The sequence below is a fragment of the Poecilia reticulata genome, chromosome 15 (assembly GCF_904066995.2).
Source record: "Poecilia reticulata chromosome 15, P_reticulata-male-v2, whole genome shotgun sequence".
NCBI lineage: Eukaryota > Metazoa > Chordata > Actinopteri > Cyprinodontiformes > Poeciliidae > Poecilia > Poecilia reticulata.
The window spans coordinates 14,640,989-14,701,360 of record NC_088844.1 but is presented as its reverse complement, the minus strand read 5'-3'; the positions used below and the strand labels follow the sequence as shown (position 1 = coordinate 14,701,360).

The 60,372-nt window shown below is 37.8% G+C and overlaps 4 protein-coding genes and 2 long non-coding RNA genes across 8 annotated transcripts in view; 2 read left to right on the top strand and 4 right to left on the bottom strand.

Annotated features, from left to right (window-relative positions):
- Nucleotides 1-6,223: 6,223 nt before the first annotated feature.
- LOC103476810 (polymeric immunoglobulin receptor-like) lies at nucleotides 6,224-13,613 on the bottom strand. 2 transcript variants are annotated; one of them, XM_008429415.3, is made up of 11 exons: nucleotides 13,453-13,613; nucleotides 13,252-13,308; nucleotides 10,084-12,883; nucleotides 9,391-9,711; nucleotides 8,899-9,201; nucleotides 8,187-8,286; nucleotides 7,948-8,045; nucleotides 7,808-7,842; nucleotides 7,517-7,573; nucleotides 7,351-7,416; nucleotides 6,224-7,054 (listed from the first exon to the last, which is right to left on the bottom strand). In XM_008429415.3, exons 3-11 carry the CDS (start codon nucleotides 10,127-10,129, stop codon nucleotides 6,992-6,994), a joined length of 1,089 nt encoding a protein of 362 aa, XP_008427637.1. In that variant the 5' UTR covers nucleotides 10,130-12,883; nucleotides 13,252-13,308; nucleotides 13,453-13,613; the 3' UTR covers nucleotides 6,224-6,991. The 2 variants fall into 2 exon arrangements, with proteins under 2 accessions (XP_008427637.1, XP_008427636.1); XM_008429414.3 differs by having other exon boundaries at nucleotides 9,391-12,883.
- Nucleotides 13,614-17,696: 4,083 nt separating this feature from the next.
- polh (polymerase (DNA directed), eta) lies at nucleotides 17,697-23,192 on the top strand. The gene is made up of 10 exons (XM_008429416.3): nucleotides 17,697-17,997; nucleotides 19,917-20,051; nucleotides 20,123-20,352; nucleotides 20,492-20,670; nucleotides 20,753-20,856; nucleotides 20,959-21,078; nucleotides 21,304-21,427; nucleotides 21,573-21,638; nucleotides 21,758-21,930; nucleotides 22,023-23,192. Exons 1-10 carry the CDS (start codon nucleotides 17,861-17,863, stop codon nucleotides 22,903-22,905), a joined length of 2,151 nt encoding a protein of 716 aa, XP_008427638.2. The 5' UTR covers nucleotides 17,697-17,860; the 3' UTR covers nucleotides 22,906-23,192.
- Nucleotides 23,193-24,491: 1,299 nt separating this feature from the next.
- gtpbp2a (GTP binding protein 2a) lies at nucleotides 24,492-33,500 on the bottom strand. Of its 2 annotated transcripts, none has more exons than XM_008429408.3 (12): nucleotides 33,037-33,500; nucleotides 32,132-32,158; nucleotides 31,549-31,733; nucleotides 30,855-30,963; nucleotides 30,530-30,727; nucleotides 30,235-30,409; nucleotides 28,293-28,512; nucleotides 28,015-28,150; nucleotides 27,855-27,913; nucleotides 27,584-27,755; nucleotides 27,249-27,413; nucleotides 24,492-26,878 (listed from the first exon to the last, which is right to left on the bottom strand). In XM_008429408.3, the coding sequence occupies exons 1-12, from the start codon at nucleotides 33,235-33,237 to the stop codon at nucleotides 26,693-26,695; spliced, it is 1,833 nt and encodes a 610-aa protein (XP_008427630.1). In that variant the 5' UTR covers nucleotides 33,238-33,500; the 3' UTR covers nucleotides 24,492-26,692. The 2 variants fall into 2 exon arrangements, with proteins under 2 accessions (XP_008427630.1, XP_008427631.1); XM_008429409.3 differs by having other exon boundaries at nucleotides 31,549-31,749; nucleotides 33,037-33,108.
- LOC103476809 (otoraplin) lies at nucleotides 28,427-36,205 on the top strand. Its single transcript, XM_008429412.3, has 5 exons — nucleotides 28,427-28,542; nucleotides 35,075-35,239; nucleotides 35,358-35,497; nucleotides 35,711-35,821; nucleotides 35,910-36,205. The coding sequence occupies exons 2-5, from the start codon at nucleotides 35,125-35,127 to the stop codon at nucleotides 35,931-35,933; spliced, it is 390 nt and encodes a 129-aa protein (XP_008427634.1). The 5' UTR covers nucleotides 28,427-28,542; nucleotides 35,075-35,124; the 3' UTR covers nucleotides 35,934-36,205.
- A 16,517-nt stretch (nucleotides 36,206-52,722) lies between these two features.
- LOC145555139 (uncharacterized) lies at nucleotides 52,723-53,668 on the bottom strand. Its single transcript, XR_014091225.1, has 2 exons — nucleotides 53,292-53,668; nucleotides 52,723-53,197 (listed from the first exon to the last, which is right to left on the bottom strand). It is a non-coding gene; the product is annotated as an uncharacterized LOC145555139 (long non-coding RNA).
- Nucleotides 53,669-59,950: 6,282 nt separating this feature from the next.
- The window catches only part of LOC145555211 (uncharacterized), a 1,823-nt gene continuing 1,401 nt past the window's right edge, over nucleotides 59,951-60,372 (bottom strand). Inside the window, exon 3 of the long non-coding RNA XR_014091305.1 lies at nucleotides 59,951-60,372. This exon is cut by the window's right edge and continues 53 nt beyond it. This is a non-coding gene — a long non-coding RNA (uncharacterized LOC145555211).

Sequence of the window (60,372 nt, the reverse complement as noted above, 5' to 3'; positions counted from 1 at the left end):
GATATGATTTGCTGATTTTCAACATTATGAAAATATGTGAAGTAAATTGATAAAAAGCATTTTAATAACACTTTGCAAGCCGGTGGGTGACTAGCAGCGGTGTCACATTATCGTTTGCCATTTGTATTTTGTAGAGCTTTAACCAAACAGCCTTGATGTTAAATGTAGACTCTCATTCAAACTGTAGAGTGTACTTTTCCTTTTAGGGCAGCGTGACCGGTTTTAGGAAATCGGGGTAACTTGATGTTGAATCCATCTATTAGATTGAGGAGGTTTGAATTGATGTTGCATAATTTGTAATCCAGACACAATCTGGCTGGATTTAACCCTAACCCAGAAACATCCATACATTGTTAATAACTATATATGCTTGTAGTGTTGCAAAAGCCAACAATTACTGGGTAGGCAACAGTGTTCGCCCTGGATAGATGATTAGTCCTTTTTAGCATAAATGAGTGAATTAAATTTCATGGTTTTCTGGCTGGGAACTGGCTTTGGACTGTGGTCCCACTTGAACCACGCTCAAAAGCTTTGGGGTAGGCGTTTTGGATGGGCATCTAATACACCAGGGCCTCCATAAGCGTGATGCTACCGCCTCCGGGGTTTGATATGATTGACAAGTTTATGCTGCTCTACAATGCAGTACGCATTTTACGTTAAATACTTTTGTATCCAATTCATGCCAGCCCTGAGTCTTTCTTATTCTTGAGCATTCTCACCAGATTTTCTTTCCTCTGAAAGTTAAGATCTTTTCCCAGATCCTGGCCAAGGATCCTCCGAAAAGACATCCTTGTAATACTAGCATATAGAAGCTATATAGGCATGCACTATGCCTGGAAGTATGAAGAGAGAGAGTTGGTAGTTACTTATTAGATGTGTGAATAAGCACATGTGTAAAAAACAAGTGTGTCATATACATGGGTGAAAGTAGTTTTAAATTCTTGGGGGAACTATGACAAAAAAAAAAAAAAACACTTAAACAACACAATATAACTCCAAGTAAATCCAACTTCTGTAAAATCAAACTGTCCACTTAGGAAGCAACACTGATTGACAACCAATTTCACCAGCTGTTGTGCAAATGGAATAGACAACAGATGGAAATTATTGGCAATTAGCAAGACACCCTCAATAAAGGAGTGGTTCTGCAGGTGGGGACCACAGACCACTTCTCAGTACCTATGCTGTCTGGCTGATGTTTTGGTCAGTTTTGAATGTTGGTGGTGCTTTCACACTCGTGGTAGCATGAGGCGGACTCTACAACCCACACAAGTGGCTCAGGTAGTGCAGCTCATCCAGGATGGCACATCAATGCGAGCTGTGGCAAGAAGGTTTGCTGTGTCTGTCAGCGTAGTGTCCAGGGGCTGGAGGCGCTACCAGGAGACAGGCCAGTACTCCAGGAGACATGGAGGAGGCCGTAGGAGGGCAACAACCCAGCAGCAGGACCGCTACCTCCGCCTTTGTGCAAGAAGGAACAGGAGGAGCACTGCCAGAGCCCTGCAAAATGACCTCCAGCAGGCCACAAATGTGCATGTGTCTGCACAAACGGTTAGAAACCGACTCCATGAGGATGGTATGAGGGCCCGACGTCAACAGTTGGGGGTTGTGCTCACAGCCCAACACCGTGCAGGACGCTTGGCATTTGCCAGAGAACACCAGGATTGGCAAATTCGCCACTGGCGCCTTGTGCTCTTCACAGATGAAAGCAGGTTCACACTGAGCACATGTGACAGACGTGACAGAGTCTGGAGACGCCGTGGAGAGCGGTCTGCTGCCTGCAACATCCTTCAGCATGACCGGTTTGGCAATGGGTCAGTAATGGTGTAGGGTGGCATTTCTTTGGAGGGCCGCACAGCCCTCCATGTGCTCACCAGAGGTAGCCTGACTGCCATTAGGTACCGAGATGAGATCCTCAGACCCCTTGTGAGACCATATGCTGGTGCGGTTGGCCCTGGGTTCCTCCTAATGCAGGACAATGCTAGACCTCATGTGGCTGGAGTGTGTCAGCAGTTCCTGCAAGATGAAGGCATTGAAGCTATGGACTGGCCCGCACGTTCCCCAGACCTGAATCCGATTGAGCGCATCTGGGACATCATGTCTCGCTCCATCCACCAACGTCACGTTGCACCACAGACTGTCCAGGAGTTGGCGGATGCTTCAGTCCAGGTCTGTGAGGAGATCCCTCAGGAGACCATCCGCCACCTCATCAGGAGCATGCCCAGGCGTTGTAGGGAGGTCATACAGGCACGTGAAGGCCACACACCATACTGAGCCTCATTTTGACTTGTTTTAAGGACATTACATTAAAGTTGGATCAGCCTGTAGTGTGTTTTTTCACTTTAATTTTGTGTGTGGCTCCAAATCCAGGCCTCCATTGGTTAATAAATTTGATTTCCATTGATGATTTTTGTGTGATTTTGTTGTCCGTACATTCAACTTTGTACAGAACAAAGTATTCAATGAGAATATTTCATTCATTTAGATCTAGGATGTGTTATTTGAGTGTTCCTTTTATTTTTTTGAGCAGTGTATGTGTGTGTGTGTGTGTGTGTGTGTGTGTGTATGAATGGTTACATGCCAGCTAAAATGAATGGTTATATTTATATATAAAATTTCCTCCCTCAGCCCACTGCATGTCTGCAATGTTGACACCTTGAGATGCCATGAGACCTAAATTCTGAACATCATGGCATGGAGTGCATCCAGTTTTCCATGTCTGGCATATAACCATTCATTTTAGCTTTTAAACCGTTTCTATTGATCCTGTGTCCAGACAGTGGAATAATCAGTAGCCCAGCATCATGACCTGTTTGTTCTGAAGATCCTGCAGCTTCCACTTCGTCTTCCTAACATGTCTCCTCCTCACCCTGACTCTCATACTGACAGGAGGAACCACAGAGCTCTGTTAGGTTAAAGCACATCTTCTGTGATGTTTTTCCTCCAACAGGTTCCAGAGGAATCACCTCAAACCAGATGTTGGACAGGATTTTATTTCAATGTCATTTGTGAATGTTAGAGCCTCATTTTCAACAGTGCAGCTATAAAGGTTGAAGAAGGTTATTTTGGAGAAAGACTCATCAACATCAATATTTCCACTAAATAAGAGGCAAAAAAAAGTTTGATAAAGGAAAAGCCTCTCAGACTCTGAGCCAGACAGCAAACTATTTTTTATATTAGACAATTAATTTAATTTCACACAATTATCGCAGTAGAAGCCATTTGTTTGTTAAAGAAATTATTACAATTCCAAAAGTTTTGATTACAATTTTATTTTACTTAACTGAGGTTAGTTGTTTTTTTTTCATTGAATAATTAGGAAACAAATTTAACTTCATACTCTGCAAACCAGACCGTAAACTTAAAGTTTGGGTTGAGTTTTTTTCCCCTTCATTAATGTCACTTTTATTACTTTCATTATATCTATCATGGTAATTCAGGGTGAGTTATTTTTAATTCTAAATGAATATCCTTGGTGGACTTAACGCCAGAATAAATGCGATGTACATAATGCAGCAAAGAAAATTAGAAGATCGGACATATACATTATGGAGATGATCGGATTTGGCCGGGCGGTGTGCCCCTATTGCATAAGCGATACTAAGGAATGACTGATATCATTAAAGATACAGGGGAGAAGCTTTTTAGTTATCTAGCTTTGCTAGCAAAGTCGTTAGCTATCAGCTAGCTAATAGCACAACAACAGCCTAATGTCTGTATGATAAAAATACTGAATCGATAGATAAGAACAGTTTTTCCTCACCTGGCTGTCTCCTCCCGCTCAGTAGTTCTTCAGAGAAAGGCAGACGCAGAGGCCTGTCAGTGTCTGTTGTATTTCACTACCTCTCTGTTTAAACCGCTACTCCGAGCTGAAGCAGAAATGATACTTCAAAGTTTTCCATCATCTGACGAGTAGCAAGTTACTCCACTTTATTCACCAAAAACGTTTTTTTTTTTTATTCACCAAAAACTGTTCTGTAATCTGGAACGTTCGCTACGTTCCAGATTACGTATGTCACTGTGAGAGAGGCAACTGCGTCATGCGTCACGGGCAAAAGGTCAAAGGTAACAAGGTGACCGGAGGGCTTATTATGTTGTACAAAAAAATAATAATAATAATTTTAGTACATGTTATGTGTCAGAAGAGGGCTTAGAAAAATAATACCAAAAAAAAAAAAAAAAAAAGAAAAATTGACCAAAAGGGCACTTGGGGGCCAGGAGCAAAAGGGGCAGGTGCTCAAGCACTCTCAGGCCCCCCCTCTGCACATGCCTGAAAAAAGCTATTTATTAACTGATTAAGTCGTGTTTTAGATTGTTTTTGAAAAAGCAGTCACAGCTGATTAGTGGGTGCATTCACAGCTGCACAGTGAACCCGTTGATTTTTTTCAGCAGACCCCCTCTAAATCTTTTGAGGGTACGCAGTACCCTGCCGTACCCCCTTACTTTCACCCCTGGTCATATGGGTGTGAAAGGTTGGAATGGTGTGGATGGTAGAAAACTTGCAACACCTCTACTCACAAGTCCCTTGTAGGGACATTTGCCTTTTTCCCCGGTGAAAAACAAGTGTTGCCAAAGTAGTAAAGAGCACTCAGTGGAAGCTAAATATTGATTAAAACCATCACACTAAAATGACAAAGCAATTACACCCAACGGCTTTTCAAATTTTCCTGAATGTAACCAAAAAGTTTTTCCATCTATTAGTCCTTGATTTAGGCCGTTTGAATCTCATCTGGTATATGAGCTCAAATTCACCGTGAAGCCGGTGATGAGGGGAATGAAAAATGTCCTTTGCCTTTTGTGTGTCTCTCTTTAAAAGTACCGGTGTTGCATCAAGTGATTTGGTACCAGTAGTTTTCCTTGCCACTTTTGCTATTATTTTAGACCAGATGCATTTGAATGTATAATTTTGAATGTGTGAGTGTCAGACAATCCAGAGCAAAATTATACGCGTGCACACAGTTCTTGTTCTGCAAAAATGTTGTGGTGCTGCATGTTGCACAATCATTTCATCCTCGAACAAAAGTTGTTAAAATAAAAATTTTTTAAGGTAAAATCTATGTTAATCTCTGTCTGTGTATGTAAACTGTAGCTAAGTAAAACTATCTGAAAATTATCCAATATGCTGAGGTGGATAAAAAGTTTGTATGGACTTTGTTCTAATTAATTCCCTCATTGTTGAAAGAGGAACAATAGGGACATATTTATTAATATGCTGTTTCTGTGAAGGGGAACCAAGTGTCCCAGAGTTCACTGCTTCTCTGCTCTAACTTTAAAAAAAAAATTATTAATAGCTTAATCCAAAATAGTTTTGGTGTTGGGATATAACTTTATTTACATTTGTATGTGAATTACATCCTCATTTCACTTCTCATTGTTTCCTTTTTATACTAACACCTGCTCATAAACACCTTATGAACAGCATGCAAAAATGACGCATTTAAAGCGGTGTTATTCTTATTTTTATCATTTGTCAAAAAGTGATTCCTGCTAGTGACTTGTTAAGTGAATGTTTTGCAACTTCACAAAATTGTACATATTTTCATCTTATTATGCAGTGGTAACAAAAAGTTAGCAATATTTGGCTTTCAGGTGAAATTTTAGGAGAACCATAAAATGAACCCTTTACAAGTGAACTTAATGTGACTTTCTCTACACATGTCCAACTGTTCAGGCACAGGCTTGTCTTGCATAGACCAGGGAGTATGTATGTTGGGACTAGGGTCCAGTGGGCCTGAGCTCTGTTCTCCGATAAACGTCAATTCCCTTTGAGCAGAAATGATGGCTGGTTAAGCAGAGCGCTATGCATCAGCCATTGTTGTCACCAGGCAAGTCCATGTTGGTGTTACTGGGTGGGAGGGTGTGTCTGGTCAATACAGGGCTGTGATGAATTTTCTGAATTGTTATAAATGTCATCATATGGGGTTCCATCCCAAGTACAAACCGTATTTGATCAGCCAGTGATTGCAGAAATATTTTTTTTGTTGTTGCTTGTATCAGGGTGTTGTCACAATGTGTTGTGTTATTATTTGCAGAGTTCCTCTTTTAACATGATTTAAGGTTATCTGAAAAGGTTATCTGAAAAGTTTCCCAGTGAGACATACAGAATTGCACCTTGAATAAAAACAGCATTTTGTAATTCAATCCAGCAGTGGGTCTTGCATGAATGCTGCCCTGGGAAAGTCCTGTCTTCTGTAACCTAATCGTAACACATAACAGAACACACACAAATTCTCCACATTAACTTTATTCTGTTACAAAAAAAAATAAAAAAAATAATCAAACCAATCGGACAGATTAAGAACTAAACAATGTTGAGCTACATGATTTTATAGATGATCCAACTATTTTTTTTTATATATTTGTAATTTTAGGGAAGTAATAATCAAATGTGGTCCAAAAATAACAGAAAAACAAAACAAACTAAAAAAAAAATAAAAAATTAAGGTAGCTCTTTAGTTCAGTTAGGCATGGGGAAAGGTTGCAACAGCAATGCACTTCATTATGGTCAAATCTACAGTTTTATTTGTTAATATTAGAGATTCAGTCTTGATCATTCCAGATTTACATAGATCATAACTTAGCAACAGCTCATGCAAATCATCCCACTAACCGATTATAGATAACAACAATGGTATTTACACATTTAACTTCTTATGTAAAAGTAAATTCAAATATTGAAAATATCCTCATATTTTTGCCATTTTTTGAGGTGTTGCTTATAAACCCATTATATCCTCAACAAGATCATACTTGGATGCAACAAAAGGTGTCCCGTATGATAAAAAGCTAAACTTGCTGAGAAAGTGGTTAGTTTTTCACCACCTGAGCATAAGCATATAAACATGTATACTCAATGAAAAAAAGAAAGAAAAGAAAATAAAACACACAGTCAGGGGCTTTTCTAAGACAATGAGTCATTGTTTCACACTTGTGGAGACAAACAATATCGGTTAGCACTTAGTCACAAGAAAAAGATAAACATTTCTTGATAGATTTAAACATTTTGCTTGTGACGAATGATTGTGCTGTATGTAACATCCTCATCTTTTCCTTCGCTCTGTAAGTAGAAAATAATGGTCAGAGGGAAATCCTAAAATGTGAGACGTATTTTCAAACATACATGAAGCATAAACTAGTCGGACCTCAAAAATAGAAACAAGACATTTTTTTCATGTTAAAAGTTATTTTGCTCTTTTTTAAAAATGTTGCAGACTCATATTTTTCAGGTGGATATACAAATGAGAGTTTAACAGTATTTGACATTGTACACATATACACTATGATAAAGAATCATGTAGCTGATCAGGTTTTTAAAACAAGTGTTGCGTTCACGCGTCATCTCTGAATAATTACCCTTCTCGCACTCTGTTTCTTGACAGAAACAACAGAACTGTAGGTCACATCGGCATCACTTGCAGCCTGTGTTTCAAACAGAAATAACAGTTTTGGTTTATTTCCGCATTGAAAAATTTATTACAACAAACTGTAAAGATTCAAATACTTATTAGTACCAGCTTACCTGAGCTGCCTTGTTTTTCTTGAAAGAGACTTCTGCATATGTTAAATCCCCTTCATTCTGAAAATAGACAAATTTAGATATCATTAGACAAGATCAGCTTTACTTTATAGACCTCAAAAGGTGCATACGTTTTTAGTGTAAGCAGACAATACAAAGCACTTCTCTGTCTGACAAATTATCCACAGAAATCAATGCCTTTGATAAAAAAAAAACAAAAAAAAAAAACAGAGATAATAAATCATTAACACCTGGACACCTTATCCAAGTCATTTAATTTTACATACTACTTACTTTTGAGGCTGTTGAATCCTTAATTTTGACACGTTCTGTGAAACATTTAATTGGGGTTAGTTATTCCTTTTTTACACGCTTTAACGATCTGAATTCATTCATTGTAAACCAAATGGCGGCAGATGTCCGGTCAGACTTACTGGTTCCTTTAAGCACAAGCAGGATTGATAAGGCAACAATGACAATGAAGATCAGCACACTCAGAGGGATGGCGAGGATCATCAGAGAAGAAAAAGGTCTGAAACACACATTATTATTCGAATTCCGGATCAGTAGATAATGATAATATCTTAAACTAAGACGATTTTGAAAGGACAGTTTTTGAGCGAGCAACTAATAATCACTGTGCTCAAAAGTGTAGCATTGAAGGTGTGCTGACCTGTCTCCTCTATGAACTGTTGTTGCTTTTTCTCTTGCTTCTGTGACAGTAGTTGTTGCAGCTACAGTAGTTGTTGTAGCTACTGTTGTAGTTGTTGCAACTACAGTACAAACGAGAATATCATGTCATGAATATTTTATATCAGTAACGGGAAACTTATTAACCCTGGTCCGTGTTGGGATGTTACTGCAATCTATATTAGACTGAAATTCTGCCACATCATCAATGCAAAACAATAAGAATAATTATATTATCAACAGCAAATAGTGAATTTAGATGCTATTTTTTTCATTGTAGCGAAACAATGAATCATCTTTTATCAACAATAATTAACGCCTATTGCGATGTGAGCTGTTTACTGTCAGTCACTGAAAAAGTGCAGATGTATGTGTGAATATATCAAGAAAGCTACACCTATGACTTCTCCAATAAATAAAATGTGTGATAAAAAAAATATTTAAATTGACATCAACTGCTAAAGGAACAGCTGCTAGAGTTTGTGAACAGTATCCTTTTTATACATTAATTATGTAATTTTTAGAGCTACGATAGTGTGACATAACCAGCACACACAAGGTAAAGATTAACGACTGCCATCAGTTACTGGTATGATGAAACATGAGAACATAGGGAGCTGAAAATTAGCAGACACAAAATATTTAGCTGATATATTTGCCCATCTCTATTTAATTGCAGTCTGTATATCACTTACCAGTGGGTTTGACAGTCACAGTCAGGTGAACTGGCATCTGAAAATCTCCTTTGACACAGTAATACCAACCACTGCTCTCTTGCTTCAGTCCACTCATGGTTACATTGATTACATTGCTGATGGTCATGTTGATGGTTACTGCTGTTCCATCTATATTTCCAGACACAGTTGCCTTTGTCACACATGTGCTGCCCAGCTTACACCACCTTACTCCTCCAGAGTTTCTGTAGCTACAGTTTATGGTTATTTTGTCTCCAATATATCCAATCACATTCTGGTGTGCCAGCGAGAGGCTGGGTGTACCTTGATGAGAAACGAATAATAAGCAGCACATTATTTGACAGCATTTAAATTTTACAAAGTTATTTTTTGCTTTGACTAATAATATAATAGAATAAAAATTATGATTATGGGCCTTTTGGTTTTCTTTCATATCCTTATTTTATTCTTGTTTACAAATGTTTGAAATGTGCGTTCAGAAACACAGCTTACCTGTGGTGACTGACAGCTGAAAGTACTGCCTGTCATCAGCTCCGTTATTGATCTCCACACCACACCAGAAATGAGTGTCGTCAGCTGTTAACCGTTTTATGGTCATATTCAGGTTATTTTGAGTTTTGTCCTCAGAGATTGAATACTTTTCAATTTCCTGTGATGAGTCTGTTCTAACTGCAAATGAGCAGTAATTAAAAGAATATCCTTTACATAGATATTTCACATAATTTTTGTATTTTATGTCATAAGAACAGGGGATAGAGACTGAAGCTCCTGCCTTCACTGAGACTTTGCTGATTGTCTCCACACTTTCACTTCCTGGGGAGAAAAAGATACAGTGAAATATGTTTAGCATGTTATATCCCTCATATTTATGAAACATGACAAAAAACTAGTTGCTGAAGACAAAACTATTTTGGTAGAGCATTGAGACTGAAGCTGCAGTTTTCGCTGATAATGTGCTGTTAATGCTTTTAGGCTCCGCAGAAATTAAACAATTTCAATATTAGCAGGAACATGCTCCAGTGAAGGAGACGTAGTCATCTGTGGGCAGTTGTCAACTGACATGTGAATTCATAGATATCTCCAAAACACAAAAAGGAAAACGGACATCAATACGACCAGCTTTGGATTACAAAGATAATAAAATGTCTGCAAATTATAAACAAAGTGTAATTTGAAGCCACTGACCTGTTATGAGAGGTAGAATAAGAAGAAAGCTCAGAAAAACAGCCATATCGATGTGCGAACAGCTGCAGCAACTGGTTCAGTAACACTGACTCACTACTTCCCTGTTTTGATGTTTAAAATGTAAATTACATGTCAACCACGTCTTCAATATGGATATTTAAGCTACCCCCATTGTATGCTCTTGTTTAGTTTGTCAGCGTGACACAATGTGTCTGTTTTTAACATTTTCATTTCCTCTGTTTTTAAGCACAGAAAATTACAACAGAGTTGGAATTTTAGTTGAGGTGTCAAAAGAGTTTTATTTAAGCCTTTTCCCGTTACAAATCTGACATTGCGCTTTAAACTCATGTGAAGTGTTGAGACATGGGCGGTTCAAATTTAGATCTACTGACTAATATCCTAATGGGTTCTAAAAATGTAAACGTAGATTTCCGCCTGAAGAAGAATAAAAGCAAAGACAATGTGTGAAAACTCAAAGCTACAAAAATACAAGTTTAATTCAGTTTGCCTGTAAACCTGCAGTTTTGCAAAGGAGAAGTCAATGTTTAATTACATAAATACATGTGTTAGGCTGATGATTGACGAATTTAAAAAGTGTATTTCTGTTGTTGCACATTAAAATACCAAAGATAGAGAGACTTGATGAAAAAGCCTGTGCACTCTCTGGTCACTTTACTACATGCACCTGTTCATTTCCTTGTTTGCACAAATAGAAAATCATCCAGCCACATGGTGGCAACTAAATGTATGAGGGTATTCAGATGAAATAAAGACGAGTCACTGTAGTTAAAATTCAGCACCATAATTGGCAACAAATGTGACTTTTGTTTAGCTTTTTTACCCGAAGGGTTTGGTCTGACTAGAAAATGTTCATCTGTTGCGATTTTATTACACAAGCATCATAGAAGGACCAGAAACAGAGAAAATATCCGGTGAGCAATGTCTGTATAAATGCTTTCTAAATGTCAGAGGTCAGAGGTAAATAAAAAGATCAATTAAATATTGTATGCAAACAACAGCGGCTCAAATGGTTGTTATGCTTTTTTTAAAATCCCAATTTGAAAAATGTGGAAACACTGACAGAGAATTTATATTGTGCAGAGGTGACCATTTGTAGTGGTGGTGTTTTTCCTTACAGGGTGATGGATCACATATTCATACAGGTCTGTAGGGTTTATTGCCATATTTTTTCTCAATACAACACACAAAGACACATAAGATAGTGACATAACAGACAGTAGAAAATATACATTTTACACAATTTCTGGATCATCTGGTGCTGTTGAAAGTATTTGGATTTGTTCTGCTTATTTTTTTGTCTCACATTTGTAATGAAACACATTTAAATATCAAACAAAGACAGCCAGAGTAAAGGCAAAATGCAGTTTTCAAATTTCAAGTAAGTTTTTGAAAGAAAAAAAGCTAACCAATCCAACATGGTTCTTTGTGAAAAAAATATTCCCCCTTGTGACATAACTGTGATCAAACACATTTTTCTTAAAGATGAATTAAATGTCACTAAGTACACCCTGATCTTATTTCTACCAGACTTCTGAAATAACACAATAACGAGCAACTGTTTGAGGATAAGCTAAACGAGCAACATTGAGCAACATTTTGCTGATCTAAAAAAAATTGAAAACGGGAAACAAGGCCATTCATTTTTATCAGTCTGGAAAAGGTTACAAAATTATTTCTGCAGCTTTGGGTCTCCAGCAAACCACATCGAGAGTCATCATCCACAAACACATAAAACACAGAACAGTAAAAGACATTTCCAGGGGCTGACCTAACAAAATCACCCGAGAGTGCTGGGATGCTTTGCAATAGTTTTTATCATTCTAACTGAGGTGTTGCCATGATATCTTGCGTTTCAATATAATGTATTTTTATATAAGTTAGTCTTTTATTTTTGCAAAAAAAAGAAAAAAAAAGTTATCCATGAAAATAGTTAGATTTATGCAGCCATTTACAGTAGAGCAGCTACTATTGAGCAATCTACTAAGCAAAAACAAAAATGTTTTCCATGTTTTGTTTTTTTCCCTAATATTTTCACAATAAATAATAAAGAAAAAATTAAGAACTGGAAAATAAAGACTTTGGTGCTTGCAGTTGTCCCTGCATCAAGATACACAGCTCCGAAACAGTCATTTTTAGTCTTCAGAAGAACATGATACAGTCATACATTAATCCGTCTTTTTATTTATTTTTTGCTAAGATTAAATTAACACAACCCAAGGAATTGTATGTTCTTCTGTTCATAAGTCCAAAGACTGATGAGGCATTAAACATGCTTCCAACTGTAAGGAGAGAAAAAAAAAATCTAAAACTGCAACAACTCATAAAAAATATTTCTACTGAATGTTTACATTTTTCCCATTAGGTTTACTTATTGGGCTTTATAATGTCTAATAATTTGATTCCAAATTAATTCTAAATAATTCCACCATCACAATTTATGCAATTCACTGAACTTTGTACAAACAATACAACAAAGTTATATTTGAATAGAAAAACGCAGCAACAACAAAAAATATCATGCACATATTTCACATAATTTCCCTGTGCTTATCTAGGCTTCAGGCAAGTCTTTGACAGCATGTTTGATGATGAAAACATTGACGGAAGATACACGAGTAAAAAATAAATTTGCATTCAGAAGATCTCCCCATGCACAAAGATAAAAGTTCACGAACTCTTCATCTTATAAGAAATAAAGAGAACAAAGCAGAGCATGCTAAATATTTTGGTTATGGTAAACTACTGTGCTGAATGTAACATCTTCCTCGTTTGCTTCATTCTGTTAAAAGAGAAGTAAACATGGTGGTTAGCTAGGAAAAGAGATTTAAGTTCCCCAAATGTAAGAAGTGTTTAGAGGAACAAATATAAATATCTATTTTTTTATCATTATATTTAGTTTTCCAGTGTATCTCACAGTTTGTGCATACGGTAAGGAATGACTGACACCCAGTTTGTGTGAAATAATGTGACAATATGATGAAATTGACTTTTTTCAAGTTTTGCCAAGGGTCACATCACAGTGACCAATCCACGTCGGAAAAAAAACAACATTGAACATTAAACACTAGTTTTGTTCAGTTGCATTCTCACAGGTCAGATTAAAACATGGGCTAGAGCAAATATATAGTTTTGTTATGACAGGTTTACCTGTGGTGTGCTTTTTGTTTTGAAACCAACAGCAGTGTAAACTATTTTCCATTCATTCTGGAAAAAAAAAACCAAGAAGTAACAGAGGTATTAACGGAATGTAACAGAAATTATGGAGACAATTTGAGGCTGCAATTTAATAAATGATCAAAGAAATACCTTTCCCTAATCTAAAAGGTTATAATATTTAGTATCACTTACTGATTTGTGGTCAGTTGAATCCTCTTTGATGTTCTCCAAGTAGGAAAAAAAAAGTGTGGTAACTTATTTACTGTGAAAACATTCAATAATACTGGATAAAGCAACGAATAACTGAAACACAACGCGGTGCCAAACCGTCACAGCAAAGTGAAAAAAGAGAACAAGACTTACTGCATCTTTGTATAAACCACATGAGCAGGGCCACCAGAACAGCCAAGCTCAGCATACCCAAAGTGATGATGTGGACTTTTGGGTCAACGTATCTAAAACACATATTTTAAACAGGAAGAGTAGATTCAACTTTACAAAATGATACTTTTTCCACAGTTACGGTATGCATCTATAATATAAAGTATAGAAAATGGCAGCATACTGAAATCGTTTAGCTTTTACTTATTGTTGACAAATATTGTAGAATACCGCCGATTTGGGATTTCTCCAAGTCCTGGATCAGTGGGTCGTGTAGCAGCAGGGTTTCCTGTGACCTCAATCGCTTCTGTTGTTGCTTGTAAACCTATAATTTAAAACAAACAATATATAATTGGTTGAATTATACAGTAATCCATCCCCAACTCTGTTTACCCTTCAAACTATTTAAATATGCGATTTTTACAGATGTGCCGGTCACAATGTTTTTGTCCTCGGTATTGATCAGTGGTTAAGATCAAACATTGTTGATAAAGAGATGCATTTTAATACATTTTATTTTCCAGAACAGATTAGTACACAACATACTACTTGGAAAATAATATTTGACACCACTATCTCGAGAGCACAGTAGTGAGAAAAGAGGTCAGCATTTATAAGATCATTTTATGTTCAGCAGAAACAGTAATGATGATATAGAGGTGAAGTTGAACCTTTTTGTCCTGCTCGGGTAGAGATGTGTCAGCTATATAAGGTCATGAAAAGACGGTGTACTTTGGCTCCAGTCATGCTGGAAGGCGATTAAAACCTATACGCTGGCCCTCAGTAAGAATTTGGTAATCTAAAATGATAAATTTAGCCATCTTTTTTGCTTCATCAATGCTTCTTGAAAAGTGACCCCCTCTCTTTAGATTTTCTCAACTTGCATTGCTTCACCTTACTTCCTTTTAAAGTTTGTTGGGTAAACGACGTACTGCAATCATCTTTAACCACTGCCTTGGGAAACACCCAAACTGCAACTGGTCACTGAAACACTTTCTCTTTTCTGCTTGAAAATAGTTCTAAACTACAGAAATGTGGAGCGTCCAGTCAAGATATTTTACACCAAATGCCTCATTAGGTATGTTGTTTCATGGAGAAGTAGTTTTTTTTTTTTTAAATCATAGTATTTGTGTGAGTTACAGAGATAACTCACCATGCCATCACATTTAAATGTGTGAGCTACACCCTCAGCAGAGGATAAGAATGGCCCAAAGAACACAAAGCATCTTTAAGATGCTTTTCTTTTGATGAGTGACCGTCAGGAAAGAACGGTGACTGGGACAATGACAAGAGGTCCTCCAATATTGTGATGACCCAAAATGCAAGGGAAAAAGGAAGTAGCCAATGGTCATGTCATACCAAAGTCAAACTCAGATCTGCGGAATATATGAGAAGGTTGCTCATCATGTGAGTTACCAAAAGAAGACTAAGAAACCTAAAGGAATTGGAGAGTTTCTCTAACAAGGGAACCAAAATCCCTTTTGTGATATGTCCAAACATGGGGACCAGCTACAAGAAGCATAGTAACGGACTTATTAGTTTTTAGTCATGCAAGAAAAAAATTTGTGATTTTGTTTTCTGGAACTTGGGTTTTGTTTTTAATTCAAAACTTAGAGGCTATTCGGACCAATGTTTGGTCACTTTGAGAAACTTAGAAGTTCAGCAGAGGATCAAACAAGTATTTCCTCATCTGTACATGGAGAATCTATAAATCACTTACCAGTGGGTTTGACAGTCACAGTCAGGTGAACTGGTCTCTGATAATCTCCTGTGTCACAGTAATACCAACCACTGCTCTCTGGCTTCAGTCCACTCATAGTTACATTGCTGATGGTCATGTTGATGATTACTGCTGTTCCATCTATATTTCCAGACACAGTTGCCTTTGTCACACATGTGCTGCCCAGCTTACACCACCTTACTCCTCCAGAGTTTCTGTAGTTACAGTTTATGGTTATTTTATCTCCAATATATCCAATCACATTCTGGTGTGCCACCGAGAGGCTGGGTGTACCTTGATGAGAAACGAATAATAAGCAGCACATTATTTGACAGCCTTTAAATTTTACAAAGTTATTTTTTGCTTTGACTAATAATATAATAGAATAAAAATTATGATTATGGGCCTTTTGGTTTTCTTTCATATCCTTATTTTATTCTTGTTTACAAATGTTTGAAATGTGCGTTCAGAAACACAGCTTACCTGTGGTGACTGACAGCTGAAAGTACTGCCTGTCATCAGCTCCGTTATTGATCTCCACACCACACCAGAAATGAGTGTCGTCAGCTGTTAACCGTTTTATGGTCATATTCAGGTTATTTTGAGTTTTGTCCTCAGAGATTGAATACTTTTCAATTCCCTGCGATGAGTCTGTTCTAACTGCAAATGAGCAGTAATTAAAATAATATCCTTTACATAAAAATTTCACATGATTTTTGTGTTTTACGTCATAAGAACAGGGGATAGAGACTGAAGTTCCTGTCTTCCCTGAGACCTTACTGATTATCTTCAGACCTCCTTTTCCTAGGGAGAAAAAGACACAATGAAAGAGCATGTTTCGAATTTCATATTGCTCATATTTTTGAAGCATATAGAAAAAACACCTAGTTTCTTAAGGCAAATGATAGTGGATTGCGGCTAAAGCTGCAATCTGCAATGCTCCTTTACTGATTGTGTTTATCCTTTGAGACTCTGCAGAAAAAAAGACTATTAAAAGATCTACAGCAACATGTTTCTGTGAAGGAGACACAGTGATCTGTGAAAATAGTTAACTGACATGTCAATTTATAGACATCTTTAAAGTATAAAAAGTAAAAGTCTACAAATTTATTCTGAATGAAAACTGAATAAATTCAGTTTTGGATTACAAAGATGATAAAATGTCTGCATATGAAAAGCAAAGTGTAATGTGAAGGCACTGACCTGTTATCAGGGTTAGAATAAGAAGAAAACTCTGAGAAACAGCCATATTGATGTGAAAACAGCAGCAACATCAACTAGCTCAGTAACACTGACTTCCTACTTCCTTGTTTTTATGGGTTTTTTTTTTATAATTTCATTTGCATGTTAATTACCACATCTTCTATATGGTTATTTAATCTATCCTCAGTTTAAACTCTTGTTCAGCTTGGCAATCGTTAATATTCTTTAACTTGCATTTGTTTTTTCACATTTTTTTCCCCCTCTGTTTTTGAGCACAAAAAGCTTATTTTATAACAGAACATTACAACAAAGTGGGGATTTTATTTGTGGTGTCAGAAGAGATTTTAAAGAAGGCTTTTCCTGATAGAGACATAACATTGTATTTTAAAACTCATGTGAAGTGTTCAGACATGAGTGGTTCAAATTGAGCTCCATTTAATAAAATCCCAATAAGTTCTAAAAACTTATTTGCCCAAAGATGGGCAAATAAATGCTAAATGCTAAACATTAAATGCTAAACAGATTACTTCTCACAGCTAGAAGTTTATTTTAGAATTACCTTATTTTGTTTTACCCATAGACTAAACCTGCCATTTCCACGCCAGGCGTTAATAAAAGTATATATTTTAGCCACCAGGTGGCAGTGTAGACCAACTAAACAAAAACTAGTGTATCCATCAGGCTAACATGTAATATTATGAACTATAAAAGTTGTCCTACAGAGTGAAGAGTGAAGCCACGGGTTCCATGTGGCAAAATTCTTGTATTTGAAACTGGTAAAGCAAAGAGACGTTCTGGTAATTAAAATGTTCCTACATTGTTTGGAAGAAAAAAAAAAACTTATTTCGGGAATAGACGATACAAGATAATCCATCGTCTGCATACTTGTCCTTGTCTTAGAGGCCAACAACCTTGCACCCACACCCTTTAGTAAGGGCAATTTGGAGGAAATAATTTATATGTCGTGTTTTTTTTTTTAATGACAGTGAGAGGAAGCCATATAGTACACTGAGAGAACCAATAGTTTATTTATTTATTCATTCATTTAGCTTACCGTTTTTCTTAATTTAACGTATTTTCAGTCCAGTTGGTCAACATGACGGCTCTGTCGCCTCTTGATGACGCCATTAGGTAGCTGCAATTTTCTGCACGAAATACAAAGCGACAACACCTTTTATTTGGGCGCCTTGTTTAGTTTCAGTTCACATGAAGCTCCTCGTAGATCCGTGATCTGCCCTCCTCAGTCAGCAGACTCTCCCGTCTTTGTTTTCAGGTGGCGAACTCTCCCGGTTCTGGATGGACTACGGGAAAGAGAGAGTGGTGGCGTTAGTCGACATGGACTGTTTTTACGTCCAGGTGGAGCAGCGGCTGAATCCAGCTCTGAAAAACACCCCTTGCGTGGTGGCTCAGTACAAGACGTGGAAAGGAGGCGGGTGAGTTTCTGACACACAGAAGCAGTTGAGGTGATCAACGCAATTGTTGCTTATCCAAAACGGAAGTCATCATCACATCTGTTAGCTAATTGGGGCTGTCATTTACTCAGAGAACAGAGGAGTAAATACCCAACAGAACGCACCAAAGTAAATTACTCTACATCAGGGGTGCCCAAAGTCGGTCCCCGAGGGCCGGGGTCCTGCATATTTTAGTTCTCTCCCTGGTTTAGCGCACCTGGATCAAACGATGGCTCGTTAGAAGCCCTAAGAGGAACATTAACAAGCTGAAAAGGTTGCGACTACCACCAGGGAGAGAACTAAAACGTGCAGGATGCCGGTGTTATGCCCAGAAACGCATGCCTGCCCAAAATTGCATCCCCTGTCGCGGGAGCGCGCATCGCTTTAAGCTCTCGCATATTGACGAGAAAACGGACTGAAATATGACCGAAGAGGACATTTTAAAGATTTTTTTGTTTTGTTTAATTATATACACATGCAATCAGCTTCATAAAGGTACCGTAATGTATACATTATAAGATCACAGAAAAAAAATGTCAACAGAGCCAGACAACTGGGACAGAGGAAAAGAAAATGAAACGATAAAAAGAAAAAAGAATAAAGACGAAAATGAAAAATAAAAAAAAACACACACACACACAACAGGGCAGGACATTATAGTATGAAACGTTTCAAAAAAATTGGACAACTTAAATGCATGTTTTGACTTTACAAGACATAAAGATTTATAGAACAAGTTTAAATCGTTCATCCACTGTCTAAAGTTAGGAATAGTTTTAGAGAAGCGACATTTGTGTATATGAAATATAGCTAACAATAAAACATTATTTATTCCATAGTCAATGAAGTGATCATTGATGAAGATATCAAATTTAACATCTTGTATGGCTATATCTGTTAATTGTATGGCTGAGAATAAACTGCTGAAGATCTTGCCAAAAAGACTGAACCACTTCACACGTGAAAAACAGGTGATTTAAATCTTCAGTAACTTTTTCACAGAATCCACACTTGTCCACATTCATTTTAAACCTGTCTCAGGAAGTTGTTAGTTGGATAGGTTTTGTTTAAAATTTTATTTTAATTAATTAATTTTAATTAATTAATTTTATGGGTAAATAAAGGGATATATGAGAAATTGATTAATGAAACTGGGAAATAGAAAATCGGGTTAATGGAAAAAGGAAATTGAAAAATGGTTAAATTAAAAAGTAGATTAACAAAAAATGGGTAAATAGATAAAGGGATAAATGATAAATGGACAAATAAAAAACAGATAAATGAAAAAAGGGGAAGAGAAAATTGATAATCTGAAAAATTGGGTTAATGAAAAAGGGAAATTGAAAAGTGGTTAAATGAAAAATAGATTAATAAAAATGGATAAAGAGATAAATGAAAAGGGGAAATTGATAATATGAAGAATAAATAAATGAAAAACTTGGGTTAAAAAAAGCTAAATTATTTAACAAATTATTTATTTTACTCATTTTCTTCATTTATTGATTTATTTTACCCATTTATTTATTTAATTTGGGCTGAAATGGCTCTCCATAACTCTGTTTCCTTATGTAGCAATAATGAACTCCAATGTGGAGTTTGTAGAATCCTTCTTACCCACTATAGCACAAAGGGTTGTGTTTGGATTAGATTAGGAAGAACTTCCTTCATTTAATCTGGTCATCCACTCATTTATAGTTTAGACCTTCGATCCATCAAAAGGCAATAATGTGGATGAACTTCTGTGACATTAGTTTCAACATGTCTTACTGAGTTGCACTGACCATTGAAACTGGTGTCTCTGTGTTGGAAACTTTCCCACAAATAAATTACTTGATTTAAAATCTCATATTTAACAATCTACTGTTGAAGGGGATCTTGAGTGACATGTCATTATCTGTTAGTATCATAGCTGTGAGCTATGAGGCGAGGGCCCACGGTGTCACCAGGAACATGTGGGTGGATGATGCAAAAAAGCTGTGCCCAGATCTCCAGGTGGCCAGAGTGCGCGAGTCTCATGGGAAGGCAGATCTAACTCAGTAAGTGCTGTTCGTTTACTCGGCAAAACGTCCCCATTGTGGTGCTTGTGCTGCTTGACCTCTGTTTGTAGTTACAGAGAGGCGAGTGTGGAAGTGATTGAGGTGATGTCTCGTTTTGCTGTGATTGAGAGGGCCAGCATCGATGAGGCCTACATGGATCTGACGGCAGCCGTCCAGCAGCGGTGCAAAGCCATAGCCGATCAACAGATCGGCCAACGGCTTCTCAGGACTACTCACATTCAAGGCTATCCATTTGCGCATGACGAGTCCAGCCAAGTTGATGATTCAGCTTTGGATAAAGGTAGACTTACTCAGTCTTTATACTGTAATAAGTCAGCATTAGGAGGCTAATATTGAAAGCAGCAAGTCTTAAATTCCTAAAACCCCAACAAACGTTATGTCTGTTAACTTTTTTTTTTTTTTTTTCATTTTATTCTTAGAACAGAGAAGATCCAGAGGAGTCCAGCAGTGGTTGGCGTCCTTATCTGTCCCAACCGAGGGAGAGCAGAACTCTGCAGAGCTGCAGCTAACTGTCGGTGCACTCATTGTTGAAGAAATGAGAGCAGCCGTAGAGAAGCACACAGGCTTCCGCTGCTCAGCCGGGATCTCTCACAACAAGGTGGGATAAAACTTCACATCATTCTGATGTGAGACCAGCGACTGTTGTTGCTGACCTCATATTTAACTCTCTACTGTTGAAGGTGCTGGCTAAGCTGGCCTGCGGTCTGAACAAACCTAACAGACAAACTGTCTTACCTCTGGACTCTGTGACTGAGCTGTTTAGCACTCTGCCAGTTGGCAAGATGTGAGTTTAATTGTCACTGTCCCGCAAAACTTTCACTGATGTTCCGATGCAGAAGTGCAACAGATGACTAATAGGACTATTCGCTCTTATTGTGCTATGCAGTCGTAACCTCGGGGGCAAGATGGGCACGTCAATAACAACAACTCTGGGGGTTGAGAACATGGGAGATCTCACTCGGTTCTCTCAGGCACAGCTGGGGCAGCACTTTGGAGAAAAAACAGGGTAAGGAAACACAGTGCCACAAAATGACTGTTCACAAAAAACAGCTTACAGAGTCGATATTTTTTTAATATCCCTAACTTACCATCCTCTTTTTGTACAATAATACTAACAAAAATTCAGTTAATCTTAATTTTGCACTAGAAGTGCACATATAATTCTTTGACGTAGTTTGATTTCCTTTACTGCATCATATTGTTATAATGTAATAATATCTCTGCTCTGCAGCCAGTGGCTGTATGACTTGTGTCGGGGGATTGAATTTGAAGCTGTGAAACCCAGGCAGCTTCCCAAATCCATTGGCTGTAGTAAGAACTTCCCTGGGAAAACATCACTGGCCACAAAACAGCAGGTACAGACCACCAGTTGCAGAAGCATACATGAGTTATTTCTACATCCAATGTCTATTTATTATCTGAAATGTTTTTCTCTGCAGGTCTTTTATTTGTTCATGCTTTCTCAATGTATGATCATGCTAAATCCAAACCTCTGTGCAGGTGCAGTACTGGCTTCATCAACTGGCCCTTGAGCTGGAGGAGAGGTTGACCAAAGACAGAGAAGCGGTGAGAAAAAACCCGCTATCGTTTATGTTTTGTTTTGCATTGAAATTGTGATGTTTTACCCATTTCTATTCCATATCCGCCTGCTCATTTCACATCAGTGTTTTCTCACCATCATACAGAACGGTCGAGTGGCAAAGTTGTTGACGGTCGGAGTGCGTCAGCTTGGTGACAAGAGGCAGAGCAGCTTCTCTCGATGCTGCGCCTTGGTGCGCTACGAGGCGACCAAAATATCCAGTGACAGCTTTGCCATTATCAAGAGTCTCAACACAGCAGGAAACCAGCAAGCCGCATGGTAATTAAAGAGCAGTGGTGCTGCGAGGTATTTATAGTGCCACTTTGAATAAATGCTCTGTGATTTAGACCTTCTGTCTTCCATGTCTCCAGGACTCCCCCTCTGACCTTGCTGCACCTCTCAGCCAGCAAATTCAGCGACGTGCCGACCACAGGGGGGATCGCTGGCTTTCTATCCAATGATCCCACTTCGACTCAGAGTTCCTTCTCTGCGACTCAGACACAGTCAGACCTAAAAACTGTGTCTCCATGCAGCCAACCTGGAACTATACAGTCCTTCTTTCAAAAAGCATCTGGGAAACAAAAACAAATCAGAAAGCATAAAGAGGAGGAAGATGAGTGTGGAAGCTCAAAAGAAATCTCTTCATCTGTCATCTTAGATGAACAATTTTCCACTGATGGGTGTTCTAGCACCAAAATCATCTCAGAAAGCCCCCGCTCTGGCATCTCCTCTTTCTTTCAAAAGAAAAGCCTTGAAGGAAGCTTTGGGCCTTCAGCCCTACCGATCCCCACGTCTGAATCTGAACCTGAAATCATAGATGGAGATCACTGTGAAGATTCTGACGCCGTTGCCGAGCACGAACCCGATCAGCCACGATTTAAAGATGCAAGGACGAAACCAGAGACGGAACCAGAAGACCGCCAACCTCCAAGCGTGCTTGTGGAAGACCTGATAACCTGCGAGCGCTGCGGTAAAGAAGTGCTGGTCTGGGAAATGCCTGAACACAACGACTTTCACTTTGCACTGGACCTCCAGACTTCCCTGTCTTCATCTGTTAATTCAGCAGCCAACACTTCCAGTTCCACCACTTCTTCTTCTTCCAGTGCTTCTCCGGTTCCTCTGAGAGCAGGAGGCACAACGCAGTCAACCCGGGGCAAAACAAAAACAAGAGGCCCGTCAGGCCCTGCTCCAAAAAGACAGAGATCCCAAGGAGGAAGTATGGGTACCTTGGATTCATTTTTCAAAAAGAACTGATTACATAAATGTATCTGACTACAGTAAAAACAGTAATCTGGTTTTTATTCTTATCAAAAAGCAACCTAGCAAAACAATTTAAAAAAAAATTTTCATTCAAAGCAATCACTGCAGAGTAAAGAAATTATTTATTCTGAACCAGGTTTTTGTTTTATTACAGTTCTTTCATAAACTTATTTTCTAAACTTGTAACAATTAAAGGTGTTTAATACATCAAAGTAGTACATTGGATTCTGTTGCAATACTGTCACAAAAAAAAATTAAAGCAGGAAACTGTTTAACTTGAACATTTCTTAAATTTGTAAAGCAATTAAAATTGAAACGCAAATGAAACTGCTGGTAAGGTACTCAGACAGTAAATAAGCCAGAGTGCAAGCCAATCTAATCAGGCCTGTACAGAGGCCTAGTTATTGGTGATAAGAGCTGCAAATGCAACCTGCTGTTATGACCTGCTTTTACCCACAACATTCACTGGAGCAGCACTTAACCTCTCATCTGTAACATTTTTATTGGAGGTTATAGTCCCTTTAAAGCTAAGTATAATTGTAAAAAAATGTAAGCTAAATGTAAACTAGATATTTTTTTAATGGAATGTACAACTGAAATCTTTTTAAAAGGAAATATTTCCTAAACATTTAGCAGCCCAGACAGCAATGATTATAAGCTAAACACGCACTGCAGGGCGAGTAAACACCGTGAAGAGGCCCACTAAGACCTGGAGGATTCAATATGAACAGACCTTCTGGAAAGATAGAAAGGCATTTCTATAATTCATATAGATCTGAATGACTCTACCTATAATGTAGAATTATAAAACCGTTAAGCTTCTAGAAAAAGAGGAAATGCACAACAAAAACCCGAGTCATCCTTCTAACATGTTCTTTAGTTGTAATATTTTTCTCTAGTTAGTCCACAAACATTTATGCCTTAAAAAAATCCTGCATTTTGTTAGATTATAATCACAATATTGTAATTTTTGAGAATGTTATGTGATAGACCAACTGAGTGGTGTATAATTGTGAAGGGAAAAGAACATTGACATAAATATTTGTATTCAAGCTTCTTTGAATCTTGAATACTTTTCTTGCCCATCCCCATGTCCCAGCATCTCTGACCAGTTTCCCCATCCCTGCCATACCATACCATACCATACCAACTTTATTTATAAAGCACTTTAAAACAACCACAGCTGATACAAAGTGCTGTACATTAAAACACAAGAAAAGCGTTCCCACAACACTACTACCAACATGTTTCACCGTGGGAACGGATTTGCTTTACATTTATTCTGAAAACCACATATTGTTTCACTTTTACTTTGTAAATATGTGCAACTCAATTAATTCCATTACATAAAACCCCAAAATAACATTAAAATTTATGTCTAGTGTAAAAAAGGGAAAATTATCAAGTGGTGAGATTTTTGCACTCACTCAAAGTACATCTCCTGAGGAAACATATCATAGTTACCTGCAATTCACATTTCCAATAACTCATAGATTTATAATAGACATAAACAAAACTTACGGTGTATGATGACAACTGAACAGGAGAAAATTTTTGTTTTAATTAAAGAAAAACACACATTCAAGAGGTAATATAGGTTTTATTTATGTACACAGAACAAATTGGATCTGTACATAAAAATTGCATTTCACCCATATAATTAATTATCAAAATATTTTTAACTCCATTAAAAAAAAAAACAGATCTTGTATTTGATTTTAAAAGAGGGAAAAAAAATGTGCCGTGTTAGAAAGTATTAAACGGTAAAATCTCAAACTATTTAGAAATCTAAAATATCCAACTGTAATGCATTAAAACAAACTCTAACCTGAACTCTTTATTAAATGCTAGAAATAATTTGGTTGAACTTCATTATTACATTTTCTCGACTTTGCAGGTAAATTGTACGTTGACAACGCGGGTGCTACGGAACAAAAAACGCAAAAGTAGAAATATCAGAACCCGTTTCTAGCTGTAGCACCAACCAAAGCGCGTTTGTCCCTCAGCTGGAAAACTTTGGGATGTGATGGAAGGCTACTCTGGCAGTAGCTCCACTAGGCACTGTGTTTGAATCCCTTCCAAGTTTGCGACATCAGTAACTTAAGAGATGACATCAAGTACCTTGAATATCATTGCTTTGAAAGAAAGTTGCATCAGAAGCCATTTTCACACACTAATAAAACACAAATCTTTGGGGAAAAAAAATATAGATTTGAGGAAAGCCATTCTCTGGCTTTCCTCAAATCACCAACTCCTCAAAACAGCAACAGAAACCTCAGAGTGGCTCTGTGGAAAGGGAACGCCGTCACTAATGTCTATGCTGCCCTGAGTAACTAAAGCACTTGTGATAGCTGGGAGGATTCCAACAATCTCACCATACTACTGTGAGGCATTACTTGTGAATAAAAACAGATTCTAACAAGTGTGACAGGAAAACCTTTGCAATCTTGACAGACTGACACACAACCTCAACAAGGTTTATACATAAATTCCCATTTACATTCTTCAAATGCCCTCTTCAGCAGCACTAACAGCATTCTGCTCCACTCTAATAAGCTGTGCTCGACACTCACAAATGCGGCTTTTATCCTTAAATTAAAGTCCACCAGCAGGATATGGTTTGCTTGAGTAGAAAGTAGCGAGAGAAAGACGTTGGTTGTTTGTAGATGTTTAGACTGTGTCTACAGAAAGTGTGCCTCTCATGTTTTCAAAAGGCAGTTTTAGCTGTCAACTTTCCTCCAACCCTAAATGCTTTTTTTTTTTCCCACCCCAGTCAGGTCAACATGCCATTGCTGGTGATTCAGATCCAACTGACTGTTTGTCCAGCATAGCACATGACTTTTGAAGTATGCAAATGCAAAGTTTGCTGGGTTTACTGTTTTTTTTTGTTGTTTTTTTTTGTAAAGCCTGATATAAAAAAGGCAAAGCAAAAGCAACAATTTAAAAAACAATGCTAATTTCAACTGTGATACATTTGAGCTTTAAACTCTTCCCTTTGACTTTTTAATTTAAAATTTTTCTCTCGATTTAGAATGACTAATTTAAAATTACTCCATCTCCCGTTGCACAGTCGGCAGTGTGAAGCTATAGTTGCAGTTTAAATACAATTTACAAAAAAGCTGAATCCTCATGGCAGTTTGAGTGAATAAAACACCTTACATATATTTAAATACTAAGCTCTTGCGTTTATCAGGCACTGTGCTTGTAGCAGATCAGATTCTGTTGTTCACCGATAATCACTTATTTCACAACAGTGATGCCATTTGCACCATGTCAAAATATCTCATTCTTTGCAAAACAAAAAAAAAATCTTCCACACAGAAACCATCGCTGGCAGTGCTCAATGCAGATCAGTGTGTGTGTGTGTGTGTGTGTGTGTGTGTGTGTGTGTGTGTGTGAGGAGTGCATTTAGGAGTCCAGTTTATTAGCAGCTCTTCAACACCGATGTAAAATGTTTCAATTGATCTATTTTTTCCCCTTAAAATGTACATGTTTCAGTGCCAAGAATTGCAACTAATTTAAACCTGAAAGCCGGTACGGGAATTAAAATATCAGTACTGTCAAAGTCAAAGAATATAAAACAAGCATGATGGTAAGGAGGTTTTGGAGGAAAAAAAAAAAAAGTTGACAAAAACAATAAGATCCGGCAGCAGATGTTTACTTTGCTAGCAGAGGTCCAAAAGGCCTTTGAGAGGTGTGATGTAGTCTGTAAAGCACCTTGGTTTTTTTTGGGGGCTGGGACGGAGTTTTCAAAGCTGCGATGGTCTGAAAAAAACGAACTTCAGGCTTTCTCATCCTGCCCTTGAAAATGTTGGTGGTGATAGGAAATGGGTTGCAAGTTGGTGACATGACCAATACCTTTGGTCACGCCCTCCCTGAAGAGCATCTTAGCCCCCACCTTCAAATATTCAGGGTGTTTGATGAACTTGAAGAGAACCACTGCTTTTTCGCCTGTCCTAAGCTCCTCCTGCAGCACAGCAATATGGCAGGAAGAAATAATGAAAGCAAAGAGCATTATTAACAGAGGCAATTGGTCATTACAGTATAAATTGATAGATTTTTTTCCCTCCTGTGCATAAATAAGAGTAAAAAAAGAAGTAAAAGAAAGCATTTTCACTACCCCGCCCCTTTTTTTAAAATACAATTTATAATACTTTATCAGTACAAACATGTATTATTTACACATTATGAATTTATTTACATTTGATGCACAGCTCGGCTACACACCGTCATCCCTCCTGGATTACTATGCAATTTTCTTTCAAACTTTTACCGTAATCACCTCTTTTTGATTACTTTTTAAACACTTCTCAAAATAGCTTAGTGGATTAACTAACCTTGCCATAAACAGCTTCCACTGTGGCAGTCTGTCTCACATTTCCAATGTGCACAGTAACCTGGAAGCCTTTGTGGAAGGTCTTGGCATGGAAAAGCAGGACAATCTCAGCTTCAAACATCCAGCAGATAGTAGGATCCATCTCTGGGCTCACCATCACCATACCCTGTCAGTGGCAAATCAGAATCATCTTCAAATATAGCATTGTGTTTATTGTGGTGACTAACACAAATCTTTGTAAACTAAATGAATGGTGTATTATTACAGTAAATAGTGCGAAAAAAATCAAACGTGAAAGATGCCTTTCAAACAAATCGCACATATGTCGGGTCCCACCTTGCGTAATAGTGAGCGGTCGAAGTTTCCCAGAGCAAGCGTTGCAGCCTGGCCCGCCCTGAGTACCCTGCACGCCGAGCGGTTTCTTTGGATGCTGCCAACGGTCAGCTTGTGGAACTGGCCCAACTCTGTGGGCCCTACTACAAGATGATCCCCCTCGCGACATATTCCACTGAACGACCAGAAGCAAAAAAATAAAAATAAAAATAGGGTTAAGGTACTATCCTTAGGACGTTTTGCTTACTTAAGACAGGCACCTTCCCAGACTGACCTGTACAGAGTGCCTCCTACCACTGTCCCCACTTCTGGAACTGTGTAGATCTCATCCACCTGCAGAGAAACCCACAGTCATGAATCAAATATATATGCACCAGGGGGAGTGTGTGTATCGCAGCAAGCTGGTTGCACATTTGCAACGACGTTGGACTTACTTGAAACTCTGTGAGCTGTTGCATAAGCTCCTCCTGCTCTTTGCTGTTGCTGAGGGGAGGGATGATGTTGAAGAAGACCTTGAGCATGTCTAAGCTTTCACCAGTCACACTGGATAAGGTGAAGATGGGCGTGATGCTGCCAAGGACAAGACAAACATCAAAGTTGATTCCTATTTTCCAACATCCGTTTGTAGCTGGCGGCATGAACTACAGATGAAACACAGATGTGGCAGCAAAGGAGAACAAAACAAATAGGGTTTGTGCATCTGGAGTCCCACCTGGGCGACTGTGCGAACTGCTGTGCTGCTGTGACTGCATCGTCGGTGCTGCCGACAACCATGGGCACTTTGTTGCAGCCCGGCTGTTTCAGGACCCGCTCCAGCTGCCGCACCGTGCGCTCCACAGTGGCTCGGGTGCAGAGGTCTACTTTGCTGATAACAATGAAGATGGGGACCTTCAAGGCCATGGCGAGACCCAGATGTTCTCTTGTCGTACCGGCTGAAACATAGCGAGAAGAAGTGGGGCAAGGTAGTTAAGTAGTAGTTTGTCTTTCACTACTTTCAGCTAGTTAAGGTCCTCTTCTGTTTAGCAAACAAGCAGAAATTGATTGAGGGCATCTGTAAGGCTTGAAAGAATTTCCTTTCCTGTCCAAAATATCTAATTATCCAGGATAAAAAAATAACAATTTCAATACGTACAGTAACTTCTAACCGAGATGGCAGTGGTTTGCCAATGATGCCGAGTTGTGTTTATTTATAAACAAAGTTGAAACCTGTACCAAAGTCATATACGCAGCAGTGTATTTCACGGGTCTGATATCGCTCCAGACTTGTTCCATGTTACCAAAACACTCCAGAGTGCCGTTTCAAGCCAGCAGCCACTTAAAATACTCAGATCTCTTGTCAGCTCTGCAGCAGTGAATCCATTTGTAGTACATGCTGGGCAAACAACGACAGTTCTTTATTCCTTAATTCAATTCTGACTGCAATTAATATTTACAAGAAAAACAAGTAAATCATTACTGAAAGTAAAGATGATTACTGGCCTTTGACTTTCAGGCTTGCCACCCACGACCCAATGTGATCCCAATGCTTTACAAGGATCCATTGCTCTGTTTCATAATTAAAGCTGGAGCTCATGTTCTGTCCCATCTACGGCATAGTTAAGATGGTGTTCCTTCTTGACCTCATTTTAGCTGGAGTTTCTCGTTTCAGAGCAGACGTAAACACAGCGACAGCTACAGTGCAGCAATTTAGAAAAGAGCACTGAGTGCAAATATGGTTAAATGATAAGGGATGCACATAAATATAACCAACAACAGTGGACGGTTGTTGGTTATATTACATAGGCATTACATTTACATCCAGAGCAAATAAAAAAAGAAAACCAATTCACTTAAATCCAGCAGGAGTTGAACCCTAACCGTTTCACTCAGATGCTCAGCTCTTAAATATGATGTCTGCTATTTGCAATAGCAACACTCTACAGGTTTACCAACAAATTGGTGTGATTTTTACCTTATAATTCTGCTTCTGTAACTAGACAAACCGTGTCAGTAAAATCTACTTGCAGCTCTCTCACCCGTGTCTGCATTTCCAGCAAAATTCGCGCCTTCAACTAAACACAGAGGCACTGTGCCAACTTCCCTGTCTGTGTAATTAGCATGCCAGCTCAGGTTTCACTGTGCTTCTTTCCTGGATACGTGCTTCTTGCTGCAAGTCTAATTGCTTAGCAAAAGTTTAACAATATACTGATACATAATTTACAGATATTGATGCTGTGGTAAAGTTTAGGATTATTTTATGGCTGCTAAATCTGAATCTGTATTTTATTTTATTTTCTTCTGTCGATTTGTTTGCAGGAGCCCGATCTGGAGTCAGACCAGACACATAGCCATGTTTTGTGTGTCAAATAGCTTTTTTTTTTTTTAAATGGATGCTGCTGGAGATATTTTGGGACCAGCAAAAATGTGGCGGGTGGAAGCAGAGATGGGTGTTGGAAGGTGGATATGTTATGTAAGCTCAGATACTACATATCTGCAGTGTCATACGCAACAACTCTACGTGCGAGTCGAGTTATTTTTAACTGCGACACGGAAACGTGTGTTAACCATGTAGCAGAGCTACTCTTGCGTTACCTGAACAAGTCATGCAAGCTCAGCGTAGATATTTAAATGTATAAGAATAAAATGACTGTAAAGTTTAGTGAACATGAACGTACCGATCCCAGTGTTTGCACTAACGACCAGCATGGCAAAGTCTGGACAGTAGCTGGTGAGGCCAAAAATGGTGGTTTTCAGGTACTTGTGGTGACCGGCCAGATCTATGAAGGTGATCATTTTAGAGGCACTCTCGCAGATCTCCTCTGCAGTGCGAGACTCGCTGTAATTTACAACCTAGGAAAAAGCGAAACGAGATATGATTCCATTTCATGATTATGCAGCCTATTGCATTTTAGTTTGATCAACAAGCTAAGGCAGATATTAATAATACTCTTGACGCTGGCCGTTTCTCACCTCTCCTTTGCTGTTGAAGCCGAGAATCTCAAAGCTGATGCTAGATGTGCGCCCAGTCTGGATTTCATGCAGGTGCCTGAAGAGGTTGAGTCTCGCTCTTCCCCGTCCGTTGTCCAGCTCACCTTGTGTTAAAACGCCCAACAGAGTGGACTTACCAGAGTCCACGTTACCCAGGACCGCCACTCGTAGGTCTAAGAACTGCAGAGGAGGAAGACCAAGGGATACGAGTTAAAATGAAACGGTCAAATAATAATAAAAATAAATAAATAAATGAAAAGTTGATTAAAAAAAAAAAACAGCATGCGTTTCTAGAAGCTGAACTAACCTGCTGATCATCGGGGACCTTTCGTATGAGAACTTCAGCAATCTTCCGAGGAACATCAGAGTCGTATTCTACCTCTCGTTCTCTGAGAACTGCAATGTCAGCTCCCACCCTATTAAAAACGGTTGTAAAAAAAAAAAAATTATAGAACTGAAATTTCTATCAAATTGTATTATAAAAATATTACATATATTTTATTCTGGAAAGCAAAATTTTGTGTGTGTTAAGGGCAGCAGAGGATTGAGTGACGCGCTCATCATTCCAAGTACCGACTGTACAGTCCTGCGAGGATAAAGTTACGATCTGGATGTGCTTCAGTGGATCAGCTGTAGCCTCCGTAAGTCTACTTGCCCAAGTATAAAGTAAGCAGGCCATACTAATGTACCAAATGTTCAGAATATGATCATAACGCATTACATGGACGTATTTCAAGGTGTAAATGCAAGGAAACATCAGACTGTGAAAGAGTGAATAAGGTAGCATGGAGAGATCCTTCTTACATCTCATCCACTTCCAACCACAAACACAAGATCTTGCTGAAAATTAATGCTTTATGGACTGACATACAATATGTAACATTCACACGATGCCCCAGTAAACAAGTCGAGGGCCAAAGGTCGCACAACAACATATTATTGCCCGTCTGGTTATGCAAGCATAATAAAAGCATAGAATAAAACCGGCCTCCAGGACTCACTTCTCGGCCAGCCTATGGAGTGTTTTCAGCGACGCCCTCATGTCCTCCTCCGACAGTCCCACCAGCATGCCATTGTCCTCGACACCTATTTGATAGACGGCTTCGCCTCGACCCTCCTGCAGTCGCCATTTCATTTGTGTTGCCAGGTGCTCAAAGCGGTTTTGTGTGGGGTTCACCAGCTTTAGCTAAAAATGACAAAAGCTTTAGAAATTATTGCTGGCCTTAAAGCCAAGCTGTAAAAGTAAAAGAAAAATAAAAAAAATAAAAATCGAACGAGTTGTTGAACATTAGTAACAGACAAACTGATATATAAAACTTTGTTTAGTGTAGGACTAGAGCAAATGTTGAGTTACTAAAAATAATCCTGCTAATCCACTTGGCTGTTGTTTCCACAGAGAGGCTGCACCTGTGATTCTTCTGAAATATTTTTCTGTTAGACTTCTAGCTATGTGATTATGAAACAATGAAAAACAAGTATTGCCAGTTACATGGCTGGCGTACATCAGTCATTTTTGAAGTATTCAGTGACCTGCTCCGGTTTCTCTAAAGAAAAACCAAAACATAAAACAAGGTTCTTGCTTACCTTGTATTCGATGTTTCCCTCTTCAGCCTGAGAGACAGGATAGTAAAACAAAGAGGAACAAATGCTGGTCAAACAGAGAACTGCAACATTTGTTCAAAGATAAAGAGAAAACCAATCTGACTGAATGAGCAGTAAACAGGCTGGCAATGACAGCTAACCAATAGCTGCCCTTATTATAAACGTCTCTTCTACACCATTAGGAGCAATGTTTAAAACCAGTGGTAATTAAGGTCAAGTGGGACAAACATTTATTATTACTGAAATACTTCTGGTTATAGGTGTTAAAAAAGGAAGGGAGACGGGCGCAAATACAGAAATACAGATTAATTTAAAGTGCAACCTGTTTGCTAATAACTTTAAGAAATATCTAGAAGTCTAGACAAGTCCCCCTATCTTTAACTCCGTGTTATTACACATAGGTATTTGTTTTTTTATTTTTTATTATTTGCTTCAATAAAGTCACTGGGAGCTGTATGAGTTGAGGTATTTGTCCCAACGATTGAACGTCGGCCAAGCTTCGCGCATCCGCCCCCTTTATTTACAAACAGCTGTTCCTCTTTTAGGCTGGCTAGCCCACTGCTAGAATAAATAATAATTTAAAAAAAAGATAAAACCATTAACTGCACAATACAACTCTATTATATAATAAACAATGAGTGAAAATGTGGTCACTTTGACCCAACATAGAGCGCTCACACGTTCTCTTTTGTTCAATACGTGTCACTAGTTTCAGATAGAAAAGTTAGCCATACAGGAAATGACAGAAAACATTTGCGTTTCTGTGCAGGGGAAGCCAGAAGGCATACATTTCCTGTTTGTTCCTTTTTCTAGACTTCTTTTGTGTTTCTCATACGACTTTATTTCGACTCACTTAACTGTACTTTATCGATTAGCATCAGCCTTACCTCTGGGGGTAGATACGGTGTGTTATTGCTCGGTTTGAAGTTGCGAGGAAATCGAGTTCTTGCTTTCTTGTTCTTTGCACCAGTCTTTTTTGAGACAACCCCGTTGCCATTTCCTGGCTTGTGGTTAGACGTAGATCCCTGAGATCCACCGGAGCTGTGACCGCTTGCTGACCCAAATAACTCCGAAACCCGCGCATCCATCGGCTTCTTTAGGACCGAGCTTGCTAGCTTACCTCAGCCTGTCTAAATATGCTGCTGTAATATGGAAAAAAGCATCTAGGCCAGGCATGTGTGCGCCTAGATTTTAATAAGGTCACACTTCTGATTGTCGATTACATTCTCCACAATATTAGCAAAGTCTCGGCTTCCCCCCAAAATCTTTAAATCGAACAATAACACTAGCCCCAACCCTGAAGTGCTGTATCCTTTTAAGTTTTTAGCTACCTACGTCACAATACGAAAAGCGTTTAGGTGCGCTTGATATAATACACCGTAAAGCGCGAGTGAGCGGTTTGTTTTGTTTCGGCTTCCGCAGTACTTTATAGTATAGGTTAAACTCCGCCCGGCTAACTGGAAAGATTCACAAAACATTCTCAGATAGGTATACGGTGTTGCGAGGCTTTGCATCAGACGACACCGGAAAATACCTTTTGTTTACAAAAGATGATGAAAGTTACAAATGATTTTTACCAATAAATGGCAAAGAGAAACCACATTAGTGAACATAGCAAAAAGTAAATTTGAAAACGCTGTACATTATGCGTCAATTCTTAATTTGGGCTTTATAGCAGTATGATGACATGGTAATATGTTATGAATTTTTAAAATGCTTTAATTAGGTAAATGAAAACGACTATTTCTCACTTGAAGAATAAAGAATAAGAACTATTTATATTTAAAATGTGCGAATAGGATTTTTGTTGATATGTTTACAGGATTAGTCGAATTAAACTCCCCTGCTGGGTATCAAAACTAATGAGCAATATTTTTTTTCCTAAAGCAGTGTCTTCCTTGTTGGACGCTATATCCTATCTGAAATTGATCCATAGTAGACACGGTGTTGTTGAGGGCGGTGAGGGGAGGAAGTGAGGTGGGTGTTCTTTGGATGTCCACCTCATCTCCACTGTAAAATGAGAGGCATCAGGTTTATAAGATGTAGCAAAAACAATCACAATGGCAGGTGAGTTAAGGTCACTGCTGGGATTGTCAAGGTCACACTATTCAGTGACCCAACCCTTGTAGGAAGTCTTGACTCATCTCCCCTGGTGGCTTCTATATTCATTAACACCTGAAAACTAAAGCAAACCTACATGTCAGTGTCAATAGAAAGAATTTCAGCGATGATGGCAAGCCAGTCATATTTTGAAAACAACTTTTGGATTTCACAGAGAACTCTCTATGGATAATGTTAAAGATTAGGACGTGGAATTTCATTGTAATTCTGAGTGTTATATTTCACACTCTCAGGTAACAATTGACAGGTAAAACGACAAAGGTTTTTCATGGCTATATAAGTCAGACGTTGTGTGAGAGCCAACAATGTAATAATGTTCAAATAACTATATAAAACTGTAAAAAGTAAAAGCATTGTACTGTATGAGAAATTTCCCACCAATTTTTATGTTGATTATATGATAGTTACTGTTTTTTGAGTATAGTAAGTTATATTTGATTGTTTGCTCTTTTGCTTGTGTTGAAATTGAATATAATGTTTGGTGTCAATGATCATGTGTCTTTCCTGTTGTTTGCAGATTGATGGGTTCATTTATTATTTTACTGTATATATTGTGTATACTGAGATTTATTAAAAGTAGTTTGTTTTAAACTGCCACTCCACATTCTGCCACATTCTTGTTAGTGAAGAATGTATGAAATTTGAGAGAGGGCCAGCCTACTCCCTTGAGTGAGATGAATCCTGGCATTCGTGAAACCCAGTTCTGATTGGTCACAAATCCTGTGATGTTGGGGCTCAACCCATCTCTTCTTGACTGAGAGAAATGTTTGGGGATTTCTAAGTCTTTTTTTTTTTTTTCCCAAGCTCTGCATTCCAACTCAAAGCTTCTCTGTAGCTGTTCCCTTTCGCCCACCATGAGTTGTGCCTTGGTAAGCTTGCTCCTTGTTGGACTTCTTCACCAGACCACAATGGCGGTCCGAATGGATAAACTAGCAGATCGCAAGATGTGCGGAGATGCAGAATGTTCATGTAAGTCAGAATATTAGATCTGTTAATTATATAGAATTGTAATGTTGAAACTACACTTAAATCAATAATCAAATGGCACATAGTTTATGTAAGTTGTGTTTTGTCTTTGCTTCATAAGATGTTCTTTCAATGGCAACAGCTGTGGATGACTTCATAGCTCCTGACTGCAGATTCATCAACATTAAAAAGGGTCAGATGGTTTATGTGTATTCTAAACTCATACCACCAGATGGCGCTGGAGTCTTCTGGTATGGAAGTGTAGGTGCATATTTATTGAAATCCACATATTAGCAAGCTACACAATTAAATCCTCTTATTGCCAAAGATATTATAACTTATTATATATTTTCACTTGTAACAAGTGCTACAAATAAATAAAGGCGTTTGTTTTGTTATTTTTGTTTCAGTTTAAATGCACAGTAAAATATTTGTGACTGTACATTTAGACTGCAATGTTGTGTTTTCTGCCAGGTGTACAGTGAGCGGTATGTGGACCAGATGGGCAGAACGGGATATTTCCCTGCAACTGTGGTGAAAGAGACCAGGAGGTTTACAGACAACCCAGTTTGGAAGCAGACCACTGTGAGTGTCTGTCTTTCATTTAAATATTTCTTGTTTGTTTTTGTGAATATCTTGTGCCTTTAACTCAACCTTTTGTTTCATTTTGTAGGATATGGACTTCTATTGTGAATAGTTGACAAGTGACTGAATACTCTGGAGTTCCCCTTTCATTATCCTGTTTTTTTTTTATGAAGCGCACTCATCTCTGTCAAATTCATACATCATGTATAAAAATAATTTAATGTATTGCATTTAGGAAGAGAACTTCAGATTCTTCTCTCTTTGTAGCATTTCTTTCCACCTTTGCCGTTGACACAAAAATGTCAAGTTCAAGTGATGTTTTTTTTAAATAATAAAAAATATATGTCACTTCAAATGAAAAGCAATAAAGGAACTGATTTCTTTTTCTATAGAATATAAATTTTCTATTTCTGTCTCACTGTAGATATATTATAAAATTCAAAATGCCATAATTAGCATTAGCACAGACAATCAGAGAGACACAAATGTTAACTCAAAAATTAAATCTAATAAATAGTAAGTGTATAGATATATGTTACAAACAGTTATTTTGATACAGGAGAACTACACACTGGCAACAACTGGAGCAAAATACAGTAGAAAACTAAAGGCTGGTAGATGGGAGATTCAGACAACTAAATATAAAGTAATAATACTCATTTATTCATCACTTTGTTAATCCATATCCCACATTACTTCAGTTTGTTGACAAGAATTCAATGGTCTGTTAGAAGTCATTAGTGACTGAGCAGCAAAATAAACACAATTTGACACAGCAAACACACCAGGTTTCTCTTTAATCCATCACCTGAAAGGGAGAAAGAGGATACCACAACTACCACCATGATAAATCTACCGAGACATGACAATCTATCTACATAAATAGGCTGTGGAAGGAGCATTATTCAGAGAAGCAGTCAAGAGTCCCATGATGAGAAGGGCTGCATAGATCCAAGCAAGAGGTATAATCAGGGAACAGAACATCTGCTGCCTGTATGCTCCACATATCTAGTCTAAAATTTGTTAAGAAGAAAATCAGCTTTAAGCCAAAATCAAAAATTGTTATTATGTCGTAAAATATGGGTAACATGACAAACCTGTGGAAGAAGGTGCTCTGGTTAAATGAGTCTGAACCTTTTGGGCTACAAGCAATTGAGATTCATCTTGGAAATTATGTTTAAAGAAGCTTACCTTTTAGTCTGATTTAAACTGAGCTATTTTGCAAATAAAATTGTGTGAAAATTGTTGATTTATGGCTGTGCAAAGCTCACAAAGATATACCCCAAAAAAAGAGACCAACTGCTATAATAGCAGTGTAAGGTGGTAAAACAAAGCATTGACTTAGTGTGATGAAATACACATCGATGTATCACATTTTTTAAAGATATTGGTTTAAAGAAAAGAAACAAAGACTAGTAGAATGTGTCTTCCATGGCCCAACTGTGCTTCCATTTGTTTTTTTGAATAAAGTATAGCCAGAATAAATTACATTGAAGCATCTGTTTTTAAAATGATGAAATGTAGAAAAGTTCAGAGAGGAAGGAATACTTTCAGAAGGCACTGTAACACCAACTGTATAGAAATAAAACAGCATCCCTATAGAAATATTTAAAAGCTGCTTCTCATTTTGTGACTCATTTTATTTTCCTTTAAAACATTTTGTATGATTTTTTATTTTTTAATGTCAGAAGGTTTTAAGATGTATAAATATCCTTTTCCCATGATAATTACTTATCAGGTTGTTTGAGTGCACACATGCACCAGCCTACCCACACATGCGGCTCAACAACAATCATCATGATTAAACACAGCCTGACATAATGTTGCTCAGGTTGTTCCCGAATGATGATTAAGTCTCTCTTTTTATTGGTGTCTCGTTTTTGTGTGTAACAGCACCAAGCCAAATAAGATCCTGAATATAAAACATTAATAAAACCTCCCCTAGCTGCATCAGTGGGTGTTAAAAAGACAATCTTCTTTCTCTGTCATGTCACAAAACTTTATGTGACAACTGCTTATTCTCATTAGTTTCTCCAAGCGTGGCTTGAGGCACTCTTGGAAGGGACAGCTTATAGGTTTAGGAAACAGGGCTGTCACATGCAGTATCGATCTTCTCCTGTTCCCTTTCTGTTGAAATCAATAAACTGCATTAAACGTCCTCCCACAAAATGTCACTCTGCAGAAACACACCTGAAGCATGCATGTCTGTAGAATATGCAATAAAAAAATAAAATAAAAAAACAAGGTAACAAAAACAGCATACCTCACCATGCAAGACTTTTGAAACAAATTAGGATCATTAAACAGTATTCAAAGAAAAGTGATTGCTTCGAGACGTCCAAAAGAGGTAGAAAGCTCAGCATCTCTTCAGCTGATTGCAAATTGAGGTACATCACAGTAAGTTAAGTCAATCTTTCAGGAGACAGCTGTAGCTTTTGGCTGTTGCCGTCATTATGGGCAGGGGTGCTGTGACACAGGAGATTGACGCATGTCCACGCTCATGAGTGTATGTGTGTGGATTTACTGCGTGAGCTCAAAGGAGCAGCTGCAACACACAAGCGATGGTGGATTTTACCCTCTCTCTTCTTTCCCATCCAGTGTCACATTCACACCCACAACTCTACTGCCAGCAGCAGAGACCTGGCGGTCTGCAGCATTTCAGAGGGAAATTTTAGGCTAACGAAACAAGAGTCCTTTGCTTCATAATCCCAAAATCTCTTTCTGTTTATGATAATTAGCAGAGGATTGTTTCACAAACAAATAAAATACTCCAGGGAACTGAAAAAAACAACCCCACTCTGTCTAGGTTGATTTTGAAACAGCATCGCCTATCTCAGATTTAACTGTGAATCTGTCTGAATTAAAGGGAATGAAACGAAGATCATTTAAAGTGCAAACATTCTGTGAATCTCCCCAGACAGAGGATGAATCAGGATAAGTTTTTTTTGTTTTTTTTTTGTTTGAAGCAGCTCATTTCTTTTAATGAGCAAACAAGCAGCATTGTTCCCCCGAGAGAGAGAGAGAGAAAAAAACCAAAAACACATATTTACTCAGGACAATGACAGAGCTTATTTGCTTTTCTGAAATGTGATGGAAGAGTTTCTATTTTGTGCACCTATTCTTGACTTTCAGCGAAACTGGTTTTGTCTTCTGGGTGCTTTAACAATGAAATTTGTCAGCTCAAATTATCCTCATGAATGTCGAGAAATGCCAGCTCTCTGCCTGTGTGATTTAATCAGTCAATCAGTCAGCATGAATCTGTTGCTAAAGCTTGACGCGGGGCGACGCCCTCTAACCTGATTGATGGCATCAACTCTTCAAAATGCATTTGTCAATCTAAATTTGCTCTAAAGGCATGGGCCTGCGCAAAAAAAGCATGTTCAATTACCTCGCAAAAGAATCTATGATCTTGAATATATTCAGTGTGTATTTGAGATGTGGTAGGAAAATGATCTATATTTTCTTTTTTTTTTCTGCAAATAAAAATCTGGCAAGTGTGGCGTGTATTTGAATTGATCTCCATTACATAATAATTTGTAGAACCAATAGTAAGCACATTTACTCCCCGGACAAAGCTGCAAAGCCCTTTTAGTATGTCTACGTAAAGTTTGCAAATCTATAGAATTGTTATTTTTTTCTTTCTTTGCAAAAATGGTCAAGCTCATTCAAATTGCAAAGCATTCGTATACATCAATGTGTTTTTTTACTTCGTGTGTGAAGCAGATATAGGATTAATTCATTCTTTTTTGTTCCACATCTGGTCACTATTTAAGACAAGGCAAATCGAGGCAAGGCAACTTTATTTATATAGCACATTTCAGCCAGAGACAATTCAAAATGCTCGTACAAAAAGGTTAAAAACAACATACAAGAAGATAAAAAAAAAAAAAGAACATGACAACAGATCATGATTAAATATATTTTTCAGTATCCATGTGGATAAAATGTTGACTACAAAATACAAATGACTTCTACTAATAACTTATATCGCCATTAATTATTAGTTTTTACTTTGGTTAACTTCCTGTTTGAGTTGTGATGCTTTTGTTCTGAAGTTCTGGAAGTCACGTAACAGAATGTGAGAGAAAGCTCAGAGAACTGTGCGTGCTTTTTCAAGCACCATATGTGCACTATTACCATATTTAAGGTGTTGGTGTAGCTTGAACAGTTCTGTCAGTATTTTTCTCTCACTGGTGTTTTCTCTCTGTGTCTGTATTTTATCTCTGACTCATATAATTGCTTAAGTAAGTGTAATTCCCCCATTTCCTCAGTCACACAACCACGCAACCTTTTTATTTCTTTTAAGCTCAGCCGCCCAAACAGATCAGTATGGCCCCATTCAGCGTTTGACTGAACATCCCATAAAGAAGAAGATGTAAAGAAGATGTTTTAGATCCTGCACCTGTTACAAAATGTAAAGGATGCACACACATTTGAGGTTGTAATAGGTTAACACAACCTGCATTAAATCCTTCTAGATAAATGATGTAGCAGAAACAAAATTTCTGTGGGAAAAATGTGGATAATTTACAGACAGACTGGGTATTGACGACGTTTTTTCCTCATCTCTACTGCCACTAATGTTTCTGTCACACTCGAATAAACTCGTTTCTCTCCTAGAACTGTGTTCTCACCTTCTCAATCAGAAAAAAGAAAAAACAAAAAAAAACAATTCTTCTCTCCTTTTGTTTTGCCAGTCACCATGGTTACACAAAGATTCAGGCTGAGTTTGGGGTGGGCATTTGTCAAACATGTCCTGTGTATGGTGGCCTTCAGCTACGAGCCAAAAGAAAATTAATTTAGAAAGTTTTAGCATGCCTATTTGGCTCTTTTAAATTAAACTCTTCTTTTTTTTCTTTTTTCTTTTGGCAAGAAGATTATTTGGTTTAAAAAAAAATCACTCAGTCCCCAGTGAATAATAATGAGGTCTATGTTGTTCGGTATTAAAAATGTAGTCTATTCAATTGAATATTTTGTAGATTCACTTTTTTTTAATCCAAATTGTCAAAATAAAATGTAGGCACTAGATAGGCTATTTCGCTGGTCCATCGCAGGATTTGAAGTGAATTGAATTCAGTTCATTTATATTGTGCTGAGTCACAGAAAATGCCATCTTAAGGTACCTAAGCAAATAAACGATCCTATTTATATACAGTGTTTTATACACTGCATATCTGAATGTTATCTTCTAACACCCCCACTGCATCCACTGATGTAGCCACTAACTCAGCCAGGTTCATCTTGCAAATGAGAATTGAGCATGACCTGCTAACAACCTATTAAGCTCCCCTAATTACTTGCAGAAGTCATGGTGATTTTATGTTTGTCTATCAAAGTAGCCTATGGTTGCTACAGTAATAAGATGTGCTAAGCATGGGTAACCTTGCTGCTTGCTTCCATTATGCAAATATGTTCAATGCTCAAATCTAAGTAAGTTTTTTTTTTTTTTTTTTTGTAAATTCCAACTCAAATCGGATGGAATTTACATCCGATTACTTGAAATAACTGAAGAAAAAGTACGCAAAGAAATGCTATTTAAAAGTGACGGCTCAAAGTTTGTGTTCTTTCTAACAAAGTCATTGTCAGTCACTCACAGGTTTTGTGGCTTTTTCTCTTTTCCAACATGTGTAGTTTGTTCACTGTATTTATTGTTTGTAGTGGTTATTTAACTTTTTTTCTTTTGCAACCACAGATTACTAATGCATATACGTATTTACTAAACCTGTGGCTAAACACATAACCCTTGTGGCAATCTTAATAATATTTCACAAAAGGAGATCAAATATTGTAATTGAAACTTATGTTGATGCTCCTGTTGACATACATGTGATGACAGTCATACTTCTTTTCATGAACATTGAAACCTAGCATTACTTCCTTTACTTAGAGTGTTCATATGGCACAGTTTATACTTTCTAGGAAAGCTTACATTGGAAAACTTCTAAATTGTGTCTTCAAATGTAAATCCTGGGGCTTTTTTTCCCACTAAGGCTGGTGAGCTATGAATAGACAGAGTGTTTGTCATGACAACCAATTACCCATTACAAAAGCAACAAGGCTAAGTAAGGCAATTAAGTGGTGAAATAAAACTGTGTTGCAGTGCATTGCTGCCTGCAAATGCATGTGCGAGGACAGTAAAATATATTCTCATGTAGTTTAAGTGAATATTTATGCTCCACATATTTTCTGTGCTTTCCTAATAAACTAAACCACAATGTGGCATACAATAATAGTCTTCTGCTTTTCTGTTGTGTAATTTGTTTGTTTGTTTTTTTTTTTTACATAATTTTTCACCCACACGCATTATTTGCTGGGTTCATTTGTTAAGCGAGTAATTCAATTAAAGGGGGGGAAAGCATTACATGGATAACAAGTGGGAGGAATGGGCTTCAGTAGCTTTTAGATAAAGGGATGTTCACACAAAACAAAGAAGCTAAGAATAAAAAAAATCCTCCCAGTGAACAGGTATTGAATACATATTTAGCTTTCAAACTTTATAGTTCTGCTATCACTGTGTGGTGTTGTCATGCTGTGAAAAGCTGCAGTGTATTTATTAGTTCTAGTTTTAGTCATGCTTCTTCTTTTGCTTAATGTCAAATTGTCGCAGTTAGAACAGCAGAAGGATCTTCATCCAAACGCTATTAGTCCTCAGCTGGCAGGTTATGTACCTTACAAACCGAGGAAATGTGTTTTCACCACATCAACGTTTTTTCAATACCCTTTCTAATAGGCCAAATTCTTATAGCCAGATTTGTTATAAAATGCCACACTTATTTTTTGTGTTAATCAACTTTATTACACTGCTTCACTTTTGGACTCATTTGTTTCAATTTCTTAGCATGTTTACCAGTTTACAGCAACTAAAGTGAACTTCAATAAGTCCAGAAGAAGCATGTTACCAGAAAAAAAAAAAAAAAAACATTGATATGTTTAATACTTATTTTTCCTGCTATATATTACCATGTCCATACTTTTATGGCGTGTTAAATATTTTTATGGGCCCAAAAAGTGTGAGAGGAAAAAGGGTCATAACCCGAGTCAATCCTGTTGTTTAAAACCACCTGTCCGTAAGTCTTTCCCGGTCGGCAGGATGTCCTAGAGACGTAGCAAGTGGTTAAAAGACAAACAGAGTTTGTTAAGCCTAATGGTCCTTGTATTGATTGCACGGGTTATCCTGACAAATCGTACAGTCGTACAAGAGCAGAATGCCCAATGAGATGCTCATTCAGGAGATCTAAATGCATTTGAGCCTGCACTTTTATTGACCCTCACAGAGCAGCCTGTGCAAGGTTTTATTGCACACTCTGCTCCGCAACCAGTTTTTACAATGACATGATGGATGTTTGGTGAAGAGGGAAACAGTGTTCATCGTTCATGGCAACACATGACTGGTAATGACAGAGGTGAACTGCTTCTGCATTTTTAAATATTATATTCTGGTTTGTAGGATTGGACAATGAAAACAATCCAACTTTATTAAAGCCTCTTACTTTTACTATATTACTAGCTTCAGTATGCCTGGGCAAATGCATCAGCATAGAACAAAACTACAGTCCTCTTCCATCAACACGTCATAAGACTTTACAGAATATCACTTGGATGCTTTAAAGTCAACATGGTTACTGATCTGCAGAAGGAAACTGTGACCTTCACTAATCACTCGGTGGATTAACTGAGGCTGCATCTCACGTCTTTGCTAAGAGCCTGAGCAGAAGTGTTGATCTCCATGTTTCCATGAGAGTCACTGCTGCAGCTTACGTGTGCTTACACATTAACAGCATGGAAAAAATGAAACTAAATCTATACCCTTTATAATATTCATGACACTTTGAGATGTTTTTTTTACTTGACACAGTGTCTTTGTGCAGTCATTGCGATTGCTTCTCCACATTCATGGAAATGTTGACGGCAAATCTTTAAGTACCCTTTTCAAAGAAATTCTTTTGTGTTAGTCATAGTTTCTAGGGTATTTGTTTGAAAAACTAAAGGTTAATAACAGAACTTTGAACATTAAAACATGTAAAGGATGTCAAATTGGACTCACTTCTTTGGAAATTGCCATGTTTACCCTGTATGGTCCCAAAAAAATAGACATTGTTTACTTTCCTAATGGACTATGAAAGTGTATAGCACTGTACTGGGGAGAAGCTTGGAAACCTCTGGTATACTATTACCATTATCACTAATGTGCTTTTAAAATGGAAAGAACATCAGAGCCCACTCACAAAGAGACTGATGCGTATGCTGCTTGCGTGATACAACCTCTTTGTCATCACATCCCTCCAAGGTCATTTGGTCTGCAGTGACATAGACATGACCAATTGCTCTCAAAAAGGCCCAATTCAAATGGTGATCAACGGATTCATGCATTTTAAAAACTTATTTTAAGTAGACCAATTTGTTGTCTTTTATGGGTTGATATTTATTCTTTAGTAATGACAGAAAACATTTATATTTCTAGTAAGGCTTGATTTTCTTTCTTTTTTTCATGTTTACAGTTTTGGTCAGACACTGATAAATAATCAGGAGTGTAAATGTAATGAGAAATTTGTGCTTTAAGTTGTTTATTTTAGTAATTTAAATTATCTTAGAACCAAAAACTTGGGGGAAAAAATGTAAACTCATGTTTTAATGCATTGTCGATTTTTGTATAATCCACACAGATACGAAGCCTCTTTTTGACTAACATTAAACATGGTAAACTTCACCAATTGTGAGTCAGTCAGGAGTATTAGCTAAAATGCCTGAATACCAAGAGGCATGATGTATGTTGTTGAATTTATTTTTTCTATAAGTTGGAAGCTTGTAAGAGTATTATGCATTAAAATATTTTGAGAAAGCTGTATTTTTCTGTGAATTAGACAAAAATAAATGATGAATGAAATATTTCGAATCAATTTCTTGTCTAAGAAAAAGCATAAAACATCACAGAAGTTCTTTTTCATGTGTTTAGAGGTCTTTTTCCAGGAAGACAATTCTGAGTATTACACTTGACGGGAATTGATGCATGTCAGGTCAGGGATGTTTTTTTTTTTTTTTTTTTTTTTTTCTCTGCTTGCAAAGCATATTAAAGAAAATAGAAAAGCTGGCAATGTTGTGGAAAACTGAGGAACAAATTCTGCTCAGACAGATTAATTTGAAGAAAATTAAATTTCAGGTAATGTTTTTTTTTTCATCAAAATTATGAACAGGAAATGAGTTTGAGGCGTTTGCCTTTGGCAGTTTGGAGGCTCTCAGCACGATGATGGCCATTAACCACCTTATTCATGAGATTAAAAGCATTTCTGAATTCATGCTGGGCACCATGGCTTGTCTCAGTGCTGAAAATTGCTCAAAGCAAAGAAAAAAACCCCCAGAAATGTTGTAAATACCATTGTGACAGTGTACACTGGTTCAATTCTAATTGGAAACCAGACATTTCCAATGACATTTTAACTGCAGAGTAGCAGTAGAAACATTATAATAGTTTGGTTTGCAACATTGCATCATTGTGGGAAGTCAGATTCATTTTGAGTGAATTAGCTGTGAGATGCCAAAAATATGAATCGGTCAAAATGTTTCTTTACTTTTCAAATGAGTTCATGTGGAAGAATGGTGTTTGTTGAACTAAGGATTCTTTTTAATATGTGCAGTTTAAACATTTAAAAAGCCCCAAATAAGTCAAATCTATTTTATTTTGTATTTAAGCAGAAGTTGTGTTGCTACAGTAGAATGGCTCAAACTTTCCACAATTTTCTATGTTAACAGCAAAGAAAAGAAAACAGAAGTGGCGTAACAATCAGTGGACGGGCACACAGGATAGAATCACACTGCAATTCTTTTAGCAAATCAGACTGAAAAATGTGTCATCACCGGCCAATTTTTCTGAGATTTACTCAATTTATTGAGGCTGTGATTGAGAACACTTCTTTATAAGTGACTCTTTCCCTATATTGCTTTATCTTGGCTCTTCAAGTAAAAAAAAGTCCTTCACGGATCTGAAAGCATCACGGTAGAATTAATAGAAAACAATTTGAGGAATTACTAGACACCGCAGTGATGCACCAGTTGATGCTGCTTCTTTTGCCTTGTAGCAGATGGTGCAGGCTTAGCGGCTATCTTGAATTTACTAGACGCTTCACTGGCCCCTACTGAACTGATAGTCTTATGTGCATAATATTTTTTTCATGCAAGAATTTAAGAGCGGATAGATTGCAAAATGTCTTTTATTTACCTGTTCTATGTTTACATTTCTAGGTATTCCTATTTTCTTCCATGGTGCTGCTCCCTTTTGAATGTATGTTGCTCCCCTCTCACCCCACACTGAAATGACACCAGGATTAAAATTGATAAAATATATATCAGAAGAAAAACTTTAAGAGGCTTGAGAATGAGGCAGAGGTTCCCTTTCCAGCAGGAAAACAACCCACAACATATACGTATGAAATTGAAGAGCCTAATTAAAGTCCAGAGTGTCCAGTCCAACAAAGATTGACCTGCTTTCCAAGGAATAATGGGCAGATATTTCATTCTCTACTTTAGAGCTGCAAAACTATTAGATTTTTGCACAATACTGTGAAATTGTCTTCCATTTACCTGTGATGCACTAATTTTGTTTTGGTCTGTCACTTAAAATCTGAGATACCTGTTTGTGGTTGTAATGTGAGGAAAATGTGAAACAGACAAAAGGGTATGAATTCTTTTGTAAAACACCTTTCACTTCAATATGTTTGTATTTAATCAGTGAGTTGATAAGAGAAATAGGCCACTCTAAGAGCATGTGTGCAAAGGGCAGGGAATTCAGAGTTACAGGTTAATCCATTTCAAATGTTTGTATTTTTATGTTTCTTGCATTACACTCTTCACTCTGGAATAACCATGTGTGATGCCGAGAAGATGCAGACTCTAAACCCAAATGTTAATTGTATGAATTTGAACTTGAGTCGGTCACTGCGTTTTGAGAAAGGCATGTTTCATAGAAGAATGTTAGCATAGCTGCCAATGACGGCAGATAAACGATTTTCCTGTAATTATAAGTTGTTTCTCCATCCTTAGCATATTTAGCAGTGAGTCAATGAAGTTGAATGACAGCACTAAGACCCTCCTACTGGTTCTGATTGGTTGTGTTTGGTCAGAACAATGCAGTACTTTAAATAGTAATAGTAGTTCAGGAAGGAGGTGGAGGAGATTGATTGTTTTCAATGATTATCTGTCTCATAACAAACTGTCATGACATAGTGACACAGCTTTAACAAATATGGAGAAAAAATATTTTTTATTAAAGTTATTTACTGCAGCCTGAATAAAATGCAACTACATAGCATTTTTGAGAAGTCTGAATTGCTTTATATGTATTTTGCACGTTGCCTATGACTGCTGCTCATGGGGAAGGATATTTCAGTAATCTAAAACTAATAGAAAAAATTAAGCAATCTACTTGCATACTGTATGTGGACTGTTGCATGTAAAATTGTAAAATTTGGTTCAATACTGATATTGTGCTAGTATCGGTATTGAGCCAAAGAAAGCAAGTTCCAAGCCTTTAAAATTGTAAAAGATTTTATGGGTCAAAAAAAGACTCAAAAAATTGTAACAGCAGCTGCGCAGGGGGACCCAATCTAATATTTTGTCAGGAGGCCCAGAATTCCTGGCTGGTTCCAGCTGTCAGCAGAAGCTCAGAAGTGAAGTTAAAAGCTGAATGATGCCTCATATCAGGAAAAGGAGTCTGAAAACAAAGAATCAAAAGAGCTCTGTGAAAAAGGGGAGTTTTAAAGACAGCACTCATCTTCCAGAGAAGCAATCTACTAACTGCAGTGCATTCTGGGTAAAAGTGGCAGACAAGTTTGTAGTTCCCATCTGATTGAACAATTCCAGCTCTTGGCAGGGCTCAGAAGTGAGCATAAAAGCCGAACCAAGTTTCATGTCAGAGAAACTGAGTTATAAAATAAAGAAATAAAAAAGAAAATAAAAGAATGTGATGAAAAAAGGGACTCCACAATCAAAATTCCAATCTTCAGAATAAGATACGAGCAATAATCCAGCATCCAGTGGAAGTGAGCTGAAGAAATAAAATAAAACATGATCATCCTTGTTATCCTGTTCAAAAAGAAATAAAGCAAGTAATTAAAATGTTCTGAAAATAAAATAAAATACTGACCTTTTATTTACTGGATGCCATTTTTATATTTTAGTTTATATAAACTTGCATTTTGGAACAATGCAAGAACATAAATGAACCATATTTGTATAAAACTGTGTATGTGAAGCTCAGTTTGATTAACCATCTGTAACAACAAGAAAGAGATATGGTAAAACACAATGGGCATCGAGGTAAGGTACTGGCCTTACCTCGATGCCCATTGTGTTTTATCAAATCTCTTTTTGGATTTGATAAAACACCAAATGTGTGGAATGTGTCTGGGAAAAAACAAGTTCCTGCAAGGAGGAGCCATAATGTTACTGTGTGTGAAATTCCCACCACACTTTCTCAAGAGCTAAAACACGACAAAAACAATATAACAGCAGAACTAGCATTAAACATATTTCAACAGTATGCAAAACACAAAACCATATTAACATTTCATAAAATGCATAAATATATGCAAATGCAAGTATGTCAGTTATGACATCACTCTCTCTGTGATGTCATAATACCATTCTCTTGTTATGACATCATAAAACAGTCTTAAGTACTTGAACTTTCTTTCAGTCAAGCACTAAAGACTTGCAACTTGCAAAACGTGTACAATGGAGGATCCACAATTTCTTGAGGAACTCGAAGAATTTTACATAAGGGTACAACGAAGGAGATTACATAGTTTAAATGCAGAAGAGCTGCTGGAAGAAATGGCAGAGCTAATGCAGAAAATTAAACGATTTTATAATTTGGACGAGTCGGAAGAAGAAGAGATGAGAGAGGCTGTATTGCAACATCTAAGACCAGAAATGAGGCATCAGCAGCAGCAGCAGCAACCATCCTCGAGTATGTGGACTTTCCTGTCCGACTGCGGAGAGTCTTTCATGAGCGGCTTTACTTTTGGCTTGGGGTTTGGCACAGCTGCAGGAATAGCACTGGCTGTGTACAAACTCTTTTCGTAAACACTCATGAAAATGGATGGTGCTTGTGGGAGGGGGTTCCCGATGATCTTCAGTTGCAGATTCTGGCTCTTGGGACGTGGAATGTCTCTGGGAGGTTCCTGCCTCAAGTGGAGGAGTTTAAGTATCTGGAGATCTCGTTCACAAATGAGGGAAAAGGTGAGCAGGAGATCGACAGGCGGATTGGGGCAGCGTCTGCTGTGAAGCAGGTGCTGTCCCAATCTGTAGTGGTGAAGAAAGAGCTGAGTCACACAGCGAAGCTCTCGATTTACCAGTCGATCTTTGTTCCCACCTCATCTGCGGTCATGACCTGTGGGTCATGACCGAAAGAACGAGGTCCCAGATACAAGCGGCCGAAATGAGTTTTCTCCGCAGGGTGTCCAGGTTCTCCCTTAGAGATAGGGTGAGAAGCTCGGTCATCCGGGAGGGACTCAAAGTAGAGCCACTGCTCCTCCACTTCGAGAGGAGCCAGTTGAGATGGCTCGGGCATCTGGTAAGGATGCCTTCTGGACGCCTCCCTGGTGAGGTGTTCCGGGCACGTCCCACCGGGAGGAGGCCCCAAGAAAGACCCAGGACACGCTGGAGGGACTATGTCTCTCGGCTGGCCTGGGAACACCTTGGGGTTCCTCCCGAGGAGCTGGAAGAAGTGGCTGGGGAGAGGGAAATCTGGGCCTACCTTCTGAAGCTGCTGCTCCATGACCCAGAAACAGCAGAGGAAAATGAATGGATGGACAAAGGTTTTTGTTATCCTTTTTGTTATCTTTTGAGGATGAGGAGGTTCTACAAACAACTCTACAGATAATTTTTCACTTTCACTTGCTTTGCCTGACCTGTGGAGAGTCAAACAGAGTTGTTTACTCTGTTTAATTCCCTGAAATTGATTTACTTACCTGGGCATTACATTGTTTCTTCGGTGGAAACTGAAACGCTGGGTAAGCCTCGCTGTCTTCCTGCAAAAAAGGAGGAGAAAGGTTACTGATCTGACAAAATTAATACAAACATGATAAAAGAAAAGACAAAATAGATTCCTCAAAGTGAGGTCCTTATCTGGGGTCTTGGGACTTTCTGTTTGGTCTTTTGGACCTTCTTTCCTGCAATGAAGAGAAAAAAAGACATTACTCACCTGGAATGTATTTCTTCTTTTTGTAATGGACAACCAGGTTGTTTATTTGTGATTTGGGGTTTTTGTTTAGTTACCTGCAGCATCTCCTGAATTGGGTGGTTCATTTGCAGGTACTGGTTATAAAAAGTTTTATATACTTTTATTGTAATGTGGGCTGCACAGTGGTGCAGTTGGTAGCACTGTTGCCTTGCATCAAGAAGGGTTCGATTCTCGGCCCTGGAAGACTCCATGTCTTTCTGCATGGAGTTTGCATGTTCTCCCTGTACATGCATGGGTTCTCTCCGGGTACTCCGGCTTCCTCCCGTAGTCCAAAAGCATGACTGTCAGGGTTAATTGGTTTCTCTAAATTTTCCCTAGGTGTGTGTGCATAGTTTTTTTGTCCTGTGTCTCAGTGTTGCCCTGCGACAGACTGGTGACCTGGTCTCTTGCCAGGGACGTTAATTCTCATCAACTTGTTGTTTGTACTCATTGATTTAAATGAACAAAATAAAAACGGGAACTATTTGAAAGTGGTGAGGATTTCGGCTGGTAAAAAGTTTAACATTTTATCATGTCCAGACACTACGCCGTTTCTACTGAAGCAAACCGAAAAGTTTTGAACAGTACAACTATGTCAAGTAATGACAGTCTTGTGTATAGTTAGTATATTGCTGCTGTTGTATGCAGTAAAAACAAATAAATTTTGCTGACAATATCTTGGATGAGTTTAGGAATATTGTTTACCGTGGAAAAGTCTTGACCAAATACATTATTCATATATAACTTTTAATGTCAAGACATTTTTTCATTTAGTTTATGTACAATTAAATGCATTTAAGCTTATATGCTAGAACAGTGTTTCTCAACCTTTTTTGGGCCAGCGCCCCCCCCTAGCCTTTATCCAGGTCCCTCACCGTCCCCCACCAAAAATAATTTCCCAGAGAACAAAAAAGTCATGGGAATAGAAATTATTTTCACAGGCGTCTATGAAAAATTTAATGAACATTCAAGTTAAAATTGGTAGGCCTAAGAGCAGCCAATCAGAGTGGAAATAATATTCATATTTTGTGCCATTTTCTAGTTGTTAAATATTTCACAAAATGATCAGATCAAAGATGTTCAACATGCCAGTTTAAACTTTGATCAATTTGCAAAACGACTGAGCTCTGCAACATTAAAACATGGATAGAACTGTAACTACATTAATCATAGCTCTTCTTCTCTTCAGTGTTTCTGTGAGTTTCTGGTGGTGCAGATCAGTGCTGCCTTCAGGAGAATGGGACATCAGGGTATCATCCATAAAACTTCACCCTAATGGTGTCTCATGGCGTTTATTGTGCAAACCAGAGCTTTCAGTGGAAAAACAAAAGTTCCAGATCCTTTTAATACCATACAAATATGAGACAGAAACATGGATTATATCTTTATATAGACCTGTCTATTGATTTATAGATTAATAGTTTTACTGGACAGAAATTACAAAGAACAAATCTGGTTCTTAATCAAATCCTAATGAGTCAAATTGAAAGTGTCATGGAGTCATCAGACTCATGACATTAACACTGACATGAAAAATAATATTGAAGAAATAAATACATCAAATCTAATTAACACTTTAAAATGAACGCTCTCTATCGTGGTATCACCCATGGAGGGATTTCTTTATTTAAATGGGTTCATTTTTCAGAGGGATACACAGTGAGGGTGTCGTGATTTTAGCTACCAGTAGCAGGAGAACAGAGCTGCGCCAAGACGCTAACAGAAGCTACAAACACTGAACAGAAGAAGAGCTGCCATCAATACAGCTGCAGCCAAGCATGATTTAATGTTACACAATACAGTTTTACCAAGTTGCTCAAAGTCTAAACTGGCATTGTTGTGTATTTAAGGTATAAAATTTACCTTCGACCAAACGCCCCCCAAAGGCATCCCAGCGCCCCCCTTTTGTAAAAATGTCCGTCAGCGCCCCCTGGGGGGCGGTACCGCACTGAATAAAGTCCCCTTTCAAAAACAAGAAAAAAAAAGTACAAAAATAGGGTATAATTTTCTTAAAATAAGAAAAATTATCTGCCAACAGAACAAGAAAATTTATCTTGTCAAGATTTTCTAAAACAAGAAAAAATATCTAACCAAGATAAACCTACAATATCTTAAAATTAGTGTATTTTTACTTAAAACAAGCCAATTTTACTTATACGAGTAAGATATATTATCTTATTTTAAGAAAAATTATCTCAAGTAAAGAAAATGTTACTTGACACTGAATTTCTTGAAATAGCGTAAAATTTTCTTATTTTAAGAAAAATGTTCTATGTATTAAGAAAATAAATCTCATATATTCTATTTGTATTAGTAAAATTGGCTTGTTTTAAGTACAAATACACTAATTTTAAGATATTTGTAGGTTTATCTTGGTTAGATATTTTTTCTTGTTTTGGAAAATCTTGACAAGATAAATTTTCTTGTTCTGTTGGCAGATAATTTTTCTTATTTTAAGAAAATTATACCCTATTTTTGTACTTTTTTTTTCTTGTTTTTGAAAGGGGACTTTTTGCAGTGATATACCTAAATCTAGTTTATTTTTATTGTTGCATAGGATTAAAATATATATTTTGTCACAGCTTTACTCAAGGTTCTTATGCTAAGACAAAAATCCAAAAATTGATCCTGTGAATACTGGAACAAGAGATGTTATTGGCTTGCTGAAATGAAGACATGAGTTCAATTACTTTTAACATCTTTATTACGTTTAAGTTTCACATAAACACAATAAAACATGACTTCTGGTCAGAATTTAAAGTCTGGATGGGCATCTGATTCTGAAACAATCCTGTAAAATGACAGAACAATGACGATCTGACACATCTGCCGCACTAAGAGTCAAGCAAACCAAATTGTCCAAAGCAAAAAAAAATCTTGGGATTAGATGTCAACAATAGGAGCTACCTCCGCAATGAACTTCTTCCAATAAGCCATAGCCTTTTATATGTGAAGTCTTGCCTCAGTTACGGACGCCGTTCTCAAGACGTCTGTCAGCAGCACAGAGAGGAGTGGCCCCACACACGGATGCTGAAAGGTGTAGTGGCTGTGATGTCCTCCTTTCAGAAGATCAGGGCAGGCATGGTTCCAATGGCCAGTAGAAAGTTGGTTTCACGATCACCACAGAAAAGTGATCTTGTTTGAAGTTGTTGGGTCATCTGCTAATTGGAGCACAGACAGAAAAACAATCACAAAACAAACCATGTTTTAGGGACTAATCAGTGTAATGATGAATCAGTATCATAAATGTCTTACCTCAAGAATGTGAAGGACAGCGTCACTTCCATGGTGCTGCTCCCTTTTGAATGTATGTTGCTCCCCTCTAACCCCACACTGAAATGACACCAGGATTAAAATTGATAAAATATATATCAGAAGAAAAACTTTAAGAGGCTTGAGAATGAGGCAGAGGTTCCCTTTCCAGCAGGAAAACAACCCACAACATATACGTATGAAATTGAAGAGCCTAATTAAAGTCCAGAGTGTCCAGTCCAACAAAGATTGACCTGCTTTCCAAGGAATAATGGGCAGATATTTCATTCTCTACTTTAGAGCTGCAAAACTATTAGATTTTTGCACAATACTGTGAAATTGTCTTCCATTTACCTGTGATGCACTAATTTTGTTTTGGTCTGTCACTTAAAATCTGAGATACCTGTTTGTGATTGTAATGTGAGGAAAATGTGAAACAGACAAAAGGGTATGAATTCTTTTGTAAAACACCTTTCACTTCAATATGTTTGTATTTAATCAGTGAGTTGATAAGAGAAATAGGCCACTCTAAGAGCATGTGTGCAAAGGGCAGGGAATTCAGAGTTACAGGTTAATCCATTTCAAATGTTTGTATTTTTATGTTTCTTGCATTACACTCTTCACTCTGGAATAACCATGTGTGATGCCGAGAAGATGCAGACTCTAAACCCAAATGTTAATTGTATGAATTTGAACTTGAGTCGGTCACTGCGTTTTGAGAAAGGCATGTTTCATAGAAGAATGTTAGCATAGCTGCCAATGACGGCAGATAAACAATTTCCCTGTAATTATAAGTTGTTTCTCCATCCTTAGCATATTTAGCAGTGAGTCAATGAAGTTGAATGACAGCACTAAGACCCTCCTTCTGGTTCTGATTGGTTGTTTTTGGTCAGAACAATGCAGTACTTTAAATAGTAATAGTAGTTCAGGAAGGAGGTGGAGGAGATTGATTGTTTTCAATGATTATCTGTCTCATAACAAACTGTCATGACATAGTGACACAGCTTTAACAAATATGGAGAAAAAATATTTTTTATTAAAGTTATTTACTGCAGCCTGAATAAAATGCAACTACATAGCATTTTTGAGAAGTCTGAATTGCTTTATATGTATTTTGCACGTTGCCTATGACTGCTGCTCATGGGGAAGGATATTTCAGTAATCTAAAACTAATAGAAAAAATTAAGCAATCTACTTGCATACTGTATGTGGACTGCTGCATGTAACATTGTAAAATTTGGTTCAATACTGATATTGTGCTAGTATCGGTATTGAGCCAAAGAAAGCAAGTTGCAAGCCTTTAAAATTGTAAAAGATTTTATGGGTCAAAAAAAGACTCAAAAAATTGTAACAGCAGCTGCGCAGGGGGACCCAATCTAATATTTTGTCAGGAGGCCCAGAATTCCTGGCTGGTTCCAGCTGTCAGCAGAAGCTCAGAAGTGAAGTTAAAAGCTGAATGATGCCTCATATCAGGAAAAGGAGTCTGAAAACAAAGAATCAAAAGAGCTCTGTGAAAAAGGGGAGTTTTAAAGACAGCACTCATCTTCCAGAGAAGCAATCTACTAACTGCAGTGCATTCTGGGTAAAAGTGGCAGACAAGTTTGTAGTTCCCATCTGATTGAACAATTCCAGCTCTTGGCAGGGCTCAGAAGTGAGCATAAAAGCCGAACCAAGTTTCATGTCAGAGAAACTGAGTTATAAAATAAAGAAATAAGAAAGAAAATAAAAGAATGTGATGAAAAAAGGGACTCCACAATCAAAATTCCAATCTTCAGAATAAGATACGAGCAATAATCCAGCATCCAGTGGAAGTGAGCTGAAGAAATAAAATAAAACATGATCATCCTTGTTATCCTGTTCAAAAGAAATAAAGCAAGTAATTAAAATGTTCTGAAAATAAAATAAAATACTGACCTTTTATTTACTGGATGCCATTTTTATATTTTAGTTTATATAAACTTGCATTTTGGAACAATGCAAGAACATAAATGAACCATATTTGTATAAAACTGTGTATGTGAAGCTCAGTTTGATTAACCATCTGTAACAACAAGAAAGAGATATGGTAAAACACAATGGGCATCGAGGTAAGGTACTGGCCTTACCTCGATGCCCATTGTGTTTTATCAAATCTCTTTTTGGATTTGATAAAACACCAAATGTGTGGAATGTGTCTGGGAAAAAACAAGTTCCTGCAAGGAGGAGCCATAATGTTACTGTGTGTGAAATTCCCACCACACTTTCTCAAGAGCTAAAACACGACAAAAACAATATAACAGCAGAACTAGCATTAAACATATTTCAACAGTATGCAAAACACAAAACCATATGAACATTTCATAAAATGCATAAATATATGCAAATGCAAGTATGTCAGTTATGACATCACTCTCTCTGTGATGTCATAATACCATTCTCTTGTTATGACATCATAAAACAGTCTTAAGTACTTGAACTTTCTTTCAGTCAAGCACTAAAGACTTGCAACTTGCAAAACGTGTACAATGGAGGATCCACAATTTCTTGAGGAACTCGAACAATTTTATATAAGGGTACAACGAAGAAGATTACATAGTTTAAATGCAGAAGAGCTGCTGGAAGAAATGGCAGAGCTAATGCAGAAAATTAAACGATTTTATAATTTGGACGAGTCGGAAGAAGAAGAGATGAGAGAGGCTGTATTGCAACATCTAAGACCAGAAATGAGGCATCAGCAGCAGCAGCAGCAACCATCCTCGAGTATGTGGACTTTCCTGTCCGACTGCGGAGAGTCTTTCATGAGCGGCTTTACTTTTGGCTTGGGGTTTGGCACAGCTGCAGGAATAGCACTGGCTGTGTACAAACTCTTTTCGTAAACACTCATGAAAATGGATGGTGCTTGTGGGAGGGGGTTCCCGATGATCTTCAGTTGCAGATTCTGGCTCTTGGGACGTGGAATGTCTCTGGGAGGTTCCTGCCTCAAGTGGAGGAGTTTAAGTATCTGGAGATCTCGTTCACAAATGAGGGAAAAGGTGAGCAGGAGATCGACAGGCGGATTGGGGCAGCGTCTGCTGTGAAGCAGGTGCTGTCCCAATCTGTAGTGGTGAAGAAAGAGCTGAGTCACACAGCGAAGCTCTCGATTTACCAGTCGATCTTTGTTCCCACCTCATCTGCGGTCATGAGCTGTGGGTCATGACCGAAAGAACGAGGTCCCAGATACAAGCGGCCGAAATGAGTTTTCTCCGCAGGGTGTCCAGGTTCTCCCTTAGAGATAGGGTGAGAAGCTCGGTCATCCGGGAGGGACTCAAAGTAGAGCCACTGCTCCTCCACTTCGAGAGGAGCCAGTTGAGATGGCTCGGGCATCTGGTAAGGATGCCTTCTGGACGCCTCCCTGGTGAGGTGTTCCGGGCACGTCCCACCGGGAGGAGGCCCCAAGGAAGACCCAGGACACGCTGGAGGGACTATGTCTCTCGGCTGGCCTGGGAACACCTTGGGGTTCCTCCCGAGGAGCTGGAAGAAGTGGCTGGGGAGAGGGAAATCTGGGCCTACCTTCTGAAGCTGCTGCTCCATGACCCAGAAACAGCAGAGGAAAATGAATGGATGGACAAAGGTTTTTGTTATCCTTTTTGTTATCTTTTGAGGATGAGGAGGTTCTACAAACAACTCTACAGATAATTTTTCACTTTCACTTGCTTTGCCTGACCTGTGGAGAGTCAAACAGAGTTGTTTACTCTGTTTAATTCCCTGAAATTGATTTACTTACCTGGGCATTACATTGTTTCTTCGGTGGAAACTGAAACGCTGGGTAAGCCTCGCTGTCTTCCTGCAAAAAAGGAGGAGAAAGGTTACTGATCTGACAAAATTAATACAAACATGATAAAAGAAAAGACAAAATAGATTCCTCAAAGTGAGGTCCTTATCTGGGGTCTTGGGACTTTCTGTTTGGTCTTTTGGACCTTCTTTCCTGCAATGAAGAGAAAAAAAGACATTACTCACCTGGAATGTATTTCTTCTTTTTGTAATGTTTATTTGTGATTTGGGGTTTTTGTTTAGTTACCTGCAGCATCTCCTGAATTGGGTGGTTCATTTGCAGGTACTGGTTATAAAAAGTTTTATATACTTTATTGTAATGTGGGCTGCACAGTGGTGCAGTTGGTAGCACTGTTGCCTTGCATCAAGAAGGGTTCGATTCTCGGCCCTGGAAGACTCCATGTCTTTCTGCATGGAGTTTGCATGTTCTCCCTGTACATGCATGGGTTCTCTCCGGGTACTCCGGCTTCCTCCCGTAGTCCAAAAGCATGACTGTCAGGGTTAATTGGTTTCTCTAAATTTTCCCTAGGTGTGTGTGCATAGTTTTTTTGTCCTGTGTCTCAGTGTTGCCCTGCGACAGACTGGTGACCTGGTCTCTTGCCAGGGACGTTAATTCTCATCAACTTGTTGTTTGTACTCATTGATTTAAATGAACAAAATAAAAACGGGAACTATTTGAAAGTGGTGAGGATTTCGGCTGGTAAAAAGTTTAACATTTTATCATGTCCAGACACTACGCCGTTTCTACTGAAGCAAACCGAAAAGTTTTGAACAGTACAACTATGTCAAGTAATGACAGTCTTGTGTATAGTTAGTATATTGCTGCTGTTGTATGCAGTAAAAACAAATAAATTTTGCTGACAATATCTTGGATGAGTTTAGGAATATTGTTTACCGTGGAAAAGTCTTGACCAAATATATTATTCATATATAACTTTTAATGTCAAGACATTTTTTCATTTAGTTTATGTACAATTAAATGCATTTAAGCTTATATGCTAGAACAGTGTTTCTCAACCTTTTTGGGCCAGCGCCCCCCCCAGCCTTTATCCAGGTCCCTCACCGTCCCCCACCAAAAATAATTTCCCAGAGAACAAAAAAGTCATGGGAATAGAAATTATTTTCACAGGCGTCTATGAAAAATTTAATGAACATTCAAGTTAAAATTGGTAGGCCTAAGAGCAGCCAATCAGAGTGGAAATAATATTCATATTTTGTGCCATTTTCTAGTTGTTAAATATTTCACAAAATGACCAGATCAAAGATGTTCAACATGCCAGTTTAAACTTTGATCAATTTGCAAAACGACTGAGCTCTGCAACATTAAAACATGGATAGAACTGTAACTACATTAATCATAGCTCTTCTTCTCTTCAGTGTTTCTGTGAGTTTCTGGTGGTGCAGATCAGTGCTGCCTTCAGGAGAATGGGACATCAGGGTATCATCCATAAAACTTCACCCTCATGGCGTCTCATGGCGTTTATTGTGCAAACCAGAGCTTTCAGTGGAAAAACAAAAGTTCCAGATCCTTTTAATACCATACAAATATGAGACAGAAACATGGATTATATCTTTATATAGACCTGTCTATTGATTTATAGATTAATAGTTTTACTGGACAGAAATTACAAAGAACAAATCTGGTTCTTAATCAAATCCTAATGAGTCAAATTGAAAGTGTCATGGAGTCATCAGACTCATGACATTAACACTGACATGAAAAATAATATTGAAGAAATAAATACATCAAATCTAATTAACACTATAAAATGAACGCTCTCTATCGTGGTATCACCCATGGAGGGATTTCTTTATTTAAATGGGTTCATTTTTCAGAGGGATACACAGTGAGGGTGTCGTGATTTTAGCTACCAGTAGCAGGAGAACGGAGCTGCGCCAAGACGCTAACAGAAGCTACAAACACTGAACAGAAGAAGAGCTGCCATCAATACAGCTGCAGCCAAGCATGATTTAATGTTACACAATACAGTTTTACCAAGTTGCTCAAAGTCTAAACTGGCATTGTTGTGTATTTAAGGTATAAAATTTACCTTCGACCAAACGCCCCCCAAAGGCATCCCAGCACCCCCCTTTTGTAAAAATGTCCGCCAGCGCCCCCTGGGGGGCGGTACCGCACTGAATAAAGTCCCCTTTCAAAAACAAGAAAAAAAAAGTACAAAAATAGGGTATAATTTTCTTAAAATAAGAAAAATTATCTGCCAACAGAACAAGAAAATTTATCTTGTCAAGATTTTCTAAAACAAGAAAAAATATCTAACCAAGATAAACCTACAATATCTTAAAATTAGTGTATTTTTATTTAAAACAAGCCAATTTTACTTATACGAGTAAGATATATTATCTTATTTTAAGAAAAATTATCTCAAGTAAAGAAAATGTTACTTGACACTGAATTTCTTGAAATAGCGTAAAATTTTCTTATTTTAAGAAAAATGTTCTATGTATTAAGAAAATAAATCTCATATATTCTATTTGTATTAGTAAAATTGGCTTGTTTTAAGTACAAATACACTAATTTTAAGATATTTGTAGGTTTATCTTGGTTAGATATTTTTTCTTGTTTTGGAAAATCTTGACAAGATAAATTTTCTTGTTCTGTTGGCAGATAATTTTTCTTATTTTAAGAAAATTATACCCTATTTTTGTACTTTTTTTTCTTGTTTTTGAAAGGGGACTTTTTGCAGTGATATACCTAAATCTAGTTTATTTTTATTGTTGCATAGGATTAAAATATATATTTTGTCACAGCTTTACTCAAGGTTCTTATGCTAAGACAAAAATCCAAAAATTGATCCTGTGAATACTGGAACAAGAGATGTTATTGGCTTGCTGATATGAAGACATGAGTTCAATTACTTTTAACATCTTTATTACGTTTAAGTTTCACATAAACACAATAAAACATGACTTCTGGTCAGAATTTAAAGTCTGGATGGGCATCTGATTCTGAAACAATCCTGTAAAATGACAGAACAATGACGATCTGACACATCTGCCGCACTAAGAGTCAAGCAAACCAAATTGTCCAAAGCAAAAAAAAATCTTGGGATTAGATGTCAACAATAGGAGCTACCTCCGCAATGAACTTCTTCCAATAAGCCATAGCCTTTTATATGTGAAGTCTTGCCTCAGTTACGGACGCCGTTCTCAAGACGTCTGTCAGCAGCACAGAGAGGAGTGGCCCCACACACGGATGCTGAAAGGTGTAGTGGCTGTGATGTCCTCCTTTCAGAAGATCAGGGCAGGCATGGTTCCAATGGTCAGTAGAAAGTTG

What these genes read in the sequence shown, in the direction of transcription:
- LOC103476810 (XM_008429414.3), bottom strand. Translation starts at nt 9,775, where the DNA reads ATGTTTCATAAATATGAGGGATATAACATGCTAAACATATTTCACTGT. An exon ending in ACAGTTCATAGAGGAGACAG is followed by an intron (nt 8,046 to 8,186) that starts GTCAGCACACCT and finishes TGTGTGTTTCAG; the next exon opens with ACCTTTTTCTTCTCTGATGA. An exon ending in AGAAAAACAAGGCAGCTCAG is followed by an intron (nt 7,417 to 7,516) that starts GTAAGCTGGTAC and finishes TTTGAAACACAG; the next exon opens with GCTGCAAGTGATGCCGATGT.
- polh (XM_008429416.3), top strand. Translation starts at nt 17,861, where the DNA reads ATGGACTACGGGAAAGAGAGAGTGGTGGCGTTAGTCGACATGGACTGT. An exon ending in ACTCTGCCAGTTGGCAAGAT is followed by an intron (nt 20,857 to 20,958) that starts GTGAGTTTAATT and finishes TGTGCTATGCAG; the next exon opens with TCGTAACCTCGGGGGCAAGA. An exon ending in TGACCAAAGACAGAGAAGCG is followed by an intron (nt 21,639 to 21,757) that starts GTGAGAAAAAAC and finishes ACCATCATACAG; the next exon opens with AACGGTCGAGTGGCAAAGTT.
- gtpbp2a (XM_008429408.3), bottom strand. Translation starts at nt 33,237, where the DNA reads ATGGATGCGCGGGTTTCGGAGTTATTTGGGTCAGCAAGCGGTCACAGC. An exon ending in CACCGTATCTACCCCCAGAG is followed by an intron (nt 32,159 to 33,036) that starts GTAAGGCTGATG and finishes CCTGTCTCTCAG; the next exon opens with GCTGAAGAGGGAAACATCGA. An exon ending in GCTTCAACAGCAAAGGAGAG is followed by an intron (nt 30,410 to 30,529) that starts GTGAGAAACGGC and finishes GCTTTTTCCTAG; the next exon opens with GTTGTAAATTACAGCGAGTC.
- LOC103476809 (XM_008429412.3), top strand. Translation starts at nt 35,125, where the DNA reads ATGAGTTGTGCCTTGGTAAGCTTGCTCCTTGTTGGACTTCTTCACCAG. An exon ending in GAGTCTTCTGGTATGGAAGT is followed by an intron (nt 35,498 to 35,710) that starts GTAGGTGCATAT and finishes GTTTTCTGCCAG; the next exon opens with GTGTACAGTGAGCGGTATGT. An exon ending in CAGTTTGGAAGCAGACCACT is followed by an intron (nt 35,822 to 35,909) that starts GTGAGTGTCTGT and finishes TTCATTTTGTAG; the next exon opens with GATATGGACTTCTATTGTGA.